At 47.6% G+C, this 72,089-nt stretch overlaps 1 protein-coding gene across 1 annotated transcript; it reads right to left on the bottom strand.

The window, feature by feature from the left end:
- Positions 1-21,155: 21,155 nt before the first annotated feature.
- Positions 21,156-62,433, bottom strand: LOC148513553 (adhesion G protein-coupled receptor F3-like). Its single transcript, XM_088481738.1, has 7 exons — positions 62,308-62,433; positions 59,727-59,900; positions 40,407-41,777; positions 36,713-36,754; positions 30,076-30,129; positions 29,390-29,428; positions 21,156-22,640 (listed from the first exon to the last, which is right to left on the bottom strand). Exons 1-6 carry the CDS (start codon positions 62,431-62,433, stop codon positions 29,405-29,407), a joined length of 1,791 nt encoding a protein of 596 aa, XP_088337864.1. The 3' UTR covers positions 21,156-22,640; positions 29,390-29,404.
- Positions 62,434-72,089: the final 9,656 nt, after the last annotated feature.

The raw sequence follows: 72,089 nt of genomic DNA, 5'->3' as shown, positions 1-72,089 counted from the left end.
ACATATGGGGGTCTTATCCATCGCCTACTGCTGCCTACAGTATAGCACATATGGGAGTCTTATCCATCGCCTACTGCTGCCTACAGTATAGCACATATGGGAGTCTTATCCATCGCCTACTGCTGCCTACAGTATAGCACATATGGGGGTCTTATCCATCACCTACTACTGCTTCCTACAGTATAGCACATATATGGGAGTCTTATCCATCGCCTACTGCTGCCTACAGTATAGCACATATGGGGGTCTTATCCATCGCCTACTGCTGCCTACAGTATTGCACATATGGGAGTCTTATCCATCGCCTACTGCTGCCTACAGTATAGCACATATGGGAGTCCTATCCATCACCTACTACTGCTTCCTACAGTATAGCACATATATGGGAGTCTTATCCATCGCCTACTGCTGCCTACAGTATAGCACATATGGGGGTCTTATCCATCGCCTACTGCTGCCTACAGTATTGCACATATGGGAGTCTTATCCATCGCCTACTGCTGCCTACAGTATAGCACATATGGGAGTCCTATCCATCGTCAACTGCTGCCTACAGTATAGCACATATATGGGAGTCTTATCCATCACCTACTACTGCTTCCTACAGTATAGCACATATATGGGAGTCTTATCCATCGCCTACTGCTGCCTACAGTATAGCACATATATGGGAGTCTTATCCATCGCCTACTGCTGCCTACAGTATAGCACATATGGGGGTCTTATCCATCGCCTACTGCTGCCTACAGTATAGCATGTATGGGAGTCTTATCCATCGCCTACTGCTGCCTACAGTATAGCACATATGGGAGTCTTATCCATCGCCTACTGCTGCCTACAGTATAGCACATATGGGGGTCTTATCCATCACCTACTACTGCTTCCTACAGTATAGCACATATATGGGAGTCTTATCCATCGCCTACTGCTGCCTACAGTATAGCACATATGGGGGTCTTATCCATTGCCTACTGCTGCCTAGTGCATAGCACATTTTCGGGTCTTATCTATCGCCTACTGTTGCTTACAGTATAGCACATATGGGAGTCTTATCCACCGCCTACTGCTGCCTACAGTATAGCACATATGTGGGTCTTTTCCATCGCCTACTGCTGCCTACAGTATAGCACATATGGGAGTCTTATCCATCACCTACTGCTGCCTACAGTATAGCTCATATGGGGGTATTATCCATCGCCTACCGCTGCTTACAGTATAGCACATATGGGGGTCTTATCCATCGCTTACTGCTACCTACAGTATAGCACATATGGGAGTCTTATCCATTGCCTACTGCTGCCTACAGTATAGCACATATGGGGGTGTTATCCATCGCCTACTGCTGCCTACAGTATAGCACATATATGGGATCTTATCCATCGCCTACTGCTGCCTACAGTATAGCACATATGTGGGTCTTATCCATCGCCTACTGCTGCCTACAGTATACCACATATGGGGGTCTTATCCATCGCCTACTGCTGCCTACAGTATAGCACATATGGGAGTCTTATCCATCGCCTACTGCTGCCTACAGTATAGCACATATGGGGGTCTTATCCATGGCCTACTGCTGCCTACAGTATAGCGCATATGGGAGTCTTATCCATCGCTTACTGCTGCCTACAGTATAGCACATATGGGGGTCTTATCCATCGCCTACTACTGCTTCCTACAGTATAGCACATATGTGGGTCTTATCCATCGCCTACTGCTGCCTACAGTATAGCACATATGGGAGTCTTATCCATCGCCTACTGCTGCCTACAGTATAGCACATATGGGGGTCTTATCCAACGCCTACTGCTGCCTACAGTATAGCACATATGGGAGTCTTATCCATCGCCTACTGCTGCCTACAGTATAGCACATATGGGGGTCTTATCCATCGCCAACTGCTGCCTACAGTATAGCACATATGGGAGTCTTATCCATCGCTTACTGCTGCCTACAGTATAGCACATATGGGGGTCTTATCCATCGCCTACTACTGCTTCCTACAGTATAGCACATATGTGGGTCTTATCCATCGCCTACTGCTGCCTACAGTATAGCACATATGGGAGTCTTATCCAACGCCTACTGCTGCCTACAGTATAGCACATATGGGGGTCTTATCCATCGCTTACTGCTGCCTACACTATAGCACATATGGGAGTCTTATCCATCGCTTACTGCTGCCTACAGTATAGCACATATGGGAGTCTTATCCATCGCCTACTGCTGCCTACAGTATAGCACATATGTGGGTCTTTTCCATCGCCTACTGCTGCCTACAGTATAGCACATATGGGAGTCTTATCCATCACCTACTGCTGCCTACAGTATAGCACATATGGGGGTCTTATCCATTGCCTACCGCTGCCTACAGTATAGCACATATGGGGGTCTTATCCATCGCCTACTGCTGCCTACAGTATAGCACATATGGGAGTCTTATCCATCGCCTACTGCTGCCTACAGTATAGCACATATGGGGGTTTTATCCATCGCCTACTGCTGCCTACAGTATAGCACATATATGGGATCTTATCCATCGCCTACTGCTGCCTACAGTATAGCACATATGTGGGTCTTATCCATCGCCTACTGCTGCCTACAGTATACCACATATGGGGGTCTTATCCATCGCCTACTGCTGCCTACAGTATAGCACATATGGGAGTCTTATCCATCGCCTACTGCTGCCTACAGTATAGCACATATGGGGGTCTTATCCATCGCCTACTGCTGCCTACAGTATAGCGCATATGGGAGTCTTATCCATCGCTTACTGCTGCCTACAGTATAGCACATATGGGGGTCTTATCCTTCGCCTACTACTGCTGCCTACAGTATAGCACATATGTGGGTCTTATCCATCGCCTACTGCTGCCTACAGTACAGCACATATGGGAGTCTTATCCATCGCTTACTGCTGCCTACAGTATAGCACATATGGGGGTCTTATCCATCGCCTACTGCTGCCTACAGTATAGCACATATGGGAGTCTTATTCATCGCTTACTGCTGCCTACAGTATAGCACATATGGGGGTCTTATCCATCGCCTACCGTTGCCTACAGTATAGCACATATGGGGGTCTTATCCATCGCTTACTGCTGCCTACAGTATAGCACATATGGGAGTCTTATCCATCGCCTACTGCTGCCTACAGTATAGCACATATGGGGGTGTTATCCATCGCCTACTGCTGCCTACAGTATAGCACATATATGGGATCTTATCCATCACCTACTGCTGCCTACAGTGTAGCACATATGTGGGTCTTATCCACCGCCTACTGCTGCCTACATTATACCACATATGGGGGTCTTATCCATCGCCTACTGCTGCCAACAGTATAGCACATATGGGAGTCTTATCCATCGCCTACTGCTGCCTACAGTATAGCACATATGGGGGTCTTATCCATCGCCTACTGCTGCCTACAGTATAGCGCATATGGGAGTCTTATCCATCGCTTACTGCTGCCTACAGTATAGCACATATGGGGGTCTTATCCATCGCCTACTACTGCTGCCTACAGTATAGCACATATGTGGGTCTTATCCATCGCCTACTGCTGCCTACAGTACAGCACATATGGGAGTCTTATCCATCGCCTACTGCTGCCTACAGTATAGCACATATGGGGGTCTTATCCATCGCCTACTGCTGCCTACAGTATAACACATATGGGAGTCTTATCCATCGCTTACTGCTGCCTACAGTATAGCACATATGGGGTCTTATCCATCGCCTACTGCTGCCTACAGTATAGCACATATGGGGGTCTTATCCATCGCTTACTGCTGCCTACAGTAAAGTGCATATGGGAGTCTTATCCATCGCTTACTGCTGCCTACAGTATAGCACATATGGGGGTCTTATCCATCGCCTACTACTGCTGCCTACAGTATAGCACATATGTGGGTCTTATCCATCGCTTACTGCTGCCTACAGCATAGCACATATGGGAGTCTTATCCATCGCTTACTGCTGCCTACAGTATAGCACATATGGGGGTCTTATCCATCGCTTACTGCTGCCTACAGTATAGCACATGTGGGGTCTTATCCATCGCCTACTGCTGCCTACAGTATAGCACATATGGGAGTCTTATCCATCACCTACTGCTGCCTACAGTATAGCTCATATGGGGGTATTATCCATCGCATACCGCTGCTTACAGTATAGCACATATGGGGGTCTTATCCATCGCTTACTGCTACCTACAGTATAGCACATATGGGAGTCTTATCCATTGCCTACTGCTGCCTACAGTATAGCACATATGGGGGTGTTATCCATCGCCTACTGCTGCCTACAGTATAGCACATATATGGGATCTTATCCATCGCCTACTGCTGCCTACAGTATAGCACATATGTGGGTCTTATCCATCGCCTACTGCTGCCTACAGTATACCACATATGGGGGTCTTATCCATCGCCTACTGCTGCCTACAGTATAGCACATATGGGAGTCTTATCCATCGCCTACTGCTGCCTACAGTATAGCACATATGGGGGTCTTATCCATGGCCTACTGCTGCCTACAGTATAGCGCATATGGGAGTCTTATCCATCGCTTACTGCTGCCTACAGTATAGCACATATGGGGGTCTTATCCATCGCCTAATACTGCTTCCTACAGTATAGCACATATGTGGGTCTTATCCATCGCCTACTGCTGCCTACAGTATAGCACATATGGGAGTCTTATCCATCGCTTACTGCTGCCTACAGTATAGCACATGTGGGGTCTTATCCATCGCCTACTGCTGCCTACAGTATAGCACATATGGGAGTCTTATCCATCACCTACTGCTGCCTACAGTATAGCTCATATGGGGGTATTATCCATCGCATACCGCTGCTTACAGTATAGCACATATGGGGGTCTTATCCATCGCTTACTGCTACCTACAGTATAGCACATATGGGAGTCTTATCCATTGCCTACTGCTGCCTACAGTATAGCACATATGGGGGTGTTATCCATCGCCTACTGCTGCCTACAGTATAGCACATATATGGGATCTTATCCATCGCCTACTGCTGCCTACAGTATAGCACATATGTGGGTCTTATCCATCGCCTACTGCTGCCTACAGTATACCACATATGGGGGTCTTATCCATCGCCTACTGCTGCCTACAGTATAGCACATATGGGAGTCTTATCCATCGCCTACTGCTGCCTACAGTATAGCACATATGGGGGTCTTATCCATGGCCTACTGCTGCCTACAGTATAGCGCATATGGGAGTCTTATCCATCGCTTACTGCTGCCTACAGTATAGCACATATGGGGGTCTTATCCATCGCCTACTACTGCTTCCTACAGTATAGCACATATGTGGGTCTTATCCATCGCCTACTGCTGCCTACAGTATAGCACATATGGGAGTCTTATCCATCGCCTACTGCTGCCTACAGTATAGCACATATGGGGGTCTTATCCAACGCCTACTGCTGCCTACAGTATAGCACATATGGGAGTCTTATCCATCGCCTACTGCTGCCTACAGTATAGCACATATGGGGGTCTTATCCATCGCCAACTGCTGCCTACAGTATAGCACATATGGGAGTCTTATCCATCGCTTACTGCTGCCTACAGTATAGCACATATGGGGGTCTTATCCATCGCCTACTACTGCTTCCTACAGTATAGCACATATGTGGGTCTTATCCATCGCCTACTGCTGCCTACAGTATAGCACATATGGGAGTCTTATCCAATGCCTACTGCTGCCTACAGTATAGCACATATGGGGGTCTTATCCATCGCTTACTGCTGCCTACACTATAGCACATATGGGAGTCTTATCCATCGCTTACTGCTGCCTACAGTATAGCACATATGGGAGTCTTATCCATCGCCTACTGCTGCCTACAGTATAGCACATATGTGGGTCTTTTCCATCGCCTACTGCTGCCTACAGTATAGCACATATGGGAGTCTTATCCATCACCTACTGCTGCCTACAGTATAGCACATATGGGGGTCTTATCCATCGCCTACCGCTGCCTACAGTATAGCACATATGGGGGTCTTATCCATCGCCTACTGCTGCCTACAGTATAGCACATATGGGAGTCTTATCCATCGCCTACTGCTGCCTACAGTATAGCACATATGGGGGTTTTATCCATCGCCTACTGCTGCCTACAGTATAGCACATATATGGGATCTTATCCATCGCCTACTGCTGCCTACAGTATAGCACATATGTGGGTCTTATCCATCGCCTACTGCTGCCTACAGTATACCACATATGGGGGTCTTATCCATCGCCTACTGCTGCCTACAGTATAGCACATATGGGAGTCTTATCCATCGCCTACTGCTGCCTACAGTATAGCACATATGGGGGTCTTATCCATCGCCTACTGCTGCCTACAGTATAGCGCATATGGGAGTCTTATCCATCGCTTACTGCTGCCTACAGTATAGCACATATGGGGGTCTTATCCTTCGCCTACTACTGCTGCCTACAGTATAGCACATATGTGGGTCTTATCCATCGCCTACTGCTGCCTACAGTACAGCACATATGGGAGTCTTATCCATCGCTTACTGCTGCCTACAGTATAGCACATATGGGGGTCTTATCCATCGCCTACTGCTGCCTACAGTATAGCACATATGGGAGTCTTATTCATCGCTTACTGCTGCCTACAGTATAGCACATATGGGGGTCTTATCCATCGCCTACCGCTGCCTACAGTATAGCACATATGGGGGTCTTATCCATCGCTTACTGCTGCCTACAGTATAGCACATATGGGAGTCTTATCCATCGCCTACTGCTGCCTACAGTATAGCACATATGGGGGTGTTATCCATCGCCTACTGCTGCCTACAGTATAGCACATATATGGGATCTTATCCATCACCTACTGCTGCCTACAGTGTAGCACATATGTGGGTCTTATCCACCGCCTACTGCTGCCTACATTATACCACATATGGGGGTCTTATCCATCGCCTACTGCTGCCAACAGTATAGCACATATGGGAGTCTTATCCATCGCCTACTGCTGCCTACAGTATAGCACATATGGGGGTCTTATCCATCGCCTACTGCTGCCTACAGTATAGCGCATATGGGAGTCTTATCCATCGCTTACTGCTGCCTACAGTATAGCACATATGGGGGTCTTATCCATCGCCTACTACTGCTGCCTACAGTATAGCACATATGTGGGTCTTATCCATCGCCTACTGCTGCCTACAGTACAGCACATATGGGAGTCTTATCCATCGCCTACTGCTGCCTACAGTATAGCACATATGGGGGTCTTATCCATCGCCTACTGCTGCCTACAGTATAACACATATGGGAGTCTTATCCATCGCTTACTGCTGCCTACAGTATAGCACATATGGGGGTCTTATCCATCGCTTACTGCTGCCTACAGTATAGCACATATGGGGTCTTATCCATCGCCTACTGCTGCCTACAGAATAGCACATATGGGGGTCTTATCCATCGCTTACTGCTGCCTACAGTACAGCACATATGGGGGTCTTATCCATCGCTTACTGCTGCCTACAGTATAGCACATATGGGGTCTTATCCATCGCCTACTGCTGCCTACAGTATAGCACATATGGGGGTCTTATCCATCGCTTACTGCTGCCTACAGTATAGCGCATATGGGAGTCTTATCCATCGCTTACTGCTGCCTACAGTATAGCACATATGGGGGTCTTATCCATCGCCTACTACTGCTGCCTACAGTATAGCACATATGTGGGTCTTATCCATCGCTTACTGCTGCCTACAGTATAGCACATATGGGAGTCTTATCCATCGCTTACTGCTGCCTACAGTATAGCACATATGGGGGTCTTATCCATCGCTTACTGCTGCCTACAGTATAGCACATGTGGGGTCTTATCCATCGCCTACTGCTGCCTACAGAATAGCACATATGGGGGTCTTATCCATCGCTTACTGCTGCCTACAGTACAGCACATATGGGGGTCTTATCCATCGCTTACTGCTGCCTACAGTATAGCACATATGGGGTCTTATCCATCGCCTACTGCTGCCTACAGTATAGCACATATACGGGGGTCTTATTCATCGCCTACTGCTGCCTACAGTATAGCACATATGGGGGTCTTATCCATCGCCTACTGCTGCCTACAGAATAGCACATATGGGGGTCTTATCCATCGCTTACTGCTGCCTACAGTACAGCACATATGGGGGTCTTATCCATCGCTTACTGCTGCCTACAGTATAGCACATATGGGGTCTTATCCATCGCCTACTGCTGCCTACAGTATAGCACATATATGGGGGTCTTATCCATCGCCTACTGCTGCCTACAGTATAGCACATATGGGAGTCTTATCCATCGCCTACTGCTGCCTACAGTATAGCACATATGGGAGTCTTATCCATCGCTTACTGCTGCCTACAGTATAGCACATATATGGGGGTCTTATCCATCGCCTACTGCTGCCTACAGTATAGCACATATGGGAGTCTTATCCATCGCCTACTACTGCCTACAGTATAGCACATATGGGAGTCTTATCCATCGCCTACTGCTGCCTACAGTATAGCACATATGGGGGTCTTATCCATCGCCTACTGCTGCCTACAGTATAGCACATATGGGGGTCTTATCCATCGCCTACTGCTGCCTACAGTATAGCACATATGGGGGTCTTATCCATCGCCTACTGCTGCCTACAGTATAGCACATATGGGAGTCTTATCCATCGCCTACTGCTGCCTACAGTATAGCACATATGTGGGGCACCTGCTACTGTACTTAAACATCAGAACTCATTTCTCTTATGCCAAGTGCGCTGTTTGGAGGAAGAAGCAAATTATTACATGTTGGAACAGTGCTTCTTTTATATATATATACCTATTATGTTATTTGATGTTATAGATTAACTCCTTCAAGTGTCTTGCATTTTTTATGAGGATATGTCTAATATAAATTATATTATATATTATATTATATTTTTGTGCTTTTAATGAAAAAATTCCAAAACCAAAACTGAAATTGAACCGCAACACTTGAGGGTGGTTTTGCCAAAACCAAAACAAGACAATGATCTAGAACCAAAACCAAACCACGGGGGTCCGCGCACATTTCTGACCTATAGGTGAAAGCAGTGATGTGACTTACCGTATTCAGCACGAGGCAGCAGAACAGGAGCAGTAATGGCAGCCGGGATATTGTATACCTCATGCTGGGACGCAGTTGTACGCTCACCAGTGTCAGTCAGTGTGATGGGACAGGACGAGAGGATATCACAGGCACGGGAGGGTCATTTGAATAGCAAACATTGGGGATCCATCCAGATTTCAAATAATGACGGGGAGAGATTGGGTTTTGGCTCACTATCATTGGGTGTAATCTCATGGGGTGTCTCCTGGGTCTTAGTGTCGGTATCACCCTTGTGTCAAGCTCTAAAGGAACAGCTGTATTGTGTTTAAAGGAATTATACATCTAAAACACATGATGGTTTATATAGAAGAGCCGGTAACTACGTTCATAGACTGTAATGTGAACCTTTCCATACCTTGACAGATACTGAGAGATTTCCCAGTGCCTGTACATTTGCCCCTTGTGTCTGATGTCCGCGTGTTCTTACAGCTCCCTCTGACATTCTCCATTTAACAAGTAGCAGCGATAGTAATGATTTTATGTTGCTGGTTATTGCAGTCACCTTCTGTCACCAAAATGTATCATTACAACTTTGCCAGGGCAGCTGACGTTTAAAGGAAGAGACCACAAACCCGAGGGGGCCTGGGGGGGTGTTATTATTATTATCATTTATTTATATGGCGCCACAAGTGTTCCGCAGCGCCTTACAAAGTACATAAACAAATAGATTGATTTACAGTGACTTACAGTACAATACATTACAATACAATACAATACAATACAGGACATGGATAATATACATTGCTACATTCGTGACCATAACACCCAGATAAGCAACAATGCACAGCAACCAAGTGTTAGGTGCCCTGGTAGAGAGTAAGAAGTAGATGAAAGTAGAGTAAGGAGAAGTACAAGAGGATAGAGGGCCCTGCTCATAGGAGCTTACATTCTAAGGGGGAGGGGCAGACAACAGATGGGGTAGGCAGGGAGGAATGAGTATGTAGCAGCAAGTTAAGATGAGAGCTGGAAGGCCTTGGGTATGGGTATGATATCCCGGCTGTCGGGATGCCACTAATCAGAATACCGACAGCGGCATCCCGACAGCCGTAGGAGTCAACGGTGAGTATTTTCTTACCCACTCCTCTAACCCCTACCCTAACCCACACTTGCCGGTACCTAACCCTAACCCTCCCCCTCTAGTGCCTAAACCTAACATCCCCCTCCCCGCACCCTTAGCCTAACACCCCCTCCCCGCACCCTAAACCCCCGGTGCCTAAACCTAATCTCCCCCCTAGTGCCTAAACCTAACCTCCCCCTCTCCGCACCCTAATACTAACCCTCCCTCCCCTAGTGCCTAACCCCGCTACCTAATGCCACCCTCCCCCTGCACCCCGATACTTACCTTTGAGATGCAGACGGTTGGGATACTGGTGCCGGGATCCCGACCTGTCGGGATTTTGGCGCCGGTATTAAGACCGTCGGCATCCCGCACACCAGGATGCCGACTACATCCCGCTGGGGGCACTTGAGACAGGGAACTGCCCATGGTCAAAAACTAAGAGCATACTGCAGTACCATCATACACAGGGCAGTTTTCAAGTAGGTGGTAAATATTTAAGAGGCAGTCAAACAAATGTCATCATAAAAGGAATATTTATTTAACATGTACCAAAATGTAATACAAATGCAGAAAACGTCCTAGTGTCCACCACACGTAGACAGAGCATCTAAGTCAGTGGTGTCAATCTCGGGCCCTCCAGCTGCAGTTGAACTAGACATCCCAGCATGCAGTGCCACAGTTTTGCTATTAGGGCATGCTAAAACTGTGGCAGGGCATGCTGGGATCTGTAGTCCCACAAAAGCTGAAGGGCCCGAGTTTGACATCACTGATCTAAGTGATCGCCATACAGTGAAGAGAGCATTCCAGTGACTGCGTACAGTACACAGAGCATCCCAGTAACTGCCATACAGTACAGAGATCTTCTAAATAATCACCATACTGTAAAGAGAGCATTCCGGTCACTGCCATTCAGTATACGGAGCATTGTTTTAAATCTTTGATATCAATGAAAGCATGTAGATAAGGTATAGTGCATACTGTATATATAAATGTATACCTATTTAAAGTTAAATAATAATGCAAAAAGAATGTCTGCGCTCTGTGATATACAATCAGGTGCATAAATATTGGGACATTGACAGAATTTTCATATTTTGGCCTCTATTCACCACCACAATGGCTTTAAAATGAAACAAACAAGATGTGCTTTAACTGCAGACTTTCAGATTTAATTTGAGAGTAATTACAGCCAAATCAGGTGAACGGTGTAGGAATTACAACGGTTTCTATATGTGCCTCACACTTTTTAAGTGGCCAAAAGTAATGGGACAAACTAAACAATCCTAAATCTAACTTTCACTTTTTAATACTTTGTTGCAAATCCTTTGCAGGCAATTACAGCCTGAAGTCTGGAACGCATAGACATCACCAGACGCTGGGTTTCATCCCTGGTGATGCTCTGCCAGGCCTCTACTGCAAATGTCTTCAGTTCCTGCTTGTTCTTGGGGCATTTTCCCTTCAGTTTTGTCTTCATCAAGTGAGATGCATGCTCAATCGGATTCAGGTCAGGGGATTGACTTGGCCATTGCATCACATTCCACTTTTTAGCCTTAAAAACTCTTTGGTTGCTTTTGCAGTATGCTTGGATCATTGTCCATCTGCGCTGTGAAGCGCAGTCCAATGAGTTCTGAAGCATTTGACTGAATATGAGCATATAATATTGCCCGAAACACTTCAGAATTCATTCTGCTGCTTTTGTCAGCAGTCACATCATCAATAAATACAAGGGAACCAGTTCCATTGGCAGCCATACATGCCCACGCCATGACACTACCACCACCATGCTTCACTGATGAGGTGGTATGTTTTGGATCATGAGCAGTTCCTTTCCTTCTCCATACTCTTCTCTTCCCATCACTCTGGTACAAGTTGATCTTTGTCTCATCTGTCCATAGGATGTTGTTCCAGAACTGTAATGGCTTTTTTAGATGTTGTTTGGCAAACTCTAATCTGGTCTTCCTGTTTTTGAGGCTCACCAATGGTTTACATCTTGTGGTGAACCTTTTATATTCACTCTTGTGAAGTCTTCTCTTGATTGTTGACTTTGACACATATACACCTACCTCCTGGAGAGTGTTCTTGATTTGGCCAACTGTTGTGAAGGGGTTTTTCTTCACCAGGGAAATAATTCTTCTCATCCACCACAGTTGTTTTCCGTGGTCTTCCGGGTCTTTTGGTGTTGCTCCAGTGCGTTCTTTCTTTTTAAGAATGTTCCAAACAGTTGATTTGGCCACACCTAATGTTTTTGCTATCTCTCTGATGGGTTTGTTTTGATTTTTCAGCCTAATGATGGCTTGCTTCACTGATAGTGACAGCTCTTTGGATCTCATATTGAGAGTCGACAGCAACTGATTCCAAATGCAAATGTCACACCTAGAATCAACTCCAGACCTTTTACCTGCTTAATTGATAATGAAATAACAAGGGAATAGCCCACACCTGTCCATGAAATAGCTTTTGAGTTGATAGTCCCATTACTTTAGGCCCCTTAAAAAGTGTGAGGCACATATAGAAACCGTTGTAATTCCTACACCGTTCACCTGATTTGGATGTAATTACCCTCAAATTAAATCTGAAAGTCTGCAGGTAAAGCACATCTTGTTTGTTTCATTTCAAAGCCATTGTGGTGTTGAATAGAGGCCAAAATATGAAAATTATGTCAATGTCCCAATATTTATGCACCTGACTGTATCTGTTTAGACTATGGACATCGCAGAACACAGAGAGGAGCTGTCTGAGGGTCTGAATAACACATTTCCGCTGTCATCCATTGCGTCCAGCAGGGAATATCCAGTCATGGAAGGGTAATTGTGATGTCATATTTATACAAAAGTCGCTGTCGTCTATAGTAATTGTTCTACTTTACCAGTTGTAGTAATCTGATCTTTTCCACTCTGAGATGTGCGAGGGTGAGGTGAGGACACCTGTAGTATCCTGTTATCACGCTAATAGCAGTGTTTACAAAATGTCTTTTTACTATACTTTTTTTACTATAAATACTGAGGGGCCTATTCATCATCCTATAAATAACGATTTTAACACAATTTTTACATAAATATGTGTTTTGCCTCATTCATCAATCTTGTATATCACTGATATCTCCTGGTTACAGTCCTGCCATGATAGTTTCCATGATGTAGAAATTATGCTATTCATCGACTTCCGAAAATCATTTATTTTCGGAAATCGACTGTGTAACTTTACGCCATTTTTTTTCCAGATCACTTTCCGCTGTCCTCTCACTGCCCAAAGCTCAGTGGCCAGAGACTACAGCCCTCCTGAGCCCAGCTCCTGCCCGCAGCCTCCATCCCTCCGGTGCCCAGCTCCAAACGGCACCTGGCACACAGCACGAAGCCGCCCGCAGCTGGTGCAGACACTTCATCCCCCCGCTGGCCGCGTCCACATGTTTGCCCCCTTATAGCCGCTTGTTACAGTCCATTCCTCCTGTATCATTATTTTACAGCCGGGCAGGATGGGGGAACAGAGGATGCGGGGGAGGGGGGCCGGACCCGCTGCCGGGTGACAGATCCCTCTCTAGCCGGGCAGACCAGCAGCTTCAGTATGAAAGCTGGGCAGTTGTGGCCAAGGGGATCTGCTTGGTGCGGTGACACAGGGTTAGGGCAGAACCACCGCTGGCAGATCCTGGATGGACTGGGCAGCGGGGGCAGTGGAAAACACCGCCGGGGGACAGATCTTGCAGTTGCTAGCTTCCTGGTGGGAACACCTGTGGCTGCAGTTTCCAGGGCCATAGAGAGACTGGCCGTGCCGGGGTAAAGGAGGGGGCATGGCCTAATCATGGGAGGCGTGACCACGCCCCCTTGAAAAAAAAATAAAAAATAACACTTTTGTAAGCCCCCCAGCCCGGCGCTAAGCAGAGGGGGGGCGCGATCAGTGTGATCGCTCCCCCCCACAGTCATAGGAGACTGCTCCGGCTGCTGCAGCAGCCGCGAGCAATCTCACACGGCAGCCCAGCACAAGTTGTGTGCTGGGCTGATGTGAGGGAGGGGGCGCTACGCTGGACCCAGGCCCCGCCGGGCCCCTCTAGGAAGCCTGGGCCCGGGTAAACTGTACCCGCTCCCACCCCCTCTCGGCGCCCATGTGCGTGGATATATCCTGGATGGAGTGGCCACAGGGGGACTGATCCCTGGCAGTGCAAAGCTATGGAGAGGACGGCAGTGGATTCAGGTAGGGAAAAGTATCTATTTTCCGAAAAGCTGTCATCTCAAAAATGACAGCTTATCGGAACAGATAGTTATGGAGAGGAGGAATGATGGATTTCCCAGGTAATTAGGTAGAACTCCATGCGATAATGAATAGGCCCCTGAGTCCTACACACTTACAGTAAATGAAAACATTGCTAATGATATAATGCAGCAGGTAGAATAAGTCATTTTTAACAGATCTGAAAACTTATAATTATAATTACTGACTAAAGATGGTTAGAGAGGAAGAGAACATCTCATTATTCTTTGTATTGTGCAAAAAATGAGTCACTAAACATTTCTACATCTCTGTCAATGGCAGCGTCACTATGTTGTTTATGGGGTTTGTATAAGCCCCTCTGTCCTTCCCTGTCTCTGCCATTATCTCCCACTCCTCTGTCTGCACCAGCCTCTCTGCACTTCCCTGTCTGCCAGTCTCTCTCCCCTTCCATTGTCTGCACCAGCCTCTCTGCCCTTCCTCAGTTTGCACCAGCCTCTCTCCCCTTCCTATCTACACCAGCCTCTCTGCCCTTCCTCTGTCTGCACTTCCTCTGTCTGCACCAGCCTCTCTGCCCTTCCTCTGTCTGCACCAGCCTCTCTGCCCTTCCTCTGTCTGCACCAGCCTCTCTGCCCTTCCTCTGTCTGCACCAGCCTCTCTCCCCTTCCTCTGTCTGCACCAGCCTCTCTGCCCTTCCTCTGTCTGCACCAGCCCCTCTGCCCTTCCTCTGTCTGTACCAGCCCCTCTGCCCTTCCTCTGTCTGTACCAGCCTCTCTCCCCTCCCTCTGTCTGCACCAGCCTCTCTGCCCTTCCTCTGTCTGCACCAGCCCCTCTGCCCTTCCTCTGTCTGTACCAGCCTCTCTGCCCTTCCTCTGTCTGCACCAGCCTCTCTCCCCTTCCTCTGTCTGCACCAGCCTCTCTGCCCTTCATCTGTCTGCACCAGCCTCTCTGCCCTTCCTCTGTCTGCACCAGCCCCTCTGCCCTTCCTCTGTCTGTACCAGCCTCTCTGTCCTTCCTCTGTCTGCACCAGCCTCTCTGCCCTTCCTGTCTGCACCAGCCCCTCTGCCCTTCCTCTGTCTGTACCAGCCTCTCTGCCCTTCCTCTGTCTGCACCAGCCTCTCTCCCCTTCCTCTGTCTGCACCAGCCTCTCTGCCCTTCCTCTGTCTGCACCAGCCTCTCTGCCCTTCCTCTGTCTGCACCAGCCCCTCTGCCCTTCCTCTGTCTGTACCAGCCTCTCTGCCCTTCCTCTGTCTGCACCAGCCTCTCTGCCCTTCCTGTCTGCACCAGCCTCTCTGCCCTTCCTGTCTGCACCAGCCCCTCTCCCCTTCGTCTGTACCAGCCTCTCTGCCCTTCCTCTGTCTGCACCAGCCTTTCTACACTTCCCTGTCTGCCAGTCTCACTCCCCTTCCACTGTCTGCACCAGCCTCTCTGCCCTTCCTCAGTTTTCACCAGCCTCTCTACCCTTCCTCAGTTTGCACCAGCCTCTGCTCTTACTGTCTTCACCAGCCTCTGTACCCTTCCCTTCTGTGCCATTATCTTTTGTCTTTCCTGTGTCTGCACCAGACTCTCTTCCCTTCCTCTGACTGCACCAACCTATCTGCCGTTCCTGTCTACACCAGCCTCTCTGCCCTTCCTCTGTCTGCACCAGCCTCTCTGCCCTTCCTCTGTCTGCACCAGCCTCTCTGCCCTTCCTCTGTCTGCCAGTCTCTCTGCCCTTCCTCTGTCTGTACCAGCCTCTCTGCCCTTCCTCTGTCTGCACCAGCCTCTCTGCCCTTCCTCTGTCTGCACCAGCCTCTCTGCCCTTCCTCTGTCTGCACCAGCCTCTCTGCCCTTCCTCTGTCTGCACCAGCCTCTCTGCCCTTCCTGTCTGCACCAGCCTCTCTGCACTTCCCTGTCTGCACCAGCCTCTCTGCCCTTCCTGTCTGCACCAGCCCCTCTCCCCTTCGTCTGCACCAGCCTCTCTGCCTTTCTCTGTCTTTACCAGCCTCTCTGCCCTTCCTCTGTCTGCACCAGCCTTTCTACACTTCCCTGTCTGCCAGTCTCACTCCCCATCCACTGTCTGCACCAGCCTCTCTGCCCTTCCTCAGTTTTCACCAGCTTCTCTCCCCTTCCTCAGTTTGCACCAGCCTCTGCTCTTACTGTCTTCACCAGCCTCTGTACCCTTCCCTTCTGTGCCATTATCTTTTGTCTTTCCTGTGTCTGCACCAGACTCTCTTCCCTTCCTCTGACTGCACCAACCTATCTGCCGTTCCTGTCTACACCAGCCTCTCTGCCCTTCCTCTGTCTGCACCAGCCTCTCTGCCCTTCCTCTGTCTGCCAGTCTCTCTCCCCTTCCACTGTCTGCACCAGCCTTTCTGCCCTTCCTAAGTTTGCACCAGTTTCTGTACCCTTCCCTTCTGTGCCATTATCTCTTGTCTTTCCTGTGTCTGCACCAGCCTCTCTGCCCTTCCTCTGTCTGTTCTTCCTCTGTCTGCAGCAGCCTCTATGCCCTTCCTCTGACTGCACCAACCTGTCTGCCCTTCCTGTCTACACCAGCCTCTCTGCCCTTCCTGTCTGCATCAGACTCTCTGCCCTTCCTCTGTCTACACCAGCCTCTTCCTCTGTCTGCACCAGATTCTCTGCCCTTCCTCTATCTGCACCAGCCTCTCTGCCTGCACCAGACTCTCTGCCCTTCCTCTGACTGCACCAGCCTCTCTGCCCTTCCTCTATCTGCACCAGCCTCTCTGCCCTTCCTCTGTCTGCACCAGACTCTCTGCCCTTCCTCTGTCTGCACCAGACTCTCTGCCCTTCCTGTGTCTGCACCAGACTCTCTGCCCTTCCTCTGTCTGCACCAGCCTCTCTGCCCTTCCTCTATCTGCACCAGCCTCTCTGCCCTTCCTCTGTCTGCACCAGACTCTCTGCCCTTCCTCTGTCTGCACGAGACTCTCTGCCCTTCCTCTGTCTGCACCAGCCTCTCTACCCTTCCTGTCTGCACCAGCCTCTCTGCCCTTCCTGTCTGCACCAGCCTCTCTGCCCTTCCTGTCTGCACCAGCCTCTCTGCCCTTCCTCTGTCTGCACCAGCCTCTCTGCCCTTCCTCTGTCTCCCCTTTGTCTGCACCAGCCTCTTTGCCCTTCATTTCTCCACCAGCCTCTCTGCCCTTCCTCTGCCTGCACTTCCTCTTTGCACCAGACTCTCTACACTTCCCTGTCTCTGCCATTCTCTCTCCCATTCCTGTCTGCACCAGTCTCTCTTCCTTTCCTCTGTCTGCACCAGCTTCTCTGCCCTTCCTCTTTGTACCAGACTCTCAACATTTCCCTGTCTCTGCCATTCTCTCTCCCATTCCTGTCTGCACCAGCCTCTCTGCCCTTCCTGTTTGCACTAGCCTCTGCTCTTACTGCCTTCACCAGCCTCTGTACCCTTCCCTTCTGTGCCATTATCTCTTACCTCTCTGCTCTTACTCTATCTTCTCTAGGCTCTCTGCCCTTCCTGTCTACAACAGCCTCTGTCCTTCCTTTGTCTGCCCTTCATCTGTCTACACCAGCCTCTCTGCCCTTCCTCTGTCTGCACCAGCCTCTCTGTCCTTCCTCTGTCTTTACCAGCCTCTCTGTCCTTTCTCTGTCTGCACCAGCCTCTCTGTCCTTTCTCTGTCTGTACCAGCCTCTCTGCCCTTCCTCTGTCTGTACCAGCCTCTCTGTCCTTCCTCTGTATGTACCAGCCTCTCTGCCATATCCTCTCTGCAATGAGAAGCGATAAAACCTGATAATTTATAAATATGCCTCTGAGTCAGATGCAGGATACTCTTGGTAATGCAGATTACTGGTGAGTCAGATGCAGTTAAATGGATTGCACTGGTGATATGCTGAAGCAATACTGAGCAGGTTTTCTGGATAGCACCAGAGCAGATAGCAAAACAGTTGATAGCATCTGGGAAAGCCGTACCTCAGCGACACAGGGAAACCAGTAGCCCAAGAAGCAGAATCCAGTAGAATGAAAATGTAACCAGAAGTACAGGAATCTGACAGGATGATCTGGCACAGAAGTAACTGTGGAGCAGGTTTAAATAAAACAGTCACAGGTGCAGCCCATAGCTGCTGGTTCAGGTAATTAACACAGGCTTCTAGTATCACCAAACAGCATATGGAACCAGACTGGCTGGAACATTGTGGAGTAGCACCAATGAAGAGAGCAGCACCACTGGTGGAGCAGTGGTACTGCAGCGGATCATGACATCCGGTCTGTCAGTCTTTCCCCCTCTTCTGTCTCTACCAGTCTCTATGCCTCTGTGTGCCACTTCCCCCCTTTGTGTACCTGTGCATCTCTGCCTCCTCTTTGTGTGTGTTTGCTCAATTTCTTCCCCCTTCTTTGTCTGCTTTTGCATGTGCACCTGTCTCTGCATGCCGAGTGTATCTTCCCCCCATTTGTGTGTCTCTGTCTCCTTTTACAAAAAATATTGTACCTGATTGTGTGTCGTCTGCCAAGCGATCACAAGTGTGAAAGTCTACAGCAGCCAGATTTTGCTGAGCAACTGAATAGTAAACTTTTCATACATTGCAGCAGGTCCTTTTCCGGTAGTGCCAGTCAGTTCATACTACATAGTATAAATCCCCAACACTATGTTATTATAATATTCAAGTACTTTAACATATTGATGCAGGTGGACAGGTGTCGCTCACAGGGCACAGAGGAAATTTTTGTTATTCTGCCTTTTTATACAGTATTTTGTATGGATGTAGGAAGACGCAGGTCAATGTAATGCTTTCAGACACAGATATTATGTACATTATATAGTTTATTACAGGAGGAAAGCTAGAATTTCATGGATGCCTCTCTATACTATAATAAATCCCACACCATTATATATATATATATAGATATATATATATATATATATATATATATCCAGGGCAGCACAGATGGTGTAATGGTTAGCGCTACTGCCTCACAGCACTGAGGTCATGGGTTCAATACACACTACAGCCCTAACTGTGTGGAGTTTGTATATTCTCCCTGTGCTTGCGTGGGTTTCCTCCCACACCCCAAAATTATACTGATAGGTTAATTGGCTCCCCACAAAATCAACCATAGTGTGTATGTGTGTGAGCATGTGATAGGGAATATAGATTGTAAGCTCCACTGGGGCAGGGACTGATGTGAGTGGCCAAATATTCTCTGTACAGTGCTGCGGAATATGTGTGCGCTATATAAATAACTGGTAATAAATAAATAAATGTAGATCCCTAGTATAGAGTATACATTACATTTTGTATTTTAAAATGTGAATTGAGTGACTGCCACCTTGAGGTTACATGTGGTACTGCATATTTTGGACAATAGTTTTCCCTTTGGCGATTCCAAGCACCTATATGTCCCCCTAAAGGTGCCTACACACTAGGCAATATTTTACACGATCCGCCCCATTCCGATGCATCGGAATGAGAGATCGTGTAAAATATGTCCTAATCGTGAGTGTCCACTCACGATCACGATGCTGCTGGCAGGCAAGATCTGACAATCACAGTCGCCATGCACTGGCATAGTTAGGATGCACGATAGATCGGGGGTCAATTTGGACAATTTTTAATACCAATTCGTGCCCACGACTGCTGGGGAGCTGCCAGGGGAGAAATCAGACACGATATGGCATCGCTTAGTGTGTAGGCGCCTTAACCCATCACTGCATTGTCAGCCATAGGCTACCGCGGGCTCTTTGCACTTTTCCTCAGCAGTTGCATGAAGTGGAAGTGTCACGTGTATAGGAACATACACAGGTTCTCCTTATGTCTTATCGCCTTCAGTTCTGAAAATCTTCTGGGGCTCATCATGTTCTGGAAATAATACAACCTGCCATACATGTAATATATTTTATTAATATCCTGCTCAGAGAAACGCACAGTACATGTGTCACTATCATGTGTCATTATTGTATTGTGTTATTACATACAACAGTTGCGCATCGCGGCATGGGTGGGGCGATGGCGTGCGTGTGCGTATATGTATGTATGTATGTGCATGCCCTATACTTAAATGGAGTAAACGCCGGCTGTGACTCGTCACAGCCTGGCTCGTGCTGCGCTATGTCGCAATGCTTGTGCTCCTGCGCGTCCATGGCGGCAACAACGAGCGTGGCTACATCTGTACTGTATGTAGTTAGAAAGGTTCATTCATGTATAAACAGCGCTTGGAAGGTACAAAGGGCCTGATTCAGACCCACTCGCAAGCGGCTGTCCGCTCGCAAGTGGGTCGATGGTGTGCACTGCACATGCGCACAACGGCGGGAGCTACGTCGTGCGCATGCGCCAGACGCGACGAGCGAAGGACTTTCCTTCGCTCGTTGTGTCTGATCAAAGGGGGCGTGCTGTCGATGTTGATTGACAGCACGCCCCCATTGGTGGGTGTGCCGGGGGCGTGCCTCCCTGACGGGGCGTTCCCAAGGGAACGCCTACCGTCAGAAGCCGGCCCACTGACATCACTAGTGATGTCAGTGGGAGTGATTTTGGCTCTGATAGAGAGAAACTCAACCGCAGGCTCCGGCTCGCAGTGGTGATGGTCGCGATGGTCAAGACCATCGCGGCCATCAACCTGCACGCTCGTATAGGCTGTGGGTGGTGACCCACAGCTATACGAGCGTCCAGGAGGACGCTCCATTTTTATGGAGGAGGGCCCTGATTCAGAGCGAGCGCTCTGGTCAGAGCGTCCGGCTCTGAATGAGGGCCAAAGTCACAAAAGCAAAAGTCAGACCCATGTGATTTTTTTATCCTTTGGGGGGACGGGGGGTGGGATGGTTTGTTAGTCTTTGTGGCTCCATACTAATCCCCGTTAATGTGACTTCTTGCCAGGTATGCAGCCGGATCCTACAAACTACTCCCATCAGATATTGTATATAACCAATCTGATCTGCAAACTGCCAGTGTAAAAGGACACTTTTGTACATAATAAGTGCGGGCCATCATTAGTGCCACAGGATGCCAACTTTGTAAATGAGTCTTGGTAAGATGTCATCAGATATAACTTAGAATTGCGATGACGCAGCTATGTCTGTTTATTGTCACTGACGCGCAGGACATGCTCTACAAGGAGTGGAAATGTGTAACCAGTCACCAGTGTTTTTGCAGTGATTGATAACACCCATCAACACTCGCTGTATTGCCAATCATATTACAGCGGTTTTGGGGTTACTTTGTGGTGTTGATTCTGAATATGACATCGGTTTTGCTAGATTGGCTCTACTTTGTGGGACACACGGACGAGAAACAAAAAATACACTTATATACGGACGGGGAATACTCTAGATCTGATGATTGCGGAGTGAACACCTAGTTTCTTATTACTTGGGGGTATCCATTATCTGAAGAACTATTACCGAATAAATAAATAAATAACTACTTTCATTTTTTAATTCAACAACCCCAATGTACCCTAAATTCAAATATCCCTGGCAGCTAAACAATGGGCCTGATTCAGAGCCGCTCGTAAGCGGCCGCTCGTTCGTTCCGAGTGATGTTTGCACAACTGCGCATGCGTACGGATCGTAATACGCATGCGCGAACCAGTCAGTGCGGCCGAAAATCGTTTGTTCGCTAAATAGCGAATGCCTGCTAATTTGAGTGACAGGAGGAGGCGTATGTGGGTGGTAACAGGGGAAGGTGCTTGAAAACGGGGAGTGGAGATCAGAACGCAGGCGTGCTTAAAGGTCAAAACGGGCGTTTTATGGGTGTGCATAATTAATACGGCAGCGTCATTGACCACGTCACTGGGTTATTTTATAGCCAGAACTGCTCGCATGATTGCGGTAGGAAAAACCACCCACAAGAATAGCGAGCAGTTCAGACGCTGGTCGATGTACTCGATTAATCGAATAAATAGCGGACATGACGTAGGATGCGAGCGGCCAGGGGGCGTAGTTTTCCAAAAAACAATCACAAGTTTTGTTCGCTCGTTCAGACCTAGAGGCGTGAACAGACCGCAAAGAGCGAACGGTTCATTTGAATAGCCGGCCCCTTTTTCTGAATGAGTGAGCGCAAATAGCGTCTGGCTCTGAATCAGGCCCAATGTTTTTATGTTGGGCTGTGTAATGAATACGTTACAGTGATGGTGGCTGGACAGTCACCAGTAGCCTAAGTCTAAGACAGTGTGAGATGAGCGAATGTAACAATAACAGTGCAGGAATCCGGAGTCCTTTGAACGAGTCGTCATACTTAGTTCTGAAAACCTACAAAGGAAAGAAAAGCCAGCTTACAGACATTGCATACACCAAGACTGCTAACCCACATCCCTCATGTGCTTGTCTCATACATAGAATTTTAATATTAAGGCAGCATCATGAATGAGCGGTCAGTGTAAAGTACTCCCAAACATCGGGTGTCACTCCCGGCCACCGGAAAGGCAGGCAGGTCTCCCGTATGCTGGAGCCACCGGCCGCCACTTCACTCAGCAATTCGCATTGAGTCGCGTCATCTAGGATCCGCCCCCCTGCTTTACAATGCTGGTAATAGTGGCATTGTATAGTGGGGGGCGGGGCTACGATGATGCAATCACTTCACCATACCCCAGACAGTGCTTAAAGTGGTCCTAGATAAGTGGTGGAACTTCCCCCCTCCCCTCGGAGGCCTTTTATATAATAGTATAGCTGGAAAAAAGGGCGTGGTCTCAAAAGAAAGGGGCGTGGTCACACAAGAGTAGCTCAGTCATGATTCACCCCTGATTCACAATACACCACATAGTAGTGTCCCTCATTCATGTATAACACACAGCAGTGCCCCTTTTACACAATGATCACATTTGTGCCCCTTAAACACAATGCCCACAGTAGTAGTGCCCCTTATACAACACCCACAGCAATAGTGCCCCTTATGCAATTCCCATTGTAGTGGTGCCCCTTATGCAGTCCCCCAGTAGTGGTAGTGCCCATTATGCAGTACCCCCAGTAGTGGTAGTGCCCCTTATCCAGTGTCCCCAATAGTGGTAGTGCCCTTTATGCAGTGCACCCTGTAGTGGTGCCTCTTATGCAGTGCCCCCAGTAGTGATAGTGCCCCTTATGCAGTGCCCCCAGTAGTGATAGTGCCCCATATGCAGTGCCCAGAGTGGTAGTGCCCCTATGCAGTGCCCACAGTGATAGTGCCCATTATTCATTGCCCCCAATAGTAGTGCCCCTTATCCAGTGCCCCAAGTAGTGATGCCTCTTATGCAGTGCCCCAGTAATGGTATTGCCCCTTATGCGGTTCCCCCAGTAGTGGTAGTGCCCCTTATGCAGTGCCCACAGTAATAGTGCCCCTTATTCAGTGCCCCCAGTAGTGGTTCCGCTTATGCAGAGCCCACAGTAGTGGTAGTGTCCCTTATGCAGTGCCCCCAGGAGTGGTAGTGCCTCTTATGCAGTGCCCACAGTGGTAGTGCCCCTTATGCAGTGCCCCCAGTAGTGATGCCCCTTATTCAGTGCCCCCAGGAGTGAAGCCTCTTGTATTAATGCCCCTGTAGAAATGCCATCTGTAGAAATGCCATCTGTAGTAGTACCCTCTGGAGTAGTGCCCCTTGAGTAATGCCCCTTGTAGTGCCCCCTGTAGTAGTGCCCCTTGAGTAATGTCCCTTGTAGTAGTGCCCCCTGTAGTAGTGCCCCTTGAGTAATGCCCCTTGTAGTAGTGCCCCCTGTAGTAGTGCCCCTTGAGTAATGCCCCTTGTAGTAGTGCCCCCTGTAGTAGTGCTATCAGAAGTTATGCTCCCTATAGTGATGACGTTTACACAAAAAAAAAAAAAAAAAAACTATACCTTAAGCCTCGCTCCTGCGTCCGCTGCCTCCGATCCGCCTGGCTGCTCCTCTGATCTATGGTAGGGATGTCATGACGTCTCTCCCATAGTGCCCGTGGGGGGAACCGGAAGCCAGAGCTCATAAGTGAGCTTCAGCCTCCGGCTAGCACTGCGAAGAGGGAACCGGGTGCTCGCTGGTAACAAAATCTCAGTGACGCCGGCAAATGGAGCCTCCCTGTGGCGCCGGGCTGAGGTGGGTTGGAGGAAGCGGAAATGGTTCCGTCTCCAAATAGAAGTGACGGAACGCAGTTCCGCCCCATTTCAGCCCACTTTAACCCCTGACCCTGACTATCACAGCTCTCAAGGTAAAGCTGCCAAATAGTTATTTAGTATGGAAAAAGTAAGGTATTAGACCACATACCGTTATCGCGACAAAGCGGCAAATCTTATATATAAAATTCATTGGTCTGTTTGTTTGTCCGGTTATGTATTCAGACACCCCTGCACCGAATCTGGATGAAACCAACGTGAGGTGGTCCAGTTGGATTGTGGCCAGGTTTTGGGGGTTTAGGGTCTTTTAGACCTCCTGTTGATGTACTCTGGGCAGAACTTTGACCCGGAGAGCCTATTCTGGGCCTTCCACAGAATGGATTTGGACAAAAACTCCAAATGGTAACATTGGATCCCAGAAGACATACTAGGGGGGTTGAGGTCTCGTTCCGGCCTCCCATTGGTGTATTCTGGGCAGAACTTTGACCCGGGAACGATGGGCAGAACTTTGACCTGGGGAGCCTCTTCTGGGCCTTCCACTGGATGGATTTGAAGGAAAACTTCACAGAGTGGTAACATTGGATCCCAGAAGACATACTAGGGTGTTAAGGTCCCGGTTGGACCTCCCCGTTGGTCTACACAGGGCAGAAATTTGACCGGGGAGACTGTTCTGGGCCTTCCACTGGATGGATTTGGATGACATCACATAATAAAACGTAAAAACTTGAAGTTTTAAACCAAGGCAGGGCCGGATACTTCAGCTAGTGGAGTTATAAAACAAGACTCTCAGTCAGTGGGTTTTATTCCACTTCAGAAGTACTTAATATTGTTATCACATACATAGGTCATACATGTTTGTCATACATAGGTGTGTAACACCTATAATTATTAGGGGTGAGCGGGTTCAGATTTCTGAAATCCGAACCCCCCCGATCCGAAGCCGATCCGAGTCACGCTCGACTTTTCCCGCCTGACTCGGATCTGAAATCGAGGCAAAACATCATCATCCCGCCTTCCGGGTCTCGCGGGTTTTGGATTCTATATAAGGTACCCGCGTCGGCGCCATTTTCTCACTCGGCTGTGGACAGTGAAGAGGGAGGGTGGGAGTTAGGGCTGGCTGTGTAGTATAGTGTTGTGCTGTGCTGTGCTGCTGTTGTCCATAGGGGCTGTGTCCACTCCTCCAAAGTCCATAGGGGCTGGCTGTGTTGTGTTGTACTGCTGTTGTCCATAGGGGCTGTGTCCACTCCTCCAAAATCCATAAGGGCTGGCTGTGTTGTGCTGTGCTGCTGTTGTCCATAGGGGCTGTGTCCACTCCTCCAAAGTCCATAGGGGCTGGCTGTGTTGTGCTGTGCTGCTGTTGTCCATAGGGGCTGTGTCCACTCCTCCAAAGTCCATAGGGGCTGGCTGGACTGTGTTGTGCAGTCAGTTGTCCATAGGGGCTGTGTCCACTCCAAAGTCCTGGGTAGTGTCCCAGTCCTAAAGGGGTGCTGTAGTGTTGTCCAGGGGGTGAATTGTGTGCGCAGTAGCCGCACGTGCATCAACAAAGTAGCACCAAGCGTGCGCCTGTGTCATAAGTAAAGGGCCGGCTGGCTTGACCGTTAAAGGGTGCTGTAACCCCCAAAGTGCAGTCCAAACAAAATAAAAAAATATTTTCTGTGTTTGTGAATTGTGTGCACTGTGGCTGCACGTGCATCAACAAAGGAGCAGCGCCAAGCGTGCGCCTGTGTCCCATAAGTAAAAGGCCGGCTGGCTTGTCCGTTAAAGGGTGCTGTAACCCCCAAAGTACACTCCAAACAAAAAAAAATAATATTTTCTGTGTTTGTGAATTGTGTGCACTGTGGCTGCCCGTGCATCAACAAAGGAGCAGTGCCAAGCGTGCGCCTGTGTCATAGGTAAAGGGCCGGCTGGCTTGACCGTTAAAGGGTGCGGTAACTCCCAAAGTACACTCCAAACAAAATAAAAAAATATTTTCTGTGTTTGTGAATTGTGTGAAGTGTGGCTGCAAGTGCATCAACAAAGGAGCAGCGCCAAGCGTGCGCCTGTGTCCCATAAGTAAAAGGCCGGCTGGCTTGTCCGTTAAAGGGTGATGTAACCCCCAAAGTACACTCCAAACAAAATAAAAAAATATTTTCTGTTTTTGTGAATTGTGTGCACTGTGGCTGCACGTGCATCAACAAAGGAGCAGCGCCAAGCGTGCGCCTGTGTCCCATAAGTAAAAGGCCGGCTGGCTTGTCCGTTAAAGGGTGCTGTAACCCCCAAAGTACACTCCAAACAAAATAAAAAAATATTTCTGTGTTTGTGAATTGTGTGCACTGTGGCTGCACGTGCATCAACAAAGGAGCAGCGCCAAGCGTGCGCCTGTGTCCCATAAGTAAAAGGCTGGCTGGCTTGTCCATTAAAGGGTGCTGTAACCCCCAAAGTACACTCCAAACAAAATAAAAAAAATATTTTCTGTGTTTGTGAATTGTGTGCACTGTGGCTGCACGTGCATCAACAAAGGAGCAGCGCCAAGCGTGCGCCTGTGTCCCATAAGTAAAAGGCCGGCTGGCTTGTCCGTTAAAGGGTGCTGTAACCCCCAAAGTACACTCCAAACAAAATAAAAAAAATATTTTCTGTGTTTGTAAATTGTGTGCACTGTGGCTGCACGTGCATCAACAAAGAAGCAGCGCCAAGCGTGCGCCTGTGTCCCATAAGTAAAGGGCCGGCTGGCTCATTTCTTAAAGGGTGGTGTAACCCACAAAGTGCACTAGTCTCCAACAAAAATAAAAATATATTTTCTGTGTTTGTGTGCGCCTTAGCCGCACGTATATATATCAATATAACATAAATGGAGGACCAAACTTTCTCCGATGAAAATAAAATAGGGAAAGATCAAGAACCACTTCCTCCTAGTGCTGTTGCTGCTGCTGGGAGTTGTTCATCATCCCAGAGAGGAAGTAGGAACACCACTACTTTTACTAAACAATTGACCCTCCAACAGTCCCTAGCGAGGAGGATGAAGTACGACAGCAGTCATCCTGAAGCAAAACGTATAACTGAGGCCTTGACTGCTATGTTGGTGTTAGACGTGCGTCCGGTATCCGCCATTAGTGCAGTGGGATTTAGACAATTGCTGGAAGTAGTGTGTCCCTGGTTCCAAATCCTGTCTAGATTCCACTTCACTAGACAGGCGATACCGAGATTGTACAGAAACGTCAGAAAAAGTGTCCTCAGTGTCCTGAAAAATGCGGTTGTACCCAATGTTCACTTAACCATGGACATGTGGACAAGTGGAACAGGGAAGACTAAGCACTATATGACTGTGACAGCCCACTGGGTAAATGTATCACCTTATGCAGCAACAACAGCAGCGTCACCAGTAGCAGCATCTCAGAAACGCCAGCTCGTTCCAAGGCAGGCTACGCCGTGTATCACCGGTTTCAGTAAGAGGCACACCGCCGACAACCTCTTAGAGAAACTGACGGAAATCATCGCCCAGTGGCTTACCCCACTTAGACTCTCCTGGGGATTTGTGATATCTGACAACGCCAGCAATATTGTGCGGGCATTACATCTGGGCAAATTGCAGCACGTCCCATGTTTTGCTCACACAATAAACTTGGTGGTACAGAATTTTCTGTAAAGCGACAGGGGCGTGCAGGAGACGCTTTGGGTGGCCCGAAAAATTTCTGGCCACTTTTGCCATTCAGCGACTGCGTGCGCCTGTGTCATAAGTAAAGGGCCGGCTGGCTTGTCCGTTAAAGGGTGCTGTAACCCCCAAAGTGCACTCCAAACAAAATAAAAAATTATTTTTTTTTCTGTCTTTGTGAATTGTGTGGGCTGTAGCCGCACCTGCATTCTCAAAGCAGCAGCGACAAGCATGCGTCTGTCTGTTAAAGGATTACATCGGTGACAGCATCCAAGTAGGCATGTCAGACAGTACGTAACTGTACTGGCAGGAAAAAGAGGTAATTTGGAGGCCCCTGTACAAACTGGCTCTATTTTACCTGAGTTGCCCCCCCTCCAGTGTGTACTCCGAAAGAGTGTTTAGTGCAGCCGGGAACCTTGTCAGCGAAAGGCCTAGGAGGTTGCTTCCACAAAATGTGGAGAAGATGATGTTCATAAAATGAATTATCAACTCTTCCAGGGAGACCAGCCTCCAGAACGTACAGAGGGACCTGTGGTTGTGGATTCCAGCGGGGACGAATTAATACTCTGTGAGGATGAGGATGTACATAACACTGAAGAGGGTGAGGAGTCGGTGGATGAGGAGGATGAGGACGACATCTTGCTTCCGTAGAGCCAGTTTGTGCAGGGACAGATTAATTGCCAGCTTGTTTTGTGGGGGCCCAAACGAACCAATCATTTCAGCCACAGCTGGCGCTGGCGCTGAAATGATTGGTACAGTATGTTAAAGTGTGCATGTCCTGTTTATACAACATAAGGGTGGGTGGGAGGGCCCAAGGACAATTCCATCTTGCACCTCTTTTTTTTCTTTCCATTATGTACTGTTTGGGGCCTAGTTTTTCAAACTGCCATCCTGTCTGCCACTGCAGTGTCACTCCTAGATGGGTCACGTGTTTGTGCCGCCCACTCGTATCGTTTAGCATAGTCATCCCGCTACCTCGGTGCAACCTTTTGGACATAAAAACACTATTGTGAGGTGTGAGGTGTTCAGAATAGACTGGAAATGAGTGGAAATTAAGGTTATTGAGGTTAATAATAGCATAGGAGCAGAAAAACCCACAAATTCTGTGATTTTAGCTGTTTTTATGCTTTTTTCCAAAAATATACAGATCCAAAACACAAAACCCAGAACCCAAAACACGGAAGGGAGGTTTTGGCAAAACCAATCCAGATCCAAAACACGAAGAAAGATCCAGATCCAAAACCAAAACACAAAACACGAAAAGTGGCCGGGGCACACCCCTAATAATTATAGCTGGTTATTATATCCCTGTGTTTTCTTACCTTCGATCAGAATCCTCAATAAGAGCTGACTGTTGTAGCCTAAGGGAAAATCAATCAACAATGAGTGAAACTTGTCTCTGTCACATGAAACGTTTCCCTATACTGATGTAAGTGCTTCTGCCGTGTCAGCAGGGAGAAATGTAGGGGGGGGGGGCAGAGAACTTATCTCACACCTCAACCTGCAGTATGTTCCCCTTCCTCCTCCCCAGTATTTGCACCCCTGACCTGGCCTTACTCATTTGGATGGTATACTGGGTGGGGGGCTTGGATTACAGGACCGGAGTCCTCGGAAGGGAAGGCAGACCTTGGGCAGCTCAGGCGGATTTGAGGGAGGTGAGCTCAGGGGGTGTATGGACTGTTCCAGGGTTATGGTCTGGATGGAATTTTTTTCCCCTTAGGAAGCGTTCTCTGTGCCACCCCTCTCTCTGCCCTAGTGCCACATGCATCCAATCTCTATCAAAGAAATGCATGTTTGCAATATGAAGTAGTAGACAAATACAGATATCCAATAATATTCCATAATCTATGTAGCAAGTCACAGGACAGCTATTGTATCCAGCTAATCAGGGCAGCTCTGTGACATCAGCTGTACATTATACTGTATGATAACGCGGGGAGAAATGCTGCCACTCTCATATATTCTATATATATGCCGTATATATACAGTATTCATAATATCTCCTTACTGTGCTGCTGAACACGGGGCTCTTTGATAGTCTCTTCTTCACCAGATCCATTACCTGTAACACACAGTAAATCAGGGTGACCCTCTCCGCACATGACATTAAGTTACGCCTGGAAGACACTGGACCTGATTCAGACCCGGACGCTATTTGCGGACGCTCGTTGTTAAAAAGGGGCCGGATATTTAAATTGAGCGCTCGCTCTTTGCAGTCTGTTGACGCCTCTATGTCTGAGCGAGCGTCCGAAAAATGCGCTCGCTATTTTGTAAAGACGCCCCTTTGCCGTTCGCATCATACATCATCTCCTGTATTTATTAGATTAATCGGAAACATCGAAAGGCGTCTGAACTGCTCGCAGTGCTTGTGGTAGGATTTACTTCCTGCTATCACTGCGAGCAGTTCAGGCTAAAAGACAACCAAGTGACGTGGTCGATGACGCTCCTTTACTAATTATGCACTCCCATAAAACAGCGTTTTGACCTTTTGGCACGCCTGCGTTCGGATCTCCACTCCCCGTTTTCAAGCACTTTCCCCTGTTACCACCCACAAACGCCTCATTCTGTCACTCAAATTAGCAGCCCCTCGCTGTATTACGAGCGCACGATTTCCGACCGCAATGACTTGTTGGCGCATGCGCATTATGACCCATACGCATGCGCAGTTGTGCAAACATCGCTCGGAGCAAACGAGCGGCCACTTACGAGTGGCTCTGAATCGGGCCCACAGTGCAGAGATACCCTGTAATGCCCCCTGTGCCCCTGTAATGCCCCCTGTGCCTCAGTCACTCCTCTACTAAATAAGGTATCAGGCCCCAAATCTTTCCCATTCATTATTCATACTGTCAGCATTCCGATATCACATTAATGCTGTAACAGCGCTTTATTTAGAAACTAATGAAAATTAATTTGTTATCTACAGTACAGGCTGTGGAGGCAGCTATAGCGCATCACACTTAGGGGCATAATTATTAATTATCCAGTCTTAGACCCGATAATTATATAATTTGCAATCGCCGCTATTCACAGAAATACGAAATCCGTACAGAGTGCCGGGAGAGGGATCCGTACAGAGTGCCGGGAGAGGGATCCGTACAGAGTGCCGGGAGAGGGATCCGTACAGAGTGCCGGGAGAGGGATCCGTACAGAGTGCCGGGAGAGGGATCCGTACAGAGTGCTGGGAGAGGGATCCGTACAGAGTGCTGGGAGAGGGATCCGTACAGAGTGCTGGGAGAGGGATCCGTACAGAGTGCTGGGAGAGGGATCCGTACAGAGTGCTGGGAGAGGGATCCGTAAAGAGTGCTGGGAGAGGGATCCGTACAGAGTGCTGGGAGAGGGATCCGTACAGAGTGCTGGGAGAGGGATCCGTACAGAGTGCTGGGAGAGGGATCAGTACAGAGTGCTGCAGAGGCATCCCTCTCCCGGTACTATTTGTGATATGTTGCCCCTGGGACCATCACATTCTGAAGCTTGGTAAATTCAGCTAAAAAGCAGCTCCCTTAGATACCTATAGGGCAGACTTGCCTACTTTTGGTTTCTCGTCTCTGGAAGAAACCCAGAGAGGAGATGCAGCTGACCACTTTAGGGTGGGGGTGGGGCGGACTCTCATGTCATTAAGGTTTGCCGCTATAACTGTAAAATGCCGCAAATTGCTGTGGGGAGGGGGTGGAGCTAAAATGATGCGATTCGCTGCATCTTAGCCCCGCCTCTTCCATACGGGCCCGCGATTCCCGACAAATATCTCCCCATCCTACTCATTTCACTAGGAAGTAGGCAGGATGCAGGAGATCCAGCCACTCTTCCAGGGGTTGTGGGGGACTACCCAAAAAATCTCTCGCACCTTACGGGAGAGTAGGAAACTATGCTATGGGGGCTGCACTTACAAACAAGAGACTCCAGTAGATGCTTCGGCCCCCTGTACTGTATATACATTCAGGAGATACTTATTAAACTGATACATAGGCCCCTTATTATATCTTACTGATGACACCTAGTAAATTGCAGAGAAAATGGCTGACCTCAGAGCGAGCAGGTGACGTACACACTATAATGATGATTCCACAATGTGTTATGTTAGCTTTTTTTTATTTATTTAGTATTATAATCTACATACTAAGTCACATACTAAGTCACATACTAAGTCACCTACTATGGGCTCTATTTATTAACATTATTTTTACTAAAATAAAGTGATAAAGGCTGTTTTGTGTTGTCACACCCTTTTCACATTATTTTTGCATCACCTATAGTTATTACAGGGCAATTGGAGTAGAATTCATAAAATTCTACTCCAACCCCTAAGTATGACTTATTTTTAGTAAGCAGATCACATTTCCCATAATTGTAATGGGAAATGTGATCTGGCCAAAGTTACTAAAAATAAATTGTAAAAAAAATATCGGGGAAAACCCTGTGATAATAACGCCACCTGGAGGTGGCGTTATCCAGGGTCTCCCCCGGTTACCGGACTCCTGCCCTGCCCTGCTCTAACGGGGAGAGCAGAGCCGGGAGTCGGTCCCAGTAATCAGCTGTGTGGTCTAAACAGATCGCAAGCTGATTACTGTAAAATAAAAAATAAAAAATAGTCAAAATTTTTTTTTACTTACCTGACTCCAGGGACCAGTGATCGGCCTCTGGTGATGTCTCCCCTCCGGTCAGCTGGTCTCCCATAGTGCACTGCGGCCCGGTCATCAGGTGATCGGGTCCCAGTGCAGTATGGGATATCACCTGACCGGACACATGGAGGACATCTCCGGAGGCCCGGATTATGCAGGTAAGTGCTATTAAGGGAGGGGGAGGTCGCGGGGGGTCTGCGATTGCTGGGGCGGGGCTTAGCGCCGGGGGGCGGGGCTTAGCTCCGGGGGGTAGCAGCGGCGGCCGGTTGGCGCATGCGCGGGCACTTTGTCACTGTATTTTTTGCGAAAATACTGTGACTAGTGTGCGGATGGGATTCACAGGGACAGAGCTTTATAGCAAGCTCTGTCCCTGTAAGGGATTTGTAGTAAATCCCAGTGATATTGCCTGAATTTGCAATGCGAATTCAGTCGATAATATGACACTACAATCTGCATTCAATATGCGGTTTGTAGTAAATAAAGTCACATACTAAGTCACATTCTAAGTCACATTCTAAGTCACATACAGAGGGGCCTATTCATCAACACTAAATTAACGTTTTTAAGGACATTTTCCTTAAATAACGTTATTTTAGTGTTCATGAAGCCACTTAGCACAGGAGATATCACTGATATCTCCTTGCTAAGTCCCCCTGCGTTAGTTTCCACACTCCCCATACATTAGTACATTAGTACATTAGTACATTAGTATGGGGATATGGAAATTATGGTATTCATCAAATTCCGAAAATTATGAATTTTCGGAATTTGATGGAGGTACTATCCGCCACTGTGAGGTGGCGAATAGCAGGTGAAACTTACCTGCTTCCAGCTGGAAAGGTCCCCCGGGGTCTTCCTCCGGCGCTCTGGTGCGTCCTCTGGCTCCGGAGGCTGGTCGGACACTGTGTTCTCCCAGCAGAACACAATAAAGATTAGAAAAAAAAAACACTTTTTTTTTCTAATCTGTACTGTGGTCTGCTGGGAGACCATGTGACAGACCAGCAGGACGGAGCCGGAGGCTGCTGCACGGACAGGTAAGTGCTGAAGGGGGGGGGCAGGTGAGCGGAGGGGGACACACAAACTTACCGCATGTGTAGGCAGTGCTGCGCATGCGCTGGGTTAACGAATTTAACAGCGCATGCGCAGCACTGTTTCCAGCTGCGGTAAGTTAGTGTAGACAGGGATAACTATCTATTTCCGGAAAAGCTGTCATCGCAAAAATGACAGCTTTTCGGAATAGATAGTTATGGAGAGGAGGTATGATGAATTCCTTCGGTAATTAGGTAGAACTCCATGCCAGTTCTAAACCTAATTACCTCCAGGGAAAGTTTAGTAATGATGAATAGGCCCCTAAGTCACCTACTAAGTCACCTACTAACTGACATACTAAGTCACATACTAACTGACATACTAAGTCACATACTAAGTCACATACTAACTGACATACTAAGTCACATACTAAGTCACATACTAAGTCACCTACTAACTGACATGCTAAGTCACATACTAAGTCACCTACTAACTGACATACTAAGTCACATACTAAGTCACATACTAAGTCACCTACTAACTGACATACTAAGTCACCTACTAACTGACATACTAAGTCACATACTAAGTCACATACTAAGTCACCTACTAACTGACATACTAAGTCACCTACTAACTGACATACTAAGTCACCTACTAACTGACATACTAAGTCACATACTAAGTCACCTACTAACTGACATACTAAGTCACCTACTAACTGACATACTAAGTCACCTACTAACTGACATACTAAGTCACATACTAAGTCACATACTAAGTCACCTACTAACTGACATACTAAGTCACCTACTAAATGACATACTAAGTCACCTACTATCTGACATACTAAGTCACATTCTAAGTCACCTACTAACTGACATACTAAGTCACATTCTAAGTCACCTACTAACTGACATACTAAGTCACCTACTATCTGACATACTAAGTCACATTCTAAGTCACCTACTAACTGACATACTAAGTCACATTCTAAGTCACCTACTAAGTCACCTACTGAGTCACCTACTAACTGACATACTAAGTCACATACTAACTGACATACTAAGTCACCTACTAACTGACATACTAAGTCACCTACTATCTGACATACTAAGTCACATTCTAAGTCACCTACTAAGTCACCTACTGAGTCACCTACTAACTGACATACTAAGTCACATTCTAAGTCACCTACTAAGTCACCTACTGAGTCACCTACTAACTGACATACTAAGTCACCTACTAACTGACATACTAAGTCACCTACTATCTGACATACTAAGTCACATTCTAAGTCACCTACTAAGTCACCTACTGAGTCACCTACTAACTGACATACTAAGTCACATTCTAAGTCACCTACTAAGTCACCTACTGAGTCACCTACTAACTGACATACTAAGTCACCTACTAACTGACATACTAAGTCACCTACTATCTGACATACTAAGTCACCTACTAACTGACATACTAAGTCACATTCTAAGTCACCTACTAAGTCACCTACTGAGTCACCTACTATCTGACATACTAAGTCACATTCTAAGTCACCTACTAAGTCACCTACTGAGTCACCTACTAACTGACATACTAAGTCACCTACTATCTGACATACTAAGTCACATACTAACTCACATACTCTACGGGAAACTCCAAAACTTTGTGGAGTTCTCCTGTACTCCGAGGAGAGTGTATCAGTGTCTGACCGGGGGGGATTAATGAGGCAAATTGTGAATTGTAGTTACAGCAGTAACTAGCTTTAGGTGACCGGGGCTGTCGTACAAAGCGTAGAGGCTCTGTGGGCAGCACCGTCACCACCCAACGGATGCTCCTGGTTAGCAGGGTGCCCGAAACAGCACCCTGCAGCCAGGATTGCTGGTGCAGCACCTGCAGAGCGCCCTGTGGACGCTGCAGAAGGAAACCCTGCACACTATATGCAGCTGATCAGGCATCCTGAGGACGCCCGGTCAACGTTGCCATTATCGGAGATGGCGGGCACGCCCCCTTTGCGTGGCATCATGACATCACGTGCTCAGTGGGTGGGGCCAGCACAGGAGGCTGATGTGCCCAGTTATGGCTCAGGATGGGGCAGGGTCACAGCCACGCTGCCTGCAGCATATCTCCCATGTGGACTTCACCTGTCATACTCCAGAGATTTAATATAAAAATGATTATAATTATTTGTTTATTGTAATCATTTTTATAGTTAACAGTCACCAGCTGTTCCATAGTTAACACTCACCAGGTTTGTGGAGCTCCCTGGGACTACAGAGAGATGAGAAATGAGGCAGCAACAGCTCAGCCTCACTTCAGTATAGTCAGGCACTTCTTTCCAGAGCTGAGGGCGGGGCCACACCACAGGCAGTAAGCTGCTCAGAAAGAGAGCTAATAGAGGCGTGCCTCTGAGTATGGGGGGCGTGCTTTGAGCACTGATGGATGCCTTGGATGTGTCATGTGACCAGGAAGTGCACTGCAGTGTTTAGAGATCGGAGAGCTCAGTCAGCAGCAAGAGAAGACACAGTAATGCAGGTAGGAGAATCAATTGACACTGAAACTTAGTGTAGTGAGGATAGAGTTATAGTGAGTAGGGGGTGAGACAGGCTCCCAGCACTCAGACCCATCTCCATGTGTGCCTCCCCAGCCATTGACCTCATGGCACGTCACTGCAGATGATGGGGCATGAACAATGTAGCTCACTAAAGCTGGCATGAGTTACTGGTACTCAGTGATCCTGCACCCAGCGTATGGACGAGCAGACAGAGTCAGAGTAACTGAGGGGAGAAGGAGGCAAGGAAGCAGAGCACTGGCTGCATGGAGTGCCCTAGGAAAGAACGAGAGGTTGGAGGGCCCTGCCAGTAAGTGCTTACATATTTAGGGGAAGGGGTGACCAGTTGAAGGGTGTATTGGGACACAGTTAGCATGATGGATGGTTGGAGGAGGAACTTTAGGTTATAAACTGCTACATGGAAAAATAAAAGCCACATAAAAGTCACATACCCTTTTATCCAGCAGGCAGCCGAAGACAAAAATGAAAAAGCCCTGAGGAAGAAAAGAACGGTGAGAGGGGTGAGGTGAATAACATGTCCGTCATGTCTACATTACAGCATCTCTCCTAACTGAGACAATATAAGATTGTACACCTCCAATAGACTTGTTTCTGGTGTGACAATGCAGAGAGCAGCTTGTCCTATAGGGATATAGATGTAGCCTCTGGGAGATAGGGCGGGGTTACACTGCAGGGGGTGTGACAATGCAGAGAGCAGCTTGTCCTATAGGAATATAGATGTAGCCTCTGGGAGATAGGGCGGGGTTACACTGCAGGGGGTGTGACAATGCAGGGAGCAGCTTGTCCTATAGGGATATAGATGTAGCCCCTGGGAGATAGGGCGGGGTTACACTGCAGGGGGTGTGACAATGCAGAGAGCAGCTTGTCCTATAGGAATATAGATGTAGCCTCTGGGAGATAGGGCGGGGTTACACTGCAGGGGGTGTGACAATGCAGGGAGCAGCTTGTCCTATAGGGATATAGATGTAGCCCCTGGGAGATAGGGCGGGGTTACACTGCAGGGGGTGTGACAATGCAGGGAGCAGCTTGTCCTATAGGAATATAGATGTAGCCCCTGGGAGATAGGGCGGGGTTACACTGCAGGGGGTGTGACAATGCAGGGAGCAGCTTGTCCTATAGGGATATAGATGTAGCCCCTGGGAGATGGGGCGGGGTTACACTGCAGGGGGTGTGACAATGCAGGGAGCAGCTTGTCCTATAGGAATATAGATGTAGCCTCTGGGAGATAGGGCGGGGTTACACTGCATGGGGTGTGACAATGCAGAGAGCAGCTTGTCCTATAGGGATATAGATGTAGCCCCTGGGAGATAGGGTCGGGTTACACTGCAGGGGGTGTGGTCACACTGCAGGGGGTGTGACAATGCAGAGAGCAGTTTGTCCTATAGGAATATAGAAGGAGCTCTGGGAGATGGGGCGGGGTTACACTGCAGGGGGTGTGACAATGAAGAGAGCAGCTTGTCCTATAGGAATATAGATGTAGGGCGGGGTTACACTGCAGGGGGTGTGACAATGCAGAGAGCAGCTTGTCCTATAGGGATATAGATGTAGCCCCTGGGAGATGGGGCGGGGTTACACTGCAGGGGGTGTGACAATGCAGAGAGCAGCTTGTCCTATAGGGATATAGATGTAGCCCCTGGGAGATAGGGCGGGGTTACACTGCAGGGGGTGTGACAATGCAGAGAGCAGCTTGTCCTATAGGGATATAGATGTAGCCTCTGGGAGATGGGGCGGGGTTACACTGCAGGGGGTGTGACAATGCAGAGAGCAGCTTGTCCTATAGGAATATAGATGTAGCCTCTGGGAGATAGGGTGGGGTTACACTGCATGGGGTGTGACTTTGGAGAATAGGAGATGGAGCTTATATGAATTGTTTGGGGTATGGTCCTATGCTCGCCCTTCCTCGGGTATGCAGGAAGCCCTGTTGGGTGAAACCCATCATTCTGCCTCCTCAGTCGCTGATTTAGATCTCACTGAAATGCCCTGAGGTCTTCTAACTCCGTTCCATTCCCCCATCCCCAATTACTATTCCTGTTTCCATCATCTGAAGTGAATGAAATGTCCAGCCTATTCCATACTGTATGTCACAGCCTGTAACCCAGGATGATGGGGACAGAGGGGCTACTTCAGCAGTGGACGGAATTGCAAAGCTGCACGCAAACAGCTTTGCAATTCTGTCTTTGCAAATATGCAAATGAAACAGGGCGTGTCTGACACCTCCTGCCGTTTTTGTTATCCCAGTACTACGACCGAGGTCGCAAGCTGGTAAAACCCCATCGCGACCATCGGTCACGATGGTGGATGGCGCCGGCCGGCAAGAACTGCATCCGTGGATGCGGCCTCTGGCTTTGTCACTTCCCCGTTTACGGGAATGCCGGCCGTCCCTTCCCCTGCACCGCCCCTTAAATGTTTCTACCTGTCATTCAGGCAGAGGCATAGCAGGGGAATCGGGAATCTGCGTTCACAATAGCACTTACGTGTAATGCTAAACCAGCCCCAGAGTTAGCTTGGGCACAAAGGGTCTCATTCAGACCAGCTCGCAAGCGGGTCGATGTAGAGGCCCTGCGTACGCGCAGCGGGCGCACTGTGCGTGCACAAGCCCCGGAGCGAGGGAGAAAATCTCTCGCTCCGGGGCGTACTACAAAAGGGGCGGCTGTCGATTGTGATCGACAGCTCACACAGTTTTGTAGGCGGGGCGGGGGAGGTGGCTTGCCAAACGGAGGCGTACCCGACGGAACGCCTGCCGTTTGGGGGCGGCCCCACTGACATCACTCACAAAGCTCACTGGGGCTTGCGGCAGACGAGACTCTACCACAAGGGTCTCTTCGCAAGCCCCGATGGTTGCGATGGTCTTAACCATCGCGACCATCAACCTGGCCGCTCGCTAAAACTGTGGGTGGTCACCCATAGCCTTGCGAGCGGCCAGGAGGCCGGCCCGGAAAATAGATGCAGCCGCCCTCATTCAGAGCGAGCGCTCAAATTTTGCGAGCGCCTCTGAATGAGGTCCATAAGTTTGATGTTTATTGTTGTACAGTGCCTCTTGGCTGAATATCCAGTAACCAGGAATCAAGTAGCTGCTTCATCCACTGTGGTTGGACCTATTTTACATCCTAAAGGGCCATCACTAGCCCAGGCACTGTGGATTCTTCTGATTTAGCACAGGTGGTACACTGGCATTGATTAAATCTTCTGCTATTTTATATGGATAGTGTTAAAATTTAGTCTGTGGGATATAATAATAATTTATGTACGTGGTTCTTTTTTCGGTGTGAAAGTCCTTTGCCTGACACAGAGCTGGTCGCTAAATGACTGCAGCTTACGCAGTTTTTTTTAACAAACTGCAGGCGAGAATAGTGTATTTTCACCCTTATGCTGACCCTGCAGATTTCCAAATATATCTGGCTACGTATAGGCAGCGCACACACCTGGTCTACGCCCAGCCTAGACGAGCCTTGTGCATCGACAGCCGCATGATGTATACTTTACATGTAGCCAAGAATCACGTGCGGGGTAAGGGCCCAAGGCACACGTATAGCCCAGGGCTCCTGACAATCAATCACTGGTAAGAGCTAGATGATCTTTAGGAAACAAAAACATTTCCATTTCTCAATTTGCATAAACCGCGCTTCTTACAATTCTGCCCTTTGTGCTACTAATACCCTTCACAGGACATTAATCCTAGCACCGTCTGCCTCCAGTTGTAGGAGGAGACTTCAGTTTTAGCATGGATTGTCCATTGACCCATCTGTACTGTACACAGAATGGAAAGAGGCCGGCCGGAACTTATATATTCTACATCTGTGCTACACGTTCTGTCCTTGTCTCCCTATGATGATATTGTATCAAATAATTCTAACGTATTTCCACTTATATAAGATGAATGCACAGAAATAAGTGACCCCTAATCGAGCCATGGGCTCAATGTTTATAATATGTAAACAATAAAACACTTATCTACAGTCTATAAACAAATGAGTTGCCCCTAGTGATGCCCCTACAACTCTTTCACCTTATATAAACATAGAATTTGACAGCAGATAAGAACCACTTGGCCCATCTAGTCTGCCTCACAAACGTATGACCTTTCTGCAGGTCCAGGCTCATGGATAGCACCCACTACCCACTTACTTGCAGTGGATTGAGCAGGACAAACAGATAGTGTAATACCACTGAGCTCCCGTCTGACAATAAAGGGATTCCAATGGCCCAGGTCAATCCAAACTGGGGTGTGCAGAAGACTAAAGCCTTCATTAGCTTCTTAATGACTTCTTCATCTTCGTTTTTGCCCTCAGAAATGGACGGTCTGAGGAGCTTACGGATCACCACCAGGAGCACAAGGAAGTTCCCTGACAGGATAATGATGGTCGGGACACTGAAAGCCATAGAAGCCCCTGAGACACTATCCAGCCAACACACATTGTCTCTCCGATAATCATTTGTGGGTGTGAAGTACAAGAAGGTGCCTACAGCAATCAGGCTGGGACACACGTAACCCAGGCCAACAGAGAGACCCATGAACTCCTTCTTGGTTATGTGGTGGAACACAAACACTAGACGACAGAACAGGAAGAGACTCTGGACTAAGGTCCAGCAAAAAAATGCCAGGAGAGAAAAATGGGTGCAGAAGGTTAGTCCAACACAAAGCCTCAGGTACTGTTTCGGTGTGATTAAACTGGCGGCTATGAATGAGACGTTACTCAGAAGCAGGAAGGACGAGACATTGAGGATGGACGTATGTCTGTAGTACGCAACAAGGTTCATCGGAGCCCTCATCACATACACTTGGAAGGAAATGCACAAAACAAGAGACACTATGGAGATAACCAGGCCTGTGGTTGTGATGTAATCAAGTACGGAGGAGTCCTGAATCCATTCAGGTATATACTTTGCAATTAGTACAGAGAATGATGTAAGATGATGGCATCGGCATTTGGTCACACCGTTGACAACTTCGGTCGTGCACCCCTCCGACGACCAACTGTTGGTGGTAAAATTCCAGAAGACGCACTTGGCTGTTGGGTCACAGTCTTTGCTGCTACACTGGAAACTCAAGTTGACGTTCGCATCATGGTAACTCTGGTTATTGAACAGCATGATGTTTGTCATAATGTTACTGTCCACAGCGAAAGCGCCACTTGAACCTTCTTCTTCTCCGTATCGACTTGTGAAGTCCATCTGCAGGTTTCTGTAGATCAACAACAACACGTTGACCACACAGGAAGGTTCGAATAATTGCTGGCTGTCCTCTGGAAATAACGCTAAACTGACATGGTTCTCAATCCTCATGGCCGTCTCGTTGCTCATGTTATTGCAGGGGGCGGACAAACGGTGAAACTCAATGTTTTCATATGAAATGTTTAAAGCTACATCTGACATTTCCATCCGTCCCAAAATGTTTTCAAAACTCCACAGGAGATGCAGTCCTAGCGCGGCGTCAGCGCTGGCCGCCGGCCTCCAAGAAGAGTCGTTGAGAAGCTGGTTGGCGATGTATATAATATCCTAGAAGGAAGAGTCGAAACAAAAAAAATATAACCACTTTAATATTTGGTACAACACAACAGAGAAATACTGCAATCTGGGCCTGATTCAGAGCCGGACGCTATTTGCGGACGCTCGTTCTTAAAAAGGGGCCGGATATTTAAATTGAGCGCTCGCTCTTTCCGGTCTGTTGACGCCTCTATGTCTGAGCGAGCGTCCGAAAAATGCGCTCGCTATTTTCTAAAAACGCCCCTTTGCCGTTCGCATCATACGTCATCTCCGCTATTTATTAGACTAATCGGGTACATCGAAAGGCATCTGAACTGCTCGCAGTGCTTGTGGTAGGATTTACTTCCTGCAATCACTGCGAGCAGTTCAGGCTAAAAGACAACCAAGTGACGTGGTCGATGACGCTCCTTTACTAATTATGCACTCCCATAAAACGGCGTTTTGACCGTTTGGCACGCCTGCGTTCGGATCTCCACTCCCCCGTTTTCAAGCACCTTCCCCTGTTATCACCCACAAACGCTTCATTCTGTCACTCAAATTAGCAGCCCCTCGCTGTATTACGAGCGCACGATTTCCGACCGCAATGACTGTTTGGCGCATTCGCATTATGACGCATGCGCAGTTGTGCGAACATCGCTCGGTGCGAACGAGCGGCCGCTTACGAGCGGCTCTGAATCAGGGCCTCTGTTCTAATTAAAAATAGTTTTTCCACAATAATATTTTAAAAAGATGATTTAAAAACTAATAAGTTAAGGGCACCCTGCACCGTTATTTTCTTCTTCATATTTGCCAAGTGAAAATACTTATGGATATTAACACTAAAGCTGCATACACACACACAACGATTTTGTAAATGAACGATTTTAGTAAACGATTTTCTTTCATCTTTTCAAGGGAAAAATGAACGAAAATCGTTTACTAAAATCGTTCATTTACTAAGTGTGTTGAACGATTTTTTTGAACTACAAACGATTTTTGCATATTCCCTTAATGAAAATCGTTGAGTTGGTCAGTCTGACTGAACTACAAAGGTGAACGCGCATGAACGATGATCGTTCATCGTTTTAACTTAGAAAGTGAACGATGTTTTTTCAACAATGAACGATAATCAATATCGTTTATCGATAATCTTTAAAAAAATCGTTGTGTGTGTATGCACCTTAACTGTAGGATTTTATCTATTTTCTAAGAAGTTTCTTACTAAGGAGCATATTAATTAATTATCGGATTTTATTGCAGCATGAAGAAATAGCAGAATTTACCAAATATCACATCCAGGGACAGGGAATCAAGGGGTGATACAGCAAGAATTGCAATTGCAAAGTTATTATTCTATTATGCCTCAGCTTACTCCCTGGTCCCAGTCCCTGGTCTTGCAACTCCCGGAAAATGGGGCGGACGCGCCCGCGTTTCCAGGAACGCCAGCCGCCCCACAAATGCCTCTGACTGTCAATCAGGCAGAGGCATCGAAGGGGCTGCGTACGACTACATACTCGCAGAATGGGTCCTGCGCACTCGCAGGTTCTCGATAATCACTGCGTGCTCTGCTGAATCGGGCCCTCTGATAGGAGCTTGTCCATGCAATATGTAAAAAGTGAAGTGATCGCTGATGCGATTACTTTACTTTCAGTTTCAGGGGTCTGGCCCATTGATGAACATGCATGTGCGAACAGGGAGTACCGAGGAGGGATTCTCCAGATCCCTCTCCCGTTAACTTTTCCGTAATGTACCCCACAGGTTAAAACAGCTAGCCTTTGAGGCTACGCTCAGGAGTGCGTTGCAATTCCAGAGCTTAGTCAATTCGCCAATTAGGGAAGGAAAGTATAGAGAAGAACTCCTTAACAGGGCACACCCCAAATTAGAGAGAGGGGAAGGGGAGAAAGATTTGCAATGTTAAAACATACCTTTTATTACTCACAATAAAATACCGCCTGGAATAGAATGACAACCATAGAAACATATACAGAACAATAGTGCAAGACAGCGCAAACAAAAATATATAGGAAAAATGAGAGTTATGGTAAGAACTTACCTTTGTTAACTCTCTTTCTTCGAAGTCCATAGGGTCCACATGGAGACCTTGGGGTGTAGGTGATGGGAACCAATCCAGGCACAATGCAGTTAAAGCTTTCAGCTCCCAGGATGCACTGGGTCCACTCTCCCTATACCCCACCCCCGAGACAGAGGCACCTCAGTTGGTAAAAATCCAAAGGCCGGAGGAGGAGAAGAGAGAAGGAAGACCGGAACACTCAAGAATCACACTCACAGAGAAGGAGACGGTGGCCAGTATGATAACCCATATGAAGCCAGGTGCGTCTGGGCGGGTGCCCTGTAGACCCTATGGACTTCAAAAAAAGAGAGTTAACAAAGGTAAGTTCTTACCATAACTCTCATTTTATTCTTCAGGGTCCATAGGCCCCACAGGTAGACCTTGGGGATGTCCCAAAGCAGTCCTTTTAAGGGTGGGAACGCTCCTGCGCTGAGAGGAGAATCCGGCACCCAAAGGAAGCATCCTGAGAGGCGAAAGTATCAAATGCATAGAACCTCAGAAATATCTGGACAGAAGACCACGTGGCCGCCTTACAAAGCTGAGCAGGCGAGGCGCCATGGCGAGCTGCCCACGAGGGACCCACAGACCGAGTAGAATGAGCCTTAACAGAAGTCGGATTAGGCAGGCCTGCCTGCGAGTAAGCTTCTCAGATAGTAATACGAAGCAATTTAGCCAATGTTTGTTTATTGGCTGGCCATCTCTTCTTGTGAAAACCATAGAGCACAAACAAGGAATCTGATTTCCAAAAAGAACTGGTACGGTCCACATAAATCCTGAGGGTGCAGACCACATCCAATGAGGCCTCACCTGCTGAGAGGTCCAGTGATAGAAAGGCCGGTACTATAATTTCCTGATTAATGTGGAAACTAGAAACAACTTTAGGAAGGAACTCAGGGCCAGTATGAAACACCGCCCTGTCCTGGTAAAATATCAGAAAAGGAGGACGACAGGAGAGCGCTCCCAATTCTGACACCCTCCTGGCAGATGCAATAGCCAGAAGAAAAAAAGTATTAGCTGTTAACCACTTAAGTTCCACTGAATCTAGTGGTTCAAATGGAGGACTCTGGAGGGCAGGAAAACTACTGCCAAATCCCAAAGAGCCACTGGGGGGGACAAAGGGAGGTTGAATCCGGAGGACACCCAAGAGGAAGGTGTGGATATCCAGAAGCGAAGCAATTCTATGTTGGAACCACTTTCAACGAGGCCAGGCATAGGCCAAGATCCAATCCAGCTTTAAGGAATGCCAGGATTCTGGAAATTCGAAACACCTGAGGGTCGTAATCTCTTGTACGACATCACTGGAAATATGTATGCCACACCCTGTGGTAGAACCTGGCACTCTAAGCATCATGTTGATGACCGAGCTAGAGAATCCTTTGGACCTTAAGAGGGATGTTTCAAGAGCCACACCGTCAAAGACAGACGATTCAGGTCCGGGCAAAGGCAAGGACCCTGAGACAACAGATCCAAACCTTGAGGCAGCATAAACGGAGTGTTGATGGAGAGACTCCGAAGATCTGAGTACCAATGACGTCTGGGTGAAGATGGAGCCACCAACAGGACAGTGCCTCCGTCTTGCTTGAACTTCTGAAGAACCTGAGGAAGCAGGGAGACTGGAGGAAATAGGTACGCAAACCGGAAGGTCCATTTCACTGACAGAGCATCCACCAGACTTGCTTCGGCATCTCTTGTTCTGGACCCGTACACTGGTAACTTGTGATTGTGTCAGGAGGCCATGAGGTCCACCTCTGGGAGACCCCATTTGTCCACTAGACGTTGAAACACCTCTTGGTGAAGAGTCCAGTCCCCTGGATGCACGTCGTGATGGCTGAGGAAGACCGCTTCCCAATTGAGAACTTCCAGAATGAACACTGCCGAAATGGCTGGGAGATGAGATTCTGCCCAGAGTGCATGACACTTCTGTCATTGCTGCCCGACTTCGAGTGCCTCCTTGATGGTTGATGTAAGCCACTGTGGTGGCATTGTCGGTCTGAACCTGCACAGGCTTTCCGTGAAGAATTTGCTTTGCCATCATGAGGGCCCTGTACACAGCCTGAAGTTCCAATATGTTGATGGGCAGGGATGCCTCTACCTTTGTCCACCGGCCCTGAAAGGAGTGTGGACCAATCACAGTGCCTCATCCCCGGAGACTGGCATCCGTTGTTAGGAGTATCCAGTCCGGGGGGATCCAAAGGGGTTACCCCTGGTTAGATGAGACGTCAATAGCCACCAAGACAGAGACAGGCACACCTCCTGAGAGAGTACCATTGTCTGAGCCCTGATCCAGTGGGGTAATCTGTTCCACCTGGAGAGGATCAACCCCTGCAGGGGCCTGGAATGGAACGGAGCATATTCCACCATGGATCCAAGAACCTGCATCGCCGAGGGGACTGACCCCCGGCGACTGCGGAGACATCTGTGTACTCTGCTAGTGAGAAACCAGAAGGGCTCCCAAATGAACCATCCTCTGTGAGGGAATTACCTGTAGGAAGGACTTTTTCCAATTGATTAACCACCCGTGCACTTGTAGACAAGCAACTGTCAGTTGCAGGTGGTGGTGAAGCACGTCTGGAGAACTCGCCAACAAGAGGAGGTCATCCAGATATGGTAGGAGCCGGATACCCTGACTCCATAGGTGGGCTGCCATGACAGCCATAATTTTGGTAAATACCCTTGGAGCTGTGGATAGGCCAAAGGGCAGCGCCCGAAACGGGAAGTGTCGTTGCAGTATAGCAAACCGTAGATAACGTTGGTGAGAAGGCATTATGGGAACATGTACTGTAGGTATGCATCCTGAATGTCCAGTGATACCATGTAATCCCCAGATTCAATAGCCAGTATGATGGATCGTAAGGTTTCCATCCTGAACCTGGGCACCCTGAGGAACTTGTACAGAGATTTGAGGTTGAGGATAGGCCGATGAGACCCATTCGGTTTCTGAACCAGAAAGAGAGTAGAATAATAACCAGTCCCTCATTGAGATAGTGGAACTGGTACAATTATCCCTGCTTGCAGCAAGGACTGTATGGCTTTCTGGATCTGCAAGACCTTGGTCTTGTCTGAAGGAGGGCCTGTGCAGAAAAACTGGTGGGAAGGCCTTCGGAGAAATGAGAGGGCGCAGCCCTGAGAGACCACTTCTCTTACCCAAGCATCCTTGGTGGTTTGACACCAGCACTGGGCGAAATGAAGAAGGAGGAGCTTCGAGACTTTGCAGGAGCAGATGCTGAGGGCAGAAATGCAGATTTGGATTTGGCCAATGTGTCAATAATCTTGTCCAGGTCTGGACCAAACAAAATCTCCCCATTATAGGGTAAGGCCTCCAGGTCTTTCTAAGAGTCGGTATCCGCGCACCCTAGATGTCAGTAGACTAGCATCCAGAGCGGCCTCACCAATATATGCAGCCGTGCCCCTAATATGGCCGACCAGTGATGCCTGATTCTCCGGAACTTCCAAGGAGTCCTCAAGTGTATGGCCCAGCTCTCTATAGCATTAGCTACCCAGGAGATAGCCATGGACGGGCGGGCAACAGCCCCTGAAAGAGAGTATATAAACTTTAAGCAAGTTTTCACCATTCCTATCCGTAGGATCCTTCAAGGAAGAAATGAAAGGCACACAGTAGGTAACGTTGCACTTTTAATTAAACGTCTAATGTGTGAATCCACTGCAGGGGGTGATTCCCACTTCTTACAATGAGCCTCAGGAAAAGGTAACAGGAGGTCAAATGTTTTTGAGGTTGATACCAGGCCTCAGCCATGTGATCCACCAGCTGATCTGACAGAGGGAATACTGCCGAAGTCACCTTCAACTGTTTGAACAGGGGTTGTTTGGATTTTAGGGGCTGGTTTGTCATCCTTTATTACCAATACGGATATGACCGCACGCACCTAGGCAGGAATATTAATCCTTAACTTAGGCTCCGCCTCTTGCAGAGGGGAGTCGGGGATAGAGGCATCAGCCACCTCTCCGTCATTAGAAGACATCTCAGACTCTGATAGCTGTGTGGATTGAGATGACAACACAGGACGCTTAGCTGGCCTAACGGGCCTCTCACTCTGCAACATGGTCTGAAGAGCAGTAGAGGTCGCTACCTGAGGTAGAGAAAACATCCACCCATGGTGGAGGTCCACCCTGTGGTAATCCCACTGTGGGAATGACCACCTGCTGTGGTACAGGAGGAGTCTGCATAATCAGTGGTTTTGCCTGTGAGGGAGGGACGGGCTGCTGTGGTACCCCCATAGGAGGAAAAACAGCCGGGACCGCCAGGTGATCCACAATGGAGGCCAGCATCTGAGAAAAAGCCGCCCAAGGGGGCTCTTGTACTGATGTTGGGGGGTTCGAGGTACATGGTGGGTTTTACCACCTCACACATAACCCCTCCCAAACCACATCCTCCTCATTGAAAACTACAGAACATAGGGCCTGATTCAGACCCGGTCGCAAGCGCTGAGCGCTCGCAACCGGGTCGATGGTGGCCCAGAGCGCATGCGCACGACGGAGCCGGCTCCGTCGTGCGCATGCGTGAGACCCGGATAGCGACGGGCAAACCCACAGCTATGCGAGCGGCCAGGAGGCCGTTCTAAAAATAAAAAGACCGGCCCTGATTCAGAGCGAGCGCTCTGTCAGACCATCGCGACCATCTTTTTGGCTGCTCGCTTATGCTGTGGGTGGTTACCCACAGCTATGTGAGTGGCCAGGAGGCCGCTCCAAGTTTAGGTAGGAGGGCCCTGATTCAGAGCGAGCGCTCTGGTCAGAGCGTCCGGCTCTGAATCAGGGCCATAGTCTGCAAGATTGCGGCATGGGTACAGGAATGTGTTAATTACCCTTGTCAGACATGTCTGCAGGGTAAAATGACGCAGAATATGGCACTGGGTACAAAGCAACCATGAGTATGTATAAAACTATAAATACTAACAGGGAGCAATATACTGGTCCTGTCTTATGCTTAAGTAAGTTGCAGGAACCTGTTGCCTAAACATGGCACAGTGCAGCACAAAACAGTAACAGAAACCTCACAAATATTGTATTATACATATATATATTTGGGGTCAGGTATGAATCACCCTAACAACACCTGTATTAGGGCAGAATGAGAGAAAAGGTACAGCCATACTGTAGTGCTACATACGCTGACCCTGGGGAGAGGTATGCAGGGGGACCGTATCTCGCGTTGTCCTGGGAGAACTGCGACTGCACCGTGGAGAAGATGGCCGCCGGAGACCTCAGAGGCGGCGTGTCTGGAGGAGGAGAGCAGCTCAGAGAAGCCAGACCGCAGTGGAAAGGCACGCTGAGCTGAGGGAGGCGTCGGTTAAACAGGGAAGCTGTCTCCCCATGCCGATTATTAACCCCTGGGATGCTGGTTTCCCGCACCAAATTGTCCCTGGTGATCCAGTGGAGCGTGATAGCTAGAGCCTGCGTCCACACTCAGCCACCTTTGCTCTGTCCCCTGAGACCGGAGGTTAAGACTGCCTTAACACGCGGGTCACCGCAATCGGCGACCCGCCTTACCTGTCCCCTGATTTCCGGGTGCAGTCTGGGTCCTCTCCGGGGGCCCTGGCTAGCGCGGACCCCCGGAACGCCCGCCGAGATCCCCAGATCAGTACTGACATCGCGGCACCGGAGGGGTGACGGAGCGGCAGCGCAGACGTACCACAGTCTGCTGCTGTGCTCTCTATTCTGCAAAATGAAAATAAAGAAAGTAAATAAAATAAGCTTTAAGGGATGATGAACAGCCCCCCTGCAAAATGGTGACCCGACTCCGGCCGGGCACCAACGAAACTGAGGTGCCTCTGGCTCGAGGGCAGGGTATAGGGAGAGTGGACCCAGTGCATCCTGGGAGCTGAAAGCTTTAACTGCGTGGTGCCCGGATTGGTTCCCGCCAAGGTCTCCATGTGGACCCTATGGTCCCTGAAGAAGAAATTATTTATATATTATATATATTATTTAAGGTAATGACACTGTATACACCTGTGTATTCTGATTGATAGGTGTAATAAATAGCTATGCCCACCATAAATGTCTTATATAGTAACATTAGAGATCTAGGGGTAAATTTACTAAAGTGAGAGTTTTTAGAAGAGATGTTGCCCATAGCAACCAATCAGATTCTACTTAACATTTAACTAGGATATAATACCTAGAATCTGACTGGTTGCTACGGGCAACAACTATTCTAAAACTCACTTCGAAAAACTCTCACTTTAGTAAATTTACCCCAAAGTGTCAATGGTTCTTAAATAATGGTTCTTCTAATATAGACAGATATTGCAATATAGAAATCACCACATACACATTTGCAATCGCATGTAATTTGCTCCAACCAATAAGTTCAAGAATTCTGTGTATTCACCATCTTGGTGATGTGAATATTTGCTATGTGCAAGTTACACATAAACATATCTAGCAAATGATTAACAATAATAAATGGTATATGACACAACTAGAGGTGAGCGGGTTCGGATTTCTGAAATCCGAACCCCCCCGAGCCCCCCCGATCCGAGTCCGATCCGAGTCAGGCTCGACTTTTCCCGCCTGACTCGGATCTGAAATCGAGGCAAAACGTCATCTTCCCGCCTTCCGAGTCTCGCGGGTTTTGGATCCTATATAAGGTACACACGTCGGCGCCATTTTCTCACTCGGCTGTGGACAGTGAAGAGGGAGGGTGGGAGTTAGGGCTGTGTAGTGTAGTGTAGTGTAGTGCTGCTGTTGTCCACTACTTCAAAGTCCATAGGGGCTGGCTGTGTTGTGCTGTGCTGCTGTTGTTAATAGGGGCTGTGTCCACTACTTCAAAGTCCATAGGGGCTGGCTGGACTGTGTTGTGCAGTCAGTTCTCCATAGGGGCTGTGTCCACTCCAAAGTCCTGTGCAGTGTCCCAGTCCTAAAGGAGTGCTGTAGTGTTGTCCAGGGGGTGCTCTGTCCATCAGGGGTGCTCCCCCCAAGTGCTAAAAAAATAATATATTTTCTGTGTTTGTGAATTGTGTGCGCAGTAGCCGCACGTGCATCAACAAAGTAGTGCCAAGCGTGCGCCTGTGTCATAAGTAAAGGGCCGGCTGGCTTGACCGTTAAGGGTGCTGTAACCCCCGAAAGTACACTCCAGTCCAAACCAAAAAAAAAATTATTTTCTGTGTTTGTGAATTGTGTGCGCAGTAGCCGCACGTGCATCAACAAAGTAGTGCCAACCGTGCGCCTGTGTCATAAGTAAAGGGCCGGCTGGCTTGACCGTTAAGGGTGCTGTAACCCCCGAAAGTACACTCCAGTCCAAACCAAAAAAAAAATTATTTTCTGTGTTTGTGAATTGTGTGCGCAGTAGCCGCACGTGCATCAACAAAGTAGTGCCAAGCGTGCGCCTGTGTCATAAGTAAAGGGCCGGCTGGCTTGACCGTTAAGGGTGCTGTAACCCCCGAAAGTACACTCCAGTCCAAACCAAAAAAAAAAATATTTTCTGTGTTTGTGAATTGTGTGCGCAGTAGCCGCACGTGCATCAACAAAGTAGTGCCAAGCGTGCGCCTGTGTCATAAGTAAAGGGCCGGCTGGCTTGACCGTTAAAGGGTGCTGTAACCCCCAAAGTACACTCCAGTCCAAACCAAAAAAAAAATTATTTTCTGTGTTTGTGAATTGTGTGCGCAGTAGCCGCACGTGCATCAACAAAGTAGTGCCAAGCGTGCGCCTGTGTCATAAGTAAAGGGCCGGCTGGCTTGACCGTTAAGGGTACTGTAACCCCCGAAAGTACACTCCAGTCCAAACCAAAAAAAAAATTATTTTCTGTGTTTGTGAATTGTGTGCGCAGTAGCCGCACGTGCATCAACAAAGTAGTGCCAAGCGTGCGCCTGTGTCATAAGTAAAGGGCCGGCTGGCTTGACCGTTAAAGGGTGCTGTAACCCCCGAAAGTACACTCCAGTCCAAACCAAAAAAAAAATTATTTTCTGTGTTTGTGAATTGTGTGCGCAGTAGCCGCACGTGCATCAACAAAGTAGTGCCAAGAGTGCGCCTGTGTCATAAGTAAAGGGCCGGCTGGCTTGACCGTTAAGGGTGCTGTAACCCCCGAAAGTACACTCCAGTCCAAACCAAAAAAAAAATTATTTTCTGTGTTTGTGAATTGTGTGCGCAGTAGCCGCACGTGCATCAACAAAGTAGTGCCAAGCGTGCGCCTGTGTCATAAGTAAAGGGCCGGCTGGCTTGACCGTTAAAGGTGCTGTAACCCCCGAAAGTACACTCCAGTCCAAACCAAAAAAAAAATTATTTTCTGTGTTTGTGAATTGTGTGCGCAGTAGCCTCACGTGCATCAACAAAGTAGTGCCAAGCGTGCGCCTGTGTCATAAGTAAAGGGCCGGCTGGCTTGACCGTTAAGGGTGCTGTAACCCCCGAAAGTACACTCCAGTCCAAACCAAAAAAAAAATTATTTTCTGTGTTTGTGAATTGTGTGCGCAGTAGCCGCACGTGCATCAACAAAGTAGTGCCAAGCGTGCGCCTGTGTCATAAGTAAAGGGCCGGCTGGCTTGACCGTTAAAGGGTGCTGTAACCCCCAAAGTACACTCCAGTCCAAACCAAAAAAAAAATTATTTTCTGTGTTTGTGAATTGTGTGCGCAGTAGCCGCACGTGCATCAACAAAGTAGTGCCAAGCGTGCGCCTGTGTCATAAGTAAAGGGCCGGCTGGCTTGACCGTTAAGGGTGCTGTAACCCCCGAAAGTACACTCCAGTCCAAACCAAAAAAAAAATTATTTTCTGTGTTTGTGAATTGTGTGCGCAGTAGCCGCACGTGCATCAACAAAGTAGTGCCAAGCGTGCGCCTGTGTCATAAGTAAAGGGCCGGCTGGCTTGACCGTTAAGGGTGCTGTAACCCCCGAAAGTACACTCCAGTCCAAACCAAAAAAAAAATTATTTTCTGTGTTTGTGAATTGTGTGCGCAGTAGCCGCACGTGCATCAACAAAGTAGTGCCAAGCGTGCGCCTGTGTCATAAGTAAAGGGCCGGCTGGCTTGACCGTTAAAGGGTGCTGTAACCCCCAAAGTACACTCCAGTCCAAACCAAAAAAAAAATTATTTTCTGTGTTTGTGAATTGTGTGCGCAGTAGCCGCACGTGCATCAACAAAGTAGTGCCAAGCGTGCGCCTGTGTCATAAGTAAAGGGCCGGCTGGCTTGACCGTTAAGGGTGCTGTAACCCCCGAAAGTACACTCCAGTCCAAACCAAAAAAAAAATTATTTTCTGTGTTTGTGAATTGTGTGCGCAGTAGCCGCACGTGCATCAACAAAGTAGTGCCAAGCGTGCGCCTGTGTCATAAGTAAAGGGCCGGCTGGCTTGACCGTTAAAGGGTGCTGTAACCCCCGAAAGTACACTCCAGTCCAAACCAAAAAAAAATTATTTTCTGTGTTTGTGAATTGTGTGCGCAGTAGCCGCACGTGCATCAACAAAGTAGTGCCAAGCGTGCGCCTGTGTCATAAGTAAAGGGCCGGCTGGCTTGACCGTTAAGGGTGCTGTAACCCCCGAAAGTACACTCCAGTCCAAACCAAAAAAAAAATTATTTTCTGTGTTTGTGAATTGTGTGCGCAGTAGCCGCACGTGCATCAACAAAGTAGTGCCAAGCGTGCGCCTGTGTCATAAGTAAAGGGCCGGCTGGCTTGACCGTTAAAGGTGCTGTAACCCCCGAAAGTACACTCCAGTCCAAACCAAAAAAAAAATTATTTTCTGTGTTTGTGAATTGTGTGCGCAGTAGCCGCACGTGCATCAACAAAGTAGTGCCAAGCGTGCGCCTGTGTCATAAGTAAAGGGCCGGCTGGCTTGACCGTTAAGGGTGCTGTAACCCCCGAAAGTACACTCCAGTCCAAACCAAAAAAAAAATTATTTTCTGTGTTTAGCCGCACGTATATATCAAATCGATATAACATAAATGGAGGACCAAACTTTCTCCGATAAAAATAAAATAGAGAAAGATCAAGAACCACTTCCTCCTAGTGCTGAAGCTGCTGCCACTAGTCATGACATAGACGATAACATGCCATCAACGTCGTCTGCCAAGGCCGATGCCCAATGTCATAGTAGAGGGCACATACAATCCCAAATGGCAAAGTTCAGGAAAATGACCTTGAAAAAGACATTTAAATCAGCTGAAGAGAAACGTAAACTTGCCAATATGCCATTTACGACACGGAGTGGCAAGGAACGGCTAAGGTCGATCCCTAGTATGTTCATGACTAGTGGTTCAGCTTCACATGACGATGGAAGCCCTCCTCCCACTAAAAAAATCAAAAGAGTTAAGCTGGCAAAAGCACAGCGAAGAACTGTGCTTTCTAAGAAGATATCACAAATCCCCAAGGAGAGTCCAAGTGTGGTGGTGGTTGCGATGCCTGACCTTCCCAGCACTGGACGGGAAGAGGTGGCTCTTTCCACCATTTGCACGCCCCCTGCAAGTGCTGAAAGGAGCACCCACAGTCCACTTGCTGATATGCAAATTGAAGATGTCACTGTTGAAGTACAACAGGATGAGGATACTGGTGTAGCTGGCGCTGAGGAGGAAGTTGGCGAGGAGGATTCTGATGGTGATGTGGTTTGTTTAAATCAGGCTCCGGGGGAGACAGTTGTTGTCCGTGGGATGAAAAAGCCCATCACGGTCATGCCTGGGCAGAAGACCAAACATTCCACCTCTTTGGTCTGGCAATATTTCTATCCAAATCCGGACAACAACTGTCTTGCCATATGTACCATATGTAAAGGTGAAATAAGTAGGGGTAGGGACGTCAACCACCTAGGAACATCCTCCCTTATACGGCACCTGCAGCGCGTTCATAAAAAGTTACTGTCAAGTTCAGAAACTTTGGCTAAGACCGTAAGCAGTCCAGGGACACCTAAATCCCGTTGTCCTGTTGTATCCAAGCGCCTGCAAACCACACCGTCAACTCCCTCCTCGTCAATTTCCTCCTTAGTCAGGATCGGAAGTAGTCCTGCAGGCCATGTCACTGGCATGACTGACTCTCCTATCCGGGATTCCTCTGGAGGATCCTGCATTGCTACGCCTACTGCTGCCGCTGCTGCTGTTGCTGCTGCTGGGAGTCGTTCATCATCCCAGAGAGGAAGTAGGAACACCACTACTTTTACTAAACAATTGACCCTCCAACAGTCCTTAGCGAGGAGGATGAAGTACGACAGCAGTCATCCTGAAGCAAAACGTATAACTGAGGCCTTGACTGCTATGTTGGTGTTAGACGTGCGTCCGGTATCCGCCATTAGTGCAGTGGGATTTAGACAATTGATGGAGGTAGTGTGTCCCCGGTTCCAAATCCCGTCTAGATTCCACTTCACTAGGCAGGCGATACCGAGACTGTACAGAAACGTCAGAAAAAGTGTCCTCAGTGTCCTGAAAAATGCCGTTGTACCCAATGTCCACTTAACCACGGACATGTGGACAAGTGGAACAGGGCAGACTAAGGACTATATGACTGTGACAGCCCAACTGGGTAGATGTATCACCTTACGCAGCAACAGCAGCAGCGTCACCAGTAGCAGCATCTCAGAAACGCCAGCTCGTTACAAGGCAGGCTACGCTGTGTATCACCGGTTTCAGTAAGAGGCACACCGCCGACAACCTCTTAGAGAAACTGAGGGAAATCATCGCCCAGTGGCTTACCCCACTTAGACTCTCCTGGGGATTTGTGATATCTGACAACGCCACCAATATTGTGCGGGCATTACATCTGGGCAAATTCCAGCACGTCCCATGTTTTGCTCACACAATAAACTTGGTGGTGCAGAATTTTCTGAAAAGCGACAGGGGCGTGCAGGAGACGCTTTGGGTGGCCCGAAAAATTTCTGGCCACTTTTGCCATTCAGCGACTGCGTGCCGAAGACTGGAGCGCCAGCAAACACTCTTGAACCTGCCCCGCCATCACCTGAAGCAAGAGGTTGTGACGCGGTGGAACTCAACCCTCTATATGCTTCAGAGGATGGAGGAGCAGCAAAAGGCCATACAAGCCTATACATCCACCTATGACATAGGCAAAGGAGGGGGTATGCACCTGACTCAAGCGCAGTGGAGAATGATTTCCGTGTTGTGCAAGGTTCTCCAGCCCTTCGAACTTGCCACACGTGAAGTCAGTTCAGACACTGCCAGCTTGAGTCAGGTCATTCCCCTCATCAGGCTTTTGCAGAAGCAGCTGGAGAAAGTGAAGGAGGAGCTAAGACGGAGCGATTCCGCTCGGCATGTGGGACTTGTGGATGAAGCCCTTCATTCGCTTTGCCAGGATTCCAGGGTGGTCAATCTGTTGAAATCAGACCACTACATTTTGGCCACCGTGCTTGATCCTAGGTTTAAAGCCTATGTGGTGTCTCTCTTTCCGGCCGACACAAGCCTGCAGAGGTGCAAAGACCTGCTGGTGAACACACTGTCAGCTGAAGCGGAACGTGACACGTCAACGGCTCCTTCATTTTCTCCCGCAACTGGGGCTGCCAGGAAAAAACTTAGGTATCCTAAGCAACCCGCTGGCGGTGATGCAGGGCAGGCAGGACCAAGTTTGGACATCTGGTCCGGACTGAAGGACCTGGCAACAATTTCTGACATGTCTACTGTCACTGCATATGATACTGTCACCATTGACAGAATGGTGGAGGATTACATCGGTGACAGCATCCAAGTAGGCATGTCAGACAGTCCATACCTGTACTGGCAGGAAAAAGAGGCAATTTGGAGGCCCCTGTACAAGCTGGCTCTATTTTACCTGAGTTGCCCCCCCTCCAGTGTGTACTCCGAAAGAGTGTTTAGTGCAGCCGGGAACCTTGTCAGCGAAAGGCGTAGGTCGTTGCTTCCACAGAATGTGGAGAAGATGATGTTCATCAAAATGAATTATCAGCTCTTCCAGGGAGACCAGCCTCCAGAAGGTACAGAGGGACCTGTGGTGGTGGATTCAAGTGGGGACGAGTTAATACTTTGTGAGGATGAGGATGTACACACTGAAGAGGGTGAGGAATCGGTGGATGAGGAGGATGAGGATGACATCTTGCCTCCGTAGAGCCAGTTTGTGCAGGGACACATTAATTGCCAGCTTGTTTTGTGGGGGCCCAAATGAACCAATCATTTCAGCCACAGTTGTGTGGCAGACCCTGGCGCTGAAATGATTGATTTGTTAAAGTGTGCACGTCCTGTTTATACAACATAAGGGTGGGTGGGAGGGCCCAAGGACAATTCCATCTTGCACTTCTTTTTTTTCTTTGCATTATGTACAGTTTGGGGCCTAGTTTTTCTAACTGCCATCCTGTCTGCCACTGCAGTGTCACTCCTAGATGGGTCACGTGTTTGTGCCGCCCACTCGTGTCGCTTAGCATAGTCATCCAGCTACCTCGGTGCAACCTTTTGGACATGAAAACACTATTGTGAGGTGTGAGGTGTTCAGAATAGACTGGAAATGAGTGGAAATTAAGGTTATTGAGGTTAATAATAGCATAGGAGCAGAGAAACCAACAAATTCTGTGATTTTAGCTGTTTTTATGCTTTTTAAAAAAAAAATACAGATCCAAAACACAAAACCCAGAACCCAAAACACGGAAGGGTGGTTTTGGCAAAACCAATCCAGATCCAAAACACGAAGAAAGATCCAGATCCAAAACCAAAACACAAAACACGAAAAGTGGCCGGTGCACACCCCTAGACACAACATATACAACATAACAGTGTGACATAAGACATGCAATGAACCAATCCTACATCTCTAATAATCACCATGGATTAATGATAATTCCAGGGTCCCTCCATTTGCCCGGGAGGATATGAGTAATCATACCTCCCAACATTCTGCCATCCTGGGGAGGGACAAAAAGGGGCATGGCTTCAGGAAAAGGGGTGATCAATGGAAAAAAGGGCGGAGCCTCGCGGCTTCCCCCGTTTTCGTCACTATGCGGGCGTGGCCTGCACTCTCTGAGATGCTGGGCAGCCCCCAGGCTCTCCCTACACAAGTGATCAGATGCCGTGCGCATGCACACGGCATCTGTTCTCCTCCTGCACACCCGCTGCTATGCTATGCAGCGCGCGGGTGGGACACAAAAACGGGACTGTCCCGCTGGATGCTGGACAGTTGGGAGGTATGGTTTACTTGATTCTAGATAGATGTGAAAATCAGAGTATGTGCACTTACAGGCCAGATTCTGCTTTTCAACGTCTTACACAATAGAGGACGAAGAATGAGGGTCCCTTGGCACAATGGAAACAGTGCAGACTGCTTCTGCTGCTAGTGCCAGGATATCCTGAAGTCCCTGTTGCACATGGCAGTGCAGGGGATCAGGTATCCGGCAACTAATGAGAGAGCAGAGAAAAATGATATAATAAAGGTACCTGTCCCCGATTCACGTTCGTGGTGTGGGGGTCCGCAGTGTGCACTGAGGTCCACCCCACCTGATGGGCCGACACGCGTTTCGCCAGAAGCAGGCTTTGTCAAATAACCTTGCGTCAGGCGCAGCTGGCCTGACAGGCGCCACAAAGCTGTTCTCGTTCACCTCTCCGCCGCAAGGGGGCACAGGGGCCTGCCCCTCCTAGTACCTTCCTATCTTTAGATGCTGTTTGAAACCCCCCTAGTCAGGTTTCCCGCCGCCTGCGTGGAGTGCAGTAGTGACCTTCCTGGCCTCTCAGGCTCATCGCGCCCGAACTCGCCCGACTTTTGAAGGTACATATTTCTTTTCATTTTCTCATAATCTTGTGTATTTTGCTCATTTTATGAATGAAAATTACAAAGGTTGTGGGTATTTTGTGGAAATCTGTAGGTTTGTCCAGGGCGGCCTCTTAGGCACACTGCGCCTCTTACAATTTAGTATTTTTTTGTTTTACTTGCTTTAAGGTTAATAAATGTTGTTTTGTGAATCAGATTTCCATATATTCTCTCTTTGTACATCCTAATGAAGGTCACTGATCACTTTAAGAACGTTAGAATTTAGTTAATTAGGTGCTAATGACGATTTGATAACGGCGGCTGTCAGGCGCACTGCGCCCGAACCTGGGAGCCCCAGAGGTGCGCCTGACGCAGGGTTAAGCAGTTCCCATAGAAACCTATAGGGGCTGCTTTTGCGGTTGAATATGGAGTGACTGCAGCAGATATCTAAGATATATTCTGCGTCCCCTTCCATGTTACATGTAGGGGATACTTTCCTTTTGCAGGGATCTCCTCAAAAATGGGTGTTTTCAGGGGATTTCCCACAAAATAACATTGGTAAATATGCCACTAGAGGACCCAGTCAATAGATTATACTCCTGCGTTATCCAAGAGCCGAGTGACAGGACCATCATTCAGTTAGGCCATTTGCTTATCTCTGACTTGTGACTCATTGGAGCAGATGAATGATCACCATACATGAAAGCCTTGCCTTATAGTGACCCTACCGATTTAGAGCTGGCATTGCAGTAATTGTGGGGTACATATGCTGTAATATGGGGCTAATTATCTGATATCAGATGTGATATTGCAGGGTGAGAAGATTAATTAGAGGATACTTAAATAGTTTCTCCCTATTGGGTTAATTTACTAACCTTATTTATAACAACATTTGTACTGATCTACAGCAACCATCAGCCGATAGCTTGTATCTGTCTATCTGTCTATCACAAGTTACACAATGAAAGCAGGGGTGTGATTGGTTGTTATGATTTGATGCAAATTCGACACATGAATACAATCTTAGTACTTGAGGATGAATGCCTCCCAGAGCCCTCCTGCCTGTCTTATTCATGTGTTGCAATATAGTATCTTGTGGGTGTGGACCAGCAGTAAGGGGGCTATGACATCATTTTGGGGAAGGTGAACTACAATGGGGGCTTACCATATCCGGCAAAAAGAAAAACAAGTAAAAAAAATTAATTTTCCAGTTTTTAGGAATAATATTGGAAATAAGTCTCATTTACATCCTCCCTGATGGTGGAATATGCATTTCATCGCTCGGGACTCACCATTACTGTGCTCAGCTGAAATGTCTGATTTGATTGGCCTGCATTTTCCGTGATGTTCCCCAGAATGTACACGATTAATGCCACCTCGTCCTTATAGAACCCGGTAGGGGCGACGGAAGCGGTGTATATCTGTAATTCTGGAATAATACCCAGTCCCGACTCTGCAGAGGTGTTCTGTTTTATGAAAGAAATACTCTTTGTTATATAGAGGCAATGTACACTTACTGAAGGTGCTGTAGATGCAGGGTTCAAGGAACATAGTAAATACTTCTGAGCTTAATTCTAATTCTCAAATCTAAGCACTTGTAAACCAAAAAAAACCAAATCAGAGATATGGAAAACACTGTTACAAAACAAGCATCCAAAATTGATTATTTATGTAATATATAACTATAAAAAGAAAACAAATCTGAGACACGGAATAAACTATAATAAAACAAACATCCAAAAATCCCAATGAGATTGATTAATTTATATAATATATAACTATAAAAAAAAATCTGAGACACGGAATAAACTATTATAAAACAAACATCCAAAAATCCCAATGAGATTGATTAATTTATATAATATATAACTATAAAAAAAAATCTGAGACACGGAATAAACTATAACAAAACAAACATCCAAAAATCCCAATGAGATTGATTAATTTATATAATATATAACTATAAAAAAAAAACAAATCTGAGACACTGAATAAACTATAATAAAACAAACATCCAAAAATCCCAATGAGATTAATTTATATAATATATAACTATAAAAAAAAAATCTGAGACACGGAATAAACTATTACAAAACAAACATCCAAAATCTCAATGAGATTTTTGAAGTGGAAACTGAATCCAAACTGCCCCAGTAATGTACAGTAATATACTCTGTCTGTCAAACACACACAATCATGTAAAGTCTTTAATGAAAAATGGGACACAATCAAAATGTCCTTGGGCAGTGGCATCCCTCCCCGTGGTGACACCTGGCGCGGATAGGATTATAATGCGCACGTCTTAGTCCACAAAAAAGGGTGCCTGGCCTCGCGTGTAGGGGTGTGGCCTCACAGGTAGGGGTGTGTGGCCTCATGACCCGAAACCCTGTTTTAGTCGCTCCAAGAGTCCCGGAGATGCGGACTGCCCCCGGGGACCAATCTGTGTGCAGTGCCGGCTCCCTCACTGTGTCAGGAGCCGAGTACTGCACATAATGCTACAGGGCTGCACCCGGCTCCTGTCACTGAGAAGTCGGCACTTTGGTGTCACCCCTCTGTGAGTGACACAGAGCTGCGGCACGCACCACCCTAGTGACGCCACTTTCCTTGGGCCCTCCGACCTACTGTTATGTTGTTCAGTATAATAAAAAGGACATGCACAGTTTAACAAACCAAGGACCTCAGCTACCTGGTTACTACCCCTTGCTTCAGTTGGTGGAATGGCAAATGGAACTGTTCTTGGAATTGCTGCAGTCTTCTACAAGCTGTTGCTGAATGCTGAAAATGCCCAGAGATGTTTTGGGCCACAGACAGCATCTCCTGCCATTTTTTTAAGAAAATCTGAACCACTAGGTTTATTGCGTGTTCAAACTCACCCGTTTGTAATGCTCGTCAGAACTGACAAATCCTGAGGAGAATCCCAGCGGGGTAAGCCATTTTGCTATCACATCCCTGAGTTTTTCCAACAGGTGGACACTGGTATGTCTCATAGTGAAGCCGGTGAAACAGAGAGTAGCCGGCCTGTGAATGAGCTGACGTTGTGTGTTAGATACTGCTGCTGCTGAAGGCGAAACACTCACCCAGTGGGCTGTCACAGTCATGTAATCTTTCATTAGACCAGTATCTGTGGTTAAATGGATACTCTGTACTATGGTATTTTCTAGGCCAATAATAACTTTTTAAAAAACTTGGTAAAATGGAATTGAGATGGAATTTGGTTGCGGGGACACAGGACCTCAACTAATCGTCTAAAACCAGATGCATTGATGGTGGATATTGGATGCAAATCTAATGCTAGCATACACGTCATGGCTTCAGTGATTCGCTGTGCAACTGGATGGCAGCTGACATACTTGCATCTTATTGCAAATTATTGTTTCACAGTCAATTATTATTTGAAACTAGTGTTTTTGTCCCCTTCTGGGATGAAGATTCACCCTCAGCAGCAGCAGCCCTAGCACGCATGGATTCTTCTGGGGAAGCCTGGATAGGAGAGGAGTCAGTTAGCCTTTGCATATTGGATGCAGGAGGACTACCTCTGATCATTTATGAGGAGATTGACGATGAAAGTGTTGGCGGTGGAGATTTCCAGGATCTATCTATGCTGCTGGTAGCTGATGCTGGACTGCTTGTTATTATCTTACAGGATTTTAAGATTTGTATAAATAATTTTTATGAACTCATTGCAAATGACCTAATAGGGATCTAGATAGTTACCTCTACCTCTACTTACTTTGCCTTAACATATGGTACAGATGAAAAATGTCATGATTTGGGCAAAAATAATTCCACACAAAAGAGGTGGCTTTTTTGGTCTTAGGCCCAGGAATTCTTCATATCACTGGCAAGAACTGCTGCCACTGGTGGCTGACTTACTGTGACACAAACACCATCCTCCTTCTTAATTTGATCAACTTCTTGTCTAATAAAATCATCACCAAAATCCTCATTAGCATGAGATACAAAAATATCTCCCTCATCCTGGTGCACTCTCAGTAGCATCCTAACTTTCTATGTTACCATCAATTACTTTTACTGCCACTCATCCTCAGTTTTGCAGAGGGTGCAGAAATAATGGAAGGAGGCTTCTCTACATTTACAGTTTCAGACACAAAGCACTCTTGGACACCCTTAGACTCTCCTCGGGGATCTGTGAATTGTGTGAACACACAGTTTGTTCTTCCGCCCTTAGTGTCCTGATTTGCCTGCTTTAAAGGTTACACCTCTAGACTGAGAAGGTGTTGCATGCGAGGTTACAGAAGATGCCCAACTGTGTTTGTCCCGGCTTTTGCAATAGGCATTTTAAGGCATAAAACAGCAGTAGCAGGACCACCACTTGCAAAGGAAGGCCATGGTTTGAACCTTTCCTTGTCACTAGGTGTACTGTATGGCATGTTGGCAAAGTTTTTCAGGAGTAATTTTCCCCTATTGTTAGATGTGATGTTTTCTTTAAAATTGTGAAATACTGTTTAGATTTCAGGTGCCATTTCTTAAACTTTCCTTTCTCTTGACCACTTTTAAGAAAATGTTGAAGAAGTACAATGACTGGCAGCAGCCGCAGCACTAGTACTGAGTTGCTCCTGCTCTTCTATTGACTGATCCATGATTGTTTTTATTTATTACACCAGGACAGGAGTAAAGTTACTGTTGTTCAACCTAACTGCCGCCACACCAAATGAACATACAATGAGATAGGGAAAGGGGCAACTGTTACCTTTACCATGCAAATTTACAAATAAAAAACCTTTTTTTTTTCCACTTATGATTTTTGGGGTGCAGAGGATGGGGGGGGGCTACCATATACAGTAGCTAACACTGGAAAACACACTGCAATTTTGTAAAATTCCTTTACACAACACTGGTAATTGTTCTCATGCACCAGTAACAGGACAGGTCTCCTTTGCAAGAATTGTTTTGGGGTGTATAACAATAACAAAACAGAACAATAATATGCACTCTCTCTCAACACACACTTCATATATACAATATTATTACTTTGAATTAGAAAATATTTTTTGCAATTTTTTTATAACACTCAAAACAAAGAGGTCTTTTTGGGGTGCAGCTCAGACACAGCAGAGTGTCTTGAAATCAACACAGTCCCTGCCCTCAGACACACAAGTGACAAGCCATATACTGCAGATTTCCTTGAGAAAAAAAGTGCAGGTTCACTTTAACAAACAATTTCTTTTTTTTGCAACACCACACACAATACACTAGCGTGTATGTTTGTAGTGTGTGAGTGCGTGACAAACAAAACAAACACACTGACAGTGATGCATGCAGTCATTGGGGCACTGATGTGTGGCATAATGTATTGGGGCACAGCTGTATGGTAAATAAAAATACATTGGGGCACATATGTGTGGTGTATGTATTGAGGCTTTGTGGCATAATTATTAATTGGAGCCACAGCTATGTAGCATACAATAAATTCTGGGCACAGCTGTGTGGCATATTGTGTTTTGGGGCACAAATGTATGGCATATTATGTATTGGGGCATAAATGTGTGCCATATTATGTATTGGATGCATTGATGTGTAGCATAATTATGAAGTGGCACTACAGCTGTGTGGCATATAATGAATTTGTGGCACTGGTGTGTGGTATATTATGAATTGGGGCAGTGCTATGAGGTAGCTGCTGTGTGGCATATTAGTTGGGGCATTTCTACATAGTATATTATGAATTTGGGACACTGCTGTGTGGCATATTATAAATTGGGGACACTGATGCATGGCATATTATGAATTGGGGAGACTGATGCATGGCATATTATAAATGGGGACACTGATGCGTGGCATATTATGAATTGGGGACACTGATGCATGACATATTATGAATTGGGGACACTGATGCGTGGCATATTATGAATTGGGAGACTGATGCGTGGCATATTATGAAGTGGCGCTACAGCTGTGTGGCATATAATGAATTTGTGGCACTGGTGTGTGGTATATTATGAATTGGGGCAGTGTTATGAGGTAGCTCCTGTGTGGCATATTAGTTGGGGCATTTCTACATAGTATATTATGAAATTGGGACACTGCTGTGTGGCATATTAAAAATTGGGGACACTGATGAATGGCATATTATGAATTGGGGAGACTGATGCATGTCATATTATGAATTGGGGAGCTGATGCATGGCATATTATGAATTGGGGACACTGATGCATGACATATTATGAATTGGGGACACTGATGCGTGGCATATTATAAATTGGGGACACTGATGCATGGCATATTATGAATTGGGGACACTGCTGCGTGGCACATTATGAATCGGGGACACTGATGCATGGCATATTATGAATCGGGGACACTGATGCGTGGCATATTATGAATCGGGGACACTGATGCGTGGCATATTATGAATTGGGGAGACTGATGCATGGCATATTATGAATTGGGGACCCTGATGCATGGTATATTATGAATTGGAGAGACTGATGCATGGCATATTATGAATTGGGGAGACTGATGCATGGCATATTATGAATTGGGGAGACTGATGCGTGGCATATTATGAATTGGGGACACTGATGCATTGCATATTATGAATTGGGGACACTGATGCATGGCATATTATGAATTGGGGAGACTGATGCATGGCATATTATGAATTGGGGACCCTGATGCATGGCATATTATGATTTGGGGAGACTGATGCATGGCATATTATGAATTGGGCACCCTGATGCATGGCATATTATGAATTGGGGAGACTGATGCATGGCATATTATGAATTGGGGACCCTGATGCATGGCATATTATGAATTGGGGACACTGATGCATGGTATATTATGAATTGGGGAGACTGATGCATGGCATATTATGAATTGGGGAGACTGATGCATGGCATATTATGAATTGGGGACCCTGATGCATGGCATATTATGAATTGGGGAGACTGATGCATGGCATATTATGAATTGGGCACCCTGATGCATGGTATATTATGAAATTTGTGACGCTGATGTGTGTCATATTTTGAATTGGGGTCACTAATGTGTGGCATATTATGAATTGGGGTCACTAATGTGTGGCATAATATGAATTGGAGGGAGCAGGGGTGGTGGGTGAAATGTTGCCTAGGGTGCCCAGACACTTTGCACTGCCCCTGGTAATAAGAGCCATACTATTAATTATAGATATAACATATACTTCTACCTACCAGATTTGTAATCTGTAACCATTCGGTCAGCTGCCTCCATTCAGAAGAGTTAGAGGTAGAGTCTGAGTGAGAGGACAGGTTATAATAACATAGGTAGATACTGTGTATAGCAGTTTTTCAGTTTTATTATATACAGGAAGGCACATTTACTATGCTGTGTGTAATGGCTTTTTGTGACATCACGTGTACTTTATCGTTCAATCCTAAAAGGAAATTAATGACTCTGTGAATGCAGATGGTGGCGTCTTGTAACGGGATTATATGGGTGCACCGGGGGGGTCTTAGATCAATGCAGTCATATACTGTAATATACTACTCCCTCTTGGGAAAATGACAATATGATAAGATACCCGCGGGCAGATCCGATAGCGGAGAGTGGGAACCTTTTGTATGCATGAAGCGGCCGCACCGCCAGGCACAGTTTTGGGTTCTTCTTTTCATGACCTACAGAGATGTTTTAGAAACTACAAGAGCAAAACCGGTGTGGGCTATAAAGTCTCAGAGGGCCTGATCCTGAGCTGGACGCAGTGGTGCGATGTTCCTCATCTGCAGACGTGTCTGAGACGCACCGTGCAGGGGTAGACACGTTAGCAGACAGAGACTGGGAGGAAACGGGGAGGGGCTAATCATTCGCTGGGGCATCTTATGGGAGTACCGCTGATAGTGGTTGCGTTCAAAAGACGCAGAACCGTAGGAAGCCGTGGTCAGATGGAGAAGCTGCTTGAGGCAATGGTGCTTTCAGTCTCCGTGATGCCAGAATATAAGCCATACTGTGTTGGAGATGTTACTTACTCATTGCATGCGAGGTGTCCATTGCTGTTGCCGTTGCTGCTGTCGTGCCTCAATGAAAGAATATAAAAAGCGCATTATTCTATAATCGTAGCTAGATAATATCTCATTCACTTACGTATACATCTGCCCAAAGCCAAACACCTTCACCACTAGGCCGGGATGTACTAAAGGTAAAATGCGGTAAAAACCCCGTTTTCGGGGTTTTCACCACATTTTCATATGTACTAAGCACCGGCCGCACTTTTATCGGTGCAGGCCAGCACTGGCCCCCACTCACCTGCTCTCCATGGTGCCCGGGCCGCGCTCCTCCTGGGTCCTCCACCTCCTCCTCATCCTAATCTTCTTCTGGGTGCAGGGAGGAGGAGGAGGAGCCCAGGGCTTCCTGCACAGATGATCAGCAGAAAGCTCCCAGGGCTCGGAGGCGGTGGGGTCCCACGGAGACCCCATCATCCGGCGACGGCTGCTTCGCAGAGGGCGGCTCTTATCGCAAGAGCTGTCCTTTGCGATACTAATCGCATATGCAATTAGTAAGGTTGTGGTGACTGGCAGAATGGTCGCCGCAACCTTAGTACATCCCGACCTAACTGTAATGGCTGACAAACTTGTTATTATTTCTGTAAGGGGGGGGGGTTATTCCCCGTATAGTGAAAATTTTATTTTTGTACTTATACTAAATCCCTTTCTCTCAGCCCATTGGGGTCATATTAAATGTACTGTCCCCCCAGTAACACACCGGCTGCCTGAGATCTCAGTGTCTTACACCGGGCCTCATTCAGACGTAGCTAATGCCGCTGCCGGTGCAGCTGTGATCCCGTACATAGCATCTGGCAAATCTCAGAGCTGCCGGGATTTGTACTGAGACTCTCACCGGCGGCTTCATGGGTCCTAGCGACGGAATACAAAGACGCAGCTCAGACGCAGATCAGTTGATTATTGGACTACAAAGTAGCCCAATGGAGGTGCGGAATGGCCGCAGGAACTGAGACGATGGAGACATTTACACTGCGTTTGAGATCGCAGTCACAGGCAGAGACGAGCCTTCACCACGCCTGCATTTGTGTTACCACCTCCCCGTTTCCGCCCACACGCGGTCCCCGCCTGTCACTCGCTTTGCAAATAAATCCTCACTGCAAGCGACATCGGTAATGAAACGTGGCGCAGTGCGACTCAGACGCGTCCCCAGACCACCGTTAACCACCCAGCCGCGTAGACATTGGCTTTGCGTCCATCTCTGAGTCCCAAAGTTCAGGGCCAGGAGCACAGAACGAGAGAGACAGGAGAAAGACATTTGGGTCTGATCCGTGATGGACATTTAGCTGCTATTTATGCAGATTGAGCGATTGTTGTGCAGCATTTGCGATTACGCTCACACAGAGGAGTCGCTCACAGAGAGAGTGACAAGTAGTGTTTGGCAGAGGTAACGGGGGGTGGTTAGAAAAACGCAGACAGTGTCGGACTGGCCCACAGGGGTACAGGGAAAATACCCAAAGGGCCCCACTGCCTGAGGGCCCCACCCTCCAGTGTCATGGATGAGCTAAGGTTTTGATCTGTTTCTATGGAAACTATGCTAAGATTAGCTCTGCTGCCAGTGGGTGGTGCTGACACATCCCTGTCCCCTCTATTTTAAAGGGAGCCCTGTTCTTTACATGTCCTCTCTAATGGTTGGCCACATCCATCTGTTTTGTCCCCTCTGGTGGCTAGCCACACTCCTTAAGCTTGGGGACCTACCACTGCATTACCTGGTGGGCCCTTCATACCCCAGTTTGACACTGAACGCAGGCGTGTCAGAACGTTAAACAGACTGCTTACTCAGACTGGTTGCCTCCTGCCGGCATCTGGGAGATCCATCATGTCGGCTTTGGTTGTCCCACTGATGAACCAGCTATCGAAAGACCTCTAGTTGAAAGGATTATTCCCTGGGGGAAAAGGTCTCACTGCTTAGGAAGTCTGCTGCCCAGTTTTCCATCCTGAGGCAAAAAATAGCTGCAATTGCTGGAATATTTTCCTCCAACTACATCCTGCTGGTCTCTCTCCTGGCTAGGGTCAATTTAGTGCCTCTTGGTGATTTATATAGGCATTGGCATGGCATTGTTGGACAGGATCTTAATGGTCCTTCCTCACAAAAACTGTTTTCAAGAACCTCCAGTACATTTATCAGGACTGAAGAGTGACAACCACTCAGCATCACCATCATCCAGTCCTAGATGGACAAGGATTGTTGAGAGTGTCACCTCCCAATCACTAGCACAGCAAATGACACTTCTGGTGACCTTTGGATCTTGCCTGGAAGTAAATAACTCTTCCCTATGAAGCCTGAGAAATTATATTTCCTAGGACTTTCCTATATTATCGGAGGGTCCTTTTGGAGTCAACATCTACTTCCAAAGTATAGAGAAAGTGCTCTCTGTGCATGAAGTCATAGACTCATGTCAGTGGTGCTTCCCTGGATACTCTGAGGCCTCAAAGATATGCTTTACCAATGTTAGTTCAGTATTTTGGTCTCTCAGAATCCATACCCTCAGCCAGCTATTCTGACCAGCTCTCCACCCTCATATTGAGCCAATCTGAAGAATAAAGTGTCTTATTGGGGACGTCATCAAGTTCGGATGGTGGGAGTCTTAGAGAAGTGCACTGTGGGATCATCCACCATAGGCAGGGATTCCCATTTCTCTGCAACGTCACTGGGCCAGAGGATAGAGGGACTGCATTCTGCTGGATATCTAACATTTGTTATGAGGCTTTAGAAAGCAGGTCCTCCATACCAGCATAAGAGCTGTTTCTTTTTTTTTTAATTTGAACAGAAAAGTATCCCGAAACTCATTTTCTTTTGCTGCCTTATCTCTATTGTATGCCTTATGGCATGCACATTGTCCATTCCCATCTTATGGGTGAGATTCTCATCAGGACACAAGGAATCCTCAGTATTAGAATCTTCCACTATTTCCCCTTCTTCCTGGGAGGAAAATTCAGAGAAGTGGTGGAAGCTATCTCTTCTATTGCCTAACAGAGAGATAAGAGATGGTGGTACTCATCTTTAAGGAAGATAGCAGCTGCAGCAGACCTTGTACTGGCTGCAAAGAACCCTCTCAGGTTGCGGCCTAGGATCAGCTGTTACTCACCGCGGTGCAGGGTTCCCCTGTTCCCTCGGGTGGTCAGATGCCAGATGCAGCGGCGGGTGATGCGTTGATCATTATTCTTGCCATGTGGACAGTTGTGTGCCACGCCGTGCATTGGTTACTGCAGCTAAACCCATATCCCGCTTGGAGGGGTCACTGGTGAACACCTCCCATCTGGTTAGACTCCGCACCATTGGTCAGGTCTCGCCAACGTCTGGTATTCGTGGATGAGGAGATCTTACATACAGGCCCCACACCTCCGATTCTTTCCTCAGCTCAGGACCTCAGCTTTCATCCCTCAGTAGGGGAGTCCAAACAGCCGGTCATGACAGACCCTGAGACCAAGATGGGTCATCAGGTACTGTCAAAGTAGAAGGCAAATGGATCTGGTCAGAGACCCGATTAGGAGCAATAACTCCCATGGAGTGAATTGTAGAGGCAGAACCACTGCTGCTCCCCAACGGCATGTAGCTGGTTGAATGAGCTACATAATAGCCTGAGCATTATCACTGACCTGCTACCTCATGTAATGCGCACAAGGCATCCACCTAGGACCAAGAAAGAGGCAAATTGGAGTGACAACTACATTAGGCAACAGTTTTTGTTACCGTACCTCCTCCAGGCTGAACTTCTGAAGGACCTCCTTTCTCCTATAGAGAGTAAAGAAGTGTAGGGCAATTGCAGTGGCTCCACACAGTAGAGCTGAACAAGACAAAGGCCAGAGACAAGTAAGAACCCACAGACACCTCAGCACCCCACTACACCTCAGAGATCCTTCCCTTCAGATAAGAGAGCAGACCGAGCTGCTCAGAGAAAACGGTTGCTATGTCCATTCAGGTGGGCTTGCCACCACCAACGGGCCAGAACTGAGTGATTGCAGCCATCCATAGACATCCTCCTTAGCAAGTCTTGTGACTAGTGCAGGAAAACCATGACAGACAGTCCCCACATCACCCCCCTGGTACTGGATACTCCCATGTGCAGGACAGAGTGTAATGGCTGAACCATGGCTAGATCCAAGCTCCTGCTTCAGGAGAAACTTACCTCAATGCCATGAATAGCGTGCATAGTCGGTAGCAGCGGGAGGCATGTGGATTTCAATCACCACCTGCAGTGGCAGTAGCAGGTCACCCTCAAAAAAGAAATGCCAACTTGATAGTGGGCTGCCAACATTAGGAGAAGATATTCATGGCACCTTTGCTTCTAGTCCAGCTCATGCCCAGCTGTGGCCGTGAGCAGCCATGAAACAAGGGCCCAGTCCTGGTGGGTTCTCAGCTAACAGAGTTCTGAGGCAGACATTGGGGTATAGAGGGGGATAGGCATGAGCTTTTCTTGCTGGTTAAGCTCTTGTTACCGCACTCTATACCCCATGGTATCCAGTGTCTCCCAGTTGAACGTAAGAGAAATAGGAAAGACTGGTGCCCATACGGCATCCTTTGTCTGTCTGTAATCTCTGCTCAGTATTTATCCAGCTCTGTTACTCATATTGTGAATGCGGCTTAACTAGGGCTTATTTCTATGTGTATTAGCAGAGTATAATGCGTTACATTTACATGAATTAATGTACATTATATACAGTATTTACATTAGCTACAGTGTACCACCTCTATTACTGTGGAATTAGCCTTATGCTTTAGTGTCACATTTACCTGATATCGGGGCCGTGTCAGTCACCTCTGCTGCACTACCTGTGTATCAGGAGAGAATAGTAGAAATAGTAATTGTCTTTTACATTTTATAGTATCTGTTTGAGCTTTTATATTTTCGTTTTAGCTTTGATGATCCTGTGACAACAGTGGCTCAGATACTTTGTAGTTTACATATCTCTTAGTACAAGTGTAACACACCCTTCGTAGTGAGTGCTTACTGGGGAAGACACCTCTGTGTGTATTAGCAGAATATGATGTGTTAGGTAATTAGCTATTGTGTATCAATGCTGTTATTGTCTCATTATCCTTATTGTCACATTTACCTGATATCAGGGGCGTGTCTGTCACCGCTGCTGCGCTACCTGTGTATAAGGGGAGAATACTAAAAATATTAGTATTTTGTTTCATTTTATAGTATCTGTTTGAGCTTTTTTTTTTCATTTTAGCTCTGATGATCCTGTGACAACAGTGGCTCAGATACTTCTAGTTTAGATATTTGTTACTACAAGTGTAACACGCAGTGGCGGATCTACATTTTTGGGTCCCTGAAGCTTGAACTGTTGTGGGGTCCCCTTTGCAAACAGCATAAATAAGGCAACATCCAACAAGGTCCAAAGGACCTTGAGGCCCAAATTGAAGAGATGTAGTATCCCTCCAGAGAGTGAGAGACTGTAGATAGATATGAGATAGATAAATGTAGAAACCCCCCCAGAGAGTGAGACATTGTAGATAGATACAGTAGATGTAGAAGCCCCCCCCCGTGAATGGACCATGTAGATACAGTAGCTAGATAGATATGAGATAGATATGAGATAGATCAATAGATAGAGGAACCTCCCAGAGAGAGAGACGAGATCAGAGGTGGACAATAAGCGGCCCTCCAGCTATTGTATAAATACACATCCCAGCATGCCTTGCAAAAG

The sequence above is a fragment of the Taudactylus pleione genome, unplaced genomic scaffold, assembly GCF_031769625.1.
Source record: "Taudactylus pleione unplaced genomic scaffold, aTauple2 ptg000277l, whole genome shotgun sequence".
Lineage (NCBI taxonomy): Eukaryota > Metazoa > Chordata > Amphibia > Anura > Myobatrachidae > Taudactylus > Taudactylus pleione.
The sequence above is the reverse complement of the archived record's forward strand: the minus strand, read 5'-3'. Positions and strand labels throughout refer to the sequence as shown.

Bases quoted from the DNA above. Each gene is read 5' to 3' on its own strand.
- LOC148513553 (XM_088481738.1), bottom strand. From the start codon at position 62,433: ATGCTACTGAGAGTGCACCAGGATGAGGGAGATATTTTTGTATCTCAT. The intron at 41,778-59,726 runs GTGAGTCCCGAG...TCTTCCTTCTAG, and splicing joins TTCAGCTGAGCACAGTAATG to GATATTATATACATCGCCAA. The intron at 29,429-30,075 runs GTAAGGAGATAT...ATTTTCCCTTAG, and splicing joins GCCCCGTGTTCAGCAGCACA to GCTACAACAGTCAGCTCTTA.